At 44.2% G+C, this 54,919-nt stretch overlaps 4 protein-coding genes and 1 long non-coding RNA gene across 6 annotated transcripts; 3 read left to right on the top strand and 2 right to left on the bottom strand.

Annotated features, from left to right (window-relative positions):
* Positions 1 to 1,666: 1,666 nt before the first annotated feature.
* On the bottom strand, positions 1,667 to 3,814 carry LOC142893520 (uncharacterized). Its single transcript, XR_012927716.1, has 3 exons — positions 3,610 to 3,814; positions 3,100 to 3,217; positions 1,667 to 2,576 (listed from the first exon to the last, which is right to left on the bottom strand). It is a non-coding gene; the product is annotated as an uncharacterized LOC142893520 (long non-coding RNA).
* A 301-nt stretch (positions 3,815 to 4,115) lies between these two features.
* Positions 4,116 to 18,537, top strand: otud4 (OTU deubiquitinase 4). Of its 2 annotated transcripts, none has more exons than XM_076034159.1 (21): positions 4,116 to 4,513; positions 6,129 to 6,212; positions 6,368 to 6,418; positions 6,560 to 6,606; positions 6,776 to 6,848; positions 7,832 to 7,913; positions 8,181 to 8,340; positions 9,203 to 9,242; positions 9,361 to 9,466; positions 10,181 to 10,245; positions 10,333 to 10,433; positions 10,528 to 10,625; positions 10,717 to 10,876; positions 11,428 to 11,560; positions 11,796 to 11,864; positions 12,181 to 12,907; positions 13,686 to 14,465; positions 15,019 to 15,059; positions 15,259 to 15,916; positions 16,075 to 16,151; positions 16,810 to 18,537. In XM_076034159.1, the coding sequence occupies exons 1-21, from the start codon at positions 4,376 to 4,378 to the stop codon at positions 17,311 to 17,313; spliced, it is 4,194 nt and encodes a 1,397-aa protein (XP_075890274.1). In that variant the 5' UTR covers positions 4,116 to 4,375; the 3' UTR covers positions 17,314 to 18,537. The 2 variants fall into 2 exon arrangements, with proteins under 2 accessions (XP_075890274.1, XP_075890272.1); XM_076034157.1 differs by having other exon boundaries at positions 12,178 to 12,907.
* Positions 18,538 to 19,690: 1,153 nt separating this feature from the next.
* Positions 19,691 to 26,215, bottom strand: abce1 (ATP-binding cassette, sub-family E (OABP), member 1). Its single transcript, XM_076034160.1, has 19 exons — positions 26,065 to 26,215; positions 24,770 to 24,910; positions 24,605 to 24,690; positions 24,394 to 24,491; positions 24,114 to 24,231; positions 23,409 to 23,546; positions 23,262 to 23,331; positions 23,017 to 23,113; positions 22,835 to 22,924; positions 21,996 to 22,117; positions 21,794 to 21,918; positions 21,568 to 21,664; positions 21,299 to 21,358; positions 21,160 to 21,218; positions 20,879 to 20,989; positions 20,639 to 20,781; positions 20,437 to 20,559; positions 20,237 to 20,348; positions 19,691 to 20,082 (listed from the first exon to the last, which is right to left on the bottom strand). The coding sequence occupies exons 2-19, from the start codon at positions 24,870 to 24,872 to the stop codon at positions 20,035 to 20,037; spliced, it is 1,800 nt and encodes a 599-aa protein (XP_075890275.1). The 5' UTR covers positions 24,873 to 24,910; positions 26,065 to 26,215; the 3' UTR covers positions 19,691 to 20,034.
* Positions 26,216 to 26,218: 3 nt separating this feature from the next.
* anapc10 (anaphase promoting complex subunit 10) lies at positions 26,219 to 28,416 on the top strand. The gene is made up of 6 exons (XM_076034161.1): positions 26,219 to 26,380; positions 26,736 to 26,857; positions 26,941 to 27,031; positions 27,211 to 27,331; positions 27,414 to 27,467; positions 27,776 to 28,416. Exons 2-6 carry the CDS (start codon positions 26,743 to 26,745, stop codon positions 27,953 to 27,955), a joined length of 561 nt encoding a protein of 186 aa, XP_075890276.1. The 5' UTR covers positions 26,219 to 26,380; positions 26,736 to 26,742; the 3' UTR covers positions 27,956 to 28,416.
* A 1,053-nt stretch (positions 28,417 to 29,469) lies between these two features.
* LOC142893516 (transmembrane protein 151A) lies at positions 29,470 to 43,016 on the top strand. The gene is made up of 6 exons (XM_076034156.1): positions 29,470 to 30,780; positions 39,534 to 39,863; positions 40,472 to 40,606; positions 40,797 to 40,936; positions 41,029 to 41,068; positions 41,645 to 43,016. Exons 1-6 carry the CDS (start codon positions 30,712 to 30,714, stop codon positions 42,890 to 42,892), a joined length of 1,962 nt encoding a protein of 653 aa, XP_075890271.1. The 5' UTR covers positions 29,470 to 30,711; the 3' UTR covers positions 42,893 to 43,016.
* The last annotated feature ends 11,903 nt before the right edge of the window (positions 43,017 to 54,919 follow it).

Raw genomic sequence — 54,919 nt, 5'->3', positions numbered from 1 at the left:
CAAGCTAGAGAGATACACCAATGAATGTCAGCAAAAGAAGATGTAGGGGGGCTGCACCTGTGCTGCCCACTTGGTTGTAAAACAGTCACGTAAAGTCAGAGCCAGCTGAAGCAGCTCTCTCACTTCTTAATGTCTTAATATTCTGTTTTGGTTTATTTCATTTCTCTTTCATTTATAGCAGTTGCTAACATATTAAAGGTATTATAAAACGCTGAAGTGAAAATAAAATCTAAAATGGTCAAGAAAATAAGAAAAAGCCCCCATGTTTTGTCATGTTGGTAACTTTTCTGTTCATTGCCTGGTTGTTATATGTAGTGTAGAGGCCCTGCAATGATTTCTTTCAACTGCCAATTACGTGATAATATGTCAACCTTAGGCTCACATTTGCTGATTACAGGTTAAAAGATAGTTTGCTGGCTTTCTCGCGAGCAAGCAATCAAGCTTTTTAATCACATTGTCATGAATATGTAATTTAGAAGCATTTTACAGTACGTAACATTTTCCAGTTGGACATGTATTTCCGCAGCTTTTGGCAGTATGCCTTGATTTGGTCCAAGGTTTGCCATGTTTTTTAATTTTCCTCAAACTGAGAACGGACAATTGAAAGACCCTAACTCCACTTTATTGTAATAACACAGTGACAACAGATTAAAGACAACTGTCCATGTCAATATGGCAGCTTAAACAAATAGAACCTCATAAAACAGCACTGAAAGCCCTGTTCTTGTTAAGCTGAGCAAATACAGTGTGATTATTCTTTATCAATATATGCCTTGGCAAGCTAAGTCTTATTTAACGAGTGATTTCAAACCACTTCTCATTCATTTATGAATTATTTTCCATTTATTACCATTGCTTGATCTGAAATGTGTCATGTTGTATATTTATGATCACTTCTTTAAAATCTCATTGACAGTGTCTAAATTAGGTGAACCAAGGAGATAAACCAAGGAGATACTCCTTGGAGTCCCATTTAGAGGGTCACTTTAAATATAGCTTTGTGAAACCAGATTGCAATTTGCACATCATGAAAAATAAAGGTTTATTCAATCAGTTTTTGTGTCTTATATATCAGAAGGCAAATTACAAACAAACAAAGAAAAGACAATATTTGATTACTGCGAAGCCTTGCAGAGCGATGATCAGTACAATTTTAAAGTTTCACTTTTTCAATCTTTAGGTAGTTTGTTTATTTTTTGCCATTCAGTACCTTAAGAACAACTTGAAATGCCATGAGCACTGTGAATTACCCTTAATTCATGTCAATGGAACACAAGTCTTTTGGACTTTTAATACCTATTAACGCCTGATAGGGCTACATTAAAAAAAATCATGTATATGTAAATATACACACGTATATGATTACTATGTTAATAGCCTTGACTTGTGAGGTAGAAAGTTGAGCAAAGTCCCAACGGCTCATTTCAGCTCAATAACACACAAAAAGCCAGCACATCTAGAAATTGTTCTTTTCGTACTTGGTGTGTTAGTTGGTATGCCAGTAATGCAAAAACAAACAAACAAACATGTTAAAAAGCTGAAAAAGTCAGTTTTTCAAATTAGGACATTAATGAATAGAATGCAAATATTCCATAAACAGCAGTAAATGAATTATTGAGATTTATTTGCAGCCACCATTAATGTTGTCTTACCTGTTGCACAGGTTATACAGCAGGTGGATATGGACGTGACTAACCACTGTGTCTCCACCCTCCACCAATAATCATGTGGGTTCACTTTTGTATATTACTGACAAATCATATTGCATGTTACTGATACTGATGATGATGTATGATGAGACTGTACAGCTATACATATCAACACAGAGCAGCTTTATGTCAGGAACAATGCATCTTTACTTCTGTTAAAAAAAAAAAAAAGTACTTCTATTTACAATTTAAATAGTGCCTGCTGATTTCTGTGGATTGTTGAAGCATTGATGTTAAAACATTAAAAAAAAAAAAACAAGCCTTCTTTTTTGGAAGTGCATATTATACTGGGTCTTAGCCACCTGCTGCAGTGATAATAAAGTTTAATGTCACCGGATTCACAGCTACTCACCCCCTTGTTTGCGTACTTAAATTCCAGAGTGAAATTATGTAACAGTTCAAAAGAAATCTGTTCCGTGTTGCTGATTTTATTTCTTTCACTTCCATGAACCGGCGTTCTTCATACCATAGAATGGCAAATGCAGAGTCTGTTTAATAAATGAGAGACATCGGAATGCATGAAGCCTTTTAGAGAGAAATCAGGGATGAAGGTCACACATCACACTCTCCAAACGAGTGGGAGGATGAGTGTCAATTGCCATGGGTCCGTCCCCTCCGCTGTGGTTGCCACGGTTACCTGGCATGTTGTAGGTCTCCACGGTGGTGAGCAGAAGGCCTGTCCATTGGCTGTGAGTGGCTTGAGGCTTGGCCAATCATTTGGAAGTGTGAAGGCGCGGGGAGGGCAACAAAGCACGTGCACTGAGAGGTCGCCGTTCATTTCCGGTGGACTGGTGCACAATGGAAGAGAACCGAGGAGCCAGAGCTGGCGGAGGAAGGTGACGAGATCAGAGATGGAAGAGGTTTAAACTGGGAAGATAAAACAAAGCAGGTGAAGAAAAGGTTAAAATTACACAAGGCTTTTAAGTGTAAAATTGAGGAAACCATCATATTTACTTTTGGCTATGAGGTCAAAGGTCAAGGGTTGACAGCAAGTTCATACATGTCGCATCAAGAGAATGTGGAGAATTTCAGGTCATGCAGGACAATGACAATATACAATATGTTTGACATTAGGACTTTACGACCCAAAATGTTACTCTAATGGTGATGAAATAGATTGAAACCATTATGGGTCATGTAAGCATTATAAATGTAAAATGAAAATGGTCAAACAAAGCTAGCAAAACTATCTTAACAATATTGGCATTATACATTACAGCTATTTTCCCTTTATTTCAGCAAAAACACAACACTTTGTGATTTGTGGTGCCTCCTGCTGACGCAGTTTTGGCATTTATTCAAAGATACTTGAGTCATGCTTAATGTCATGATTTAATAAAAGATGCAATGGACATCTTTCTAATTCTGAATCTGATTCTGACATGCTCACAGTATTACTCTGAGTCTTAGCACTGTCCATGACTGAAATCAATAACTGCTCAGGTGAAAGAAATAAAAAGGGGGAACCATGTAGCGCTGGGAAAAGAAAGGCCAAGATCTTTGCTGAGCTGTATGCAGAAAGATAGGAAAAGGAAGTAATCGTAATGGGAGATCAGGAGTTTTATATTAAAGATCAATGTACCACTTTTAAAATTCTCCTTAAAATTGTTAAGTAAATCACAAATTTGTGCATGCATATTAAGACTTCTTCATTTTCCCAAGTGTTTCCCCCTCTTTGCTAATATTTGCTAATATTCTCATATCTCACAACATTCCATTAAAATTACATATTTCATTTTTAACATTGTTTTTTTTTTAACATTTGCATGTTGAAACCTTTTAGAATATAAAGAATGAGAGATTTGTATACTTTGGATATGTTGGATTTAAACAAATCAAAATAAAGGACAAAAATAAATAAACATTCGTTTTCAGAATTCTCTGCAACGATTTCCGGTACCTCTAATTTTCTACGACTTGATTGTTGACGATGAGTCGGTGGCGTTTACGCTGATGAACGCTTGACCGGGGATTTTCAATCACGCCCTGCATTGAAAACAAATGTAAACCTCATTTGTGGAAAAACTCTAGCAGTTGGTTAATCTCTGTGTACATCCGTCATGTTTTCCTGGCTAACGAAAGTATTTGAATATGCTTTTATTTTGACAGCAGGCAAGGGAGGGTCTTTCATGACAGAAGATGGATGTTTCGCATGAACGACACCTTTCGAAGTTTTTGTTTGCTTAAAGGTTTTTTTTTATTAGTCAATGCTAGTTACAATCGAACTAGCTTTTTTTGTTGAAAAAATATACATGCGTCATTACATTTCATTTGATCATGATTAACCTACGCAGAAAAACCGGAAGTGCTGCAACACATTACTTGTAATTAACAGCGCAGACGAAGAAGGGGGCGTGTTGCGCCTTGTTACCCTAGTGCCTGCTAACTGCGAGCTAAAGTTAACTGCAGTTACTTTCACTTTCTAACAGTCCGCAGACCTCTTGTTGGATAAACGCTGTTTCTTGGGAAACGAAACTGGGACAACAGTTGTGGACTTCGACCCTGGTTAGATCCTAGATGTGGTTTTTCAATCCGTTTGGGGAGTGATAGTGTCACTTTGTGCCGGTGGCGTCTGAAAGATTTCACCGCTACCTGTCAAAACGTGAAGTTGTTATAGCGTTCGCCATTTGCTGGCTAGCGCTAGCGGCTAGCCTCCCTCCGCTAGCATGGACGGCGGCAGCAGTCAGAGTCATGAGGAGCGAGGCGCAGAGAAAATGATGGACGACTACCTCAAGTCACTCGGTTTTCATCGGAAGAAGATTGCTAAGGACGGCTCGTGCTTATTTCGTGCTGTCGCCGAACAGGTAACAGGGTTTGTTGACTTACAATGCTACTGCCACAAGTTTGAAATGCTGCTCGACTGAACTCCGGCAGGCTATGTCCGTGCGCAATGCTGATGCACGCTAGCAAGTGTTCAATAATTAGCTGAGTTTATTCTCACTAAATTTAAGTTTTCACATGAACGCTTAAAAACTTTTAGCTGAATTGTAAAGGGTTTTCTCCGAGCGTTTTGAAATCATCAACTTATTGGCTGCATGTAAAAGTTTTATACTAGCTTTTGAAATAGTAGGATTGTTTGTCAGTCTGACAGATTTGTTTTCACCTCTTCTGCAATGCAGTTTGTTTTCTTGTGTAATAGATTAGATATTCTGTGTGAGTTTGCAGTGAGAAATTACATTATCAGCGCTTTGACTGTAATGTTGAACTGTGATTCTGGACTGTAATGGTCTGATTGAATTAACATTTCCTCAAGATTATTATTATTTTTTTTAATTTTCAGTTAGACTTTGTTACTTTGTTGGCACTTGCTTCTTTCGCCCCTATTCTCCTATAGTTACTCCTCACATTCTGTGGTGGTTTGCAAAAGTGTTCAATCCCATTGAACGTTTCCACATTTTGTCACATTACAATGCAAATGTAAAAGTGTTTTTTTTTTGTTGTTGTTGTTTTTTTTGTTTTGTTTTTTAAAAATAGGTTTAAGTGGATGGGAAATGATACATGGTTCTATTTTTTTTTTCTTTTTTAACGAATAAAAACAGTGAGAAGAGTGACTCGCAAAAGCAGTCAGCCCCCTGATTCAATACTTTGTTGAGCTGCCATTTGCTGCATTTGCAACTGCAATTCTTTTGGGAGCCGTCTCTACCAGCTTCGCTCATCTGGACACTGAAAATTTTGCCCATTCATCTTCCTGCATCTGCCTCTTTGCATTTGCATCTGAGAACGGCAGTTTTCAAGCATTGCTAAATATTGTCAAGCGGATTAAAGTCTGGACGTTAACTGGTCAATTCTAACACGTGAATATGCTTTGGTCTAAACATTGTGGTCCTGGCTGTATGTTGAGGGTCGTTGTCCTGCTGGAAGGTCAACCAGCTCCTCAGTCTCAAGTCCTATAGGGACTCTGGGACCCGTTTTCAAAAAATACCGTTTCGCGGACCCAAAACGCCGTTGCCGTGTGGACGAAACGCTGTAACGGTTAAATACTTTACCGTTTCCACCAAAAAATGTTCCCGTGTGGACGGGACCTAAGAGGTTTTCCTCCAAGTCTGCCTTGCATTATGCTCCAACTCTGACCAGCCTCTCTGTCCCTGCCGAAGAGAAGCACCTCCTTAGCATAATGATGCCAACACCATACTTTGTTGTTTTGGTGTTGTCCTTGGTCTATATGAGGCCTTCACAGCAGCATCTATGCCGCTCTGAAGGGCAGTGTCGTTGAGTTGGATGAAGTGGACACTTGTGTTTGTTATTTCTATGGTGAATGACCTTCTTAAAGAATTGTGTGGCCTGCGTTGACTTACTCCCAAGTTTTAAAATGTCTACTGAAAGAATTTAATTTCATATATTTTATTTGCCCTGAGGCCATCTGGCATTAACTTGTTTTTATGTGTTTCTTATTTCTCTTGATCTTTGGCCGCCCATTAGGTGCTGCATTGCCAAAGCCTTCATACTAAAGTTCGAGCTCGGTGTGTGGAGTTCCTGAGGAATAACAGGAAGACCTATGAGGCGGTACGTGTCACTGCCGCAGGTGGTACAATGATCACTTGGCAGCACTTCTCCCTTAAATCTCAATTCATGTGAATGTGCTTAAAGTTGCAATCTATAACAACCGCTGATGTTTTTTTCTCCTGTTTTTTTTTTTTTGTCTTTTTTTTTAACTGAAGTTTATTGAAGGTGACTTTGAAGACTACCTGCATAAGCTTCAGGACCCTCAGGTACAGCACTGAGCACTGCCTGCACATTTGTTTAGATAATTCTGTTTATTGATGTCAATAGTGGATATCAATATAGATGTCTACACGTAATGAGAGACGAGGAGAGAGAGAGAGATTTCAGTGACGTTTTCTATTTTTCAGCAATGGGTGGGAGAAGTCGAGATCAACGCACTGGCCGTCATGTACAAGTAAGACACACATTAATGCAAAAATGTCAATAATGTGAAAAAGTTCAGATCAAGCATGATTGTCACATTTTGCACAACATATAATTAATTTATTATTAATAATAGGTCGTTGCTCTTTCCTAATATTTTGTTTTCATGTTGATAATTGTTTGTCTTGTCTTGTTTGTAGGAGGGATTTCCTGATCTTCCAGGAACCGGGCAAACCAGCAGTGAACATCACCAGCAACAACTTCACGGACAGGGTTAGGCTTGCCGACTGTAGCATGTTAATATCGGCTTTCAACAACAAGAGTAGGACTAATGAAAGGGCTGCACAATAAATGGATCTTGAATTGTAATTGGATTAATCGGTCATTTTAGTTTGTGTTAATTGTGTCTGCAGTTTTCATAGGTTTGTGTCTTTCTTTTGTTCAGACAAGGTCTTTGTCCTGCCTTGACATGTTTCAGCAGAGCTTCCGCCTTCCTCAGAAGCGTCGTTTGGTGGCATTGGATCAGGGAGGCGATTGAAATAAGGAGATGGGGTACCGGGTATGATGAATAAGGGAGCCTACATGCTCTCTCACACCTGGAGCAGCATCCTGGAGAGGCTAGCGGACAGTGGGAGGCGCGACACACCTGTCAAATCTGACAGCTTGGTCACGCCTCCATAACATCAGCTGATAGATGAGTCGCACACGCCACCAAGTGACACCTGTGAGGAACGCGGAAGCTCTGGCGAAACATGTCAAGGCAGGACAAAGCCCTTGTCTTAGCAAAGAACGATACAAACCAATCAATCGTTTTGATTTTGTAAGAAAAAAAAAAGAAAAGGTAAAGCTTTCCCTTTGCAGTATGACTCTTTCTTATTTTACTATGACCTGCACAAGAGAGCAAGAAATAGCTAAATGCAATTTGTGATGGTAACATTTTGCCTTTGACGTAAGAAACAATGCAGAGTGCCTTGGTTTCATAGTTTTAACAAAAGATGAAATTAATTCAAAACTTCAGTTTTCCGACAAAGAAATGTGGGTTTTATTATTGGCCATAATTGTGCAGCCCAGCTTTAAAATATTGGAATCAATTAATTTCTTACAAGTTCCATGCATTCCTTGAATGAACTTGAACCCACTGCACTTAAAATCAGAGTTGTGTCTATTATTTCCATTTTTTAACTGTTCGTCATGTAAAAAGCCCCATCTAATGTAATTTTTGAAAATGTCTTTGACTTTCCTTTGTTGTCCATCAGGTGCTGTTGTGTTTTCTGAATGGAAATCACTACGACTCTGTTTATCCCATCAGTCACCTTAAGAATGCTGCCCTTTGCCAGTGTGAGTGTTTTTCACTTCACCATGTTTGTTTGTTCAACAAAGATACATTTTCTGTTCTTGTACGAACCCGGCTGTCTGTTGTGGGAGCAGTGTTTGTTTTTGAACGATTAATCATTTTAAAAAACATTATGGAATGGAATGCCCTTTTTCCTTATAAAAACACAACAGTTAGGTTGAAGAGCCAATTTCTGTGACTTTACTGGCATTACTTTTACTACTCTGACTCTTAACATTTTGACCTAAAATGTCTTTTTTTGTGCCCTGCAGCCATCCTGTACGAGCTGCTGTACGATGGTGTGTTTAAAGTTGACCAGAGCGTCCTGGCTCAGTGTCAACGTGCTGCCAGGAATGATGCCCTGAGTGACGACAACCTGCCTCTGTGTGGCAGCAGTGACGAGTCCGACACTGATGCTGGAGAGACCCTCTGGTGGGAAAGCCGCTTGGCTCTTCAATTTTTAGAGAGTTTTCTAAAGACAAAAGCTCATTTGTTTTCATGAGAGCTCAAGATGTGAACATTTGCCTAAAAGCTGTTTTTTTTTTTTTTTTTTTTAATCCAATTTCTTTTTTAACTCTTTAGATTAAACAACCAAGTGAACTTTGACCTCCAAAAACTGATTTCACCCTCGACACGATTTCAAATATGGCTGCCTTTAATGAATCTCCCTCCCATTCTGTCTTCCTCTCTTGCACACATACACACACACACACACACACACACACACACACACACACACACACACACACACACACACACAGCACAGGCACAGACACATACATTCACACATGCACAGAGGCAGACTGCAGATTGCTTTGCTGTTCCACTCTGTGCATTGTGTGTGCAGCCTACCAAACATCGCCTTTGACACACGATGGTCAGCAAATTCAGAAGAGGTCACCTCTGATTGGGCATTGCAATACTTTTCCAGAAAGCAAAAGTAGGCGACTACTAATAATGGTGGTAAACTGACAAAAAACAAACAAAAAACGACCGTAATTACTGAATGATAAAATGCTTTTTATTGCATATTATTGTGATTTCCAATTTGTCCACTAGGTTGCAGCAAGTTGCCAATTTATAGCAATACTCCCACCTCCCACTGCTCACCTCCCTTCCCTCCCCCTTGTTCCACAGGTTGTTTGCTGGTGTGTGGGAAACACTTTCTTTTTTATCACACTATATGGCATTTAAAATAGATGTTATTTATCTATATTGTTTTATTACAGTATTTTCAGTCGGTAATAAAAATCCCAAACTCAAAAGGTGTGTTTGCATGTGTGCTATGTTGCAGGGTTGAAAATGAAGCGCCTGCGGCTCCAAAACCCAACAAGGTAATGTAACCCACCACTGCACATCAGAGGAATACATTTTACTCTAGTACATTTGCACCGACTTGTCTGTCGTATATACTACCATTCACATTTCTCACGTCATGGGTTTGTTTGTCAGGGCCGTGGGCGGCGTGGGACGCAGCTGCCTGAGAGGGTGAGGCGTTCACTCAACCCGACTCTGTTCAGAAACATCGACTATGACATCTGGCACAAAACCAAGAGAGGTGAGGCCAACTGAGGAATCACTGCACAACTTCTGTTAGACTGAAACATCCTAGAAGCTGAGGATTTATCAATGGATAACTGGAGGGCCGCAAATGTTCCAAATCAAAAGAGGCCGATTTACTAAGATCCCAATTAAGGGCCGCTAGACTGCATGCAAATGCTAATAGATTGCATGTCGTCGTGCCGGTCATCGACTAAGATTTCATGCGCGATTGCCAACATGGGCAGAAGTGGTAGAGACTGGCCGAGTGAAATTAGGTCTTTGTGAAGTGTAAGGCTCATGACAAGTGTCTTTCAATCACATCGCTGGTGTTGGCCACCTGCTCAGCCGTGTGTGGCCAGTGTTTTGTGCAAAGTTAATGCCTGCCTTTCAAAGGTGTTAAATAATAATACAAAAATAGTTCATCTAATCTATTGACATCATCTCTGACCAATGTTTTGCACATTCTGTCAGAAATTATTCATGAAGCCAAACGCACCAAATGGACTTGTGTGAAGTCACAACCCTCTTCACACCCGGCAGGAAGCTTGTTAGCTTGATTTAGCTGGAGCTAACGAGCTAACAAGCTCTTCATTCAGCGAGTGTCATGACGTTTGCCCCATGTGTTTTACAAGAATTTCCTGAATTTGAATTTAAAAAATAAAAAATGAGTCAGTGTATGTATATGTAGGTATGTGCACGTATATATCTTTATTCTGTTGTGATTTTATAGCGCAACAGAAGATGGACTATCACATTGCTGCTGGGATGCAGTTCTCTGTGGGAGACCGCTGCAAGGTCCGTGTGGTTTGGAAGGTAATGACATAAAAGTCTCTGCCCAGAAATGCGTTGTTCATTGTGTTTGTGTGCTCTCATCACCTGAAGGTTTGTCAAGATGGAAGTGGGCGGGCCTACACTGCGACCATAAAGCAGCTGTCCACTGACAACGGCCTAGTGACGGTTTACAGTGAGGAGTTTGGCCAAAAGTAGGTCACAGTATCACGCTGGATGTAGAAAGTACACTGAGATGCGCAGTGCACAGTACTCCTTGTGTTCAATTTTTAATTATTCTTTTTTCAGCGAGGTTCCTCTGTGGTCTCTCCGGCCTCCCACCAATGAGCCCAAAAGCTGGAGCACTGTGGCCGGCCGTGAGAAGAGAATCAGCAATGGACACGGAGGTGGTTTTGCATGCGCTCACAAACACACAGACGGAAAGATTGCATTTAAAAAGATCTTGAAGTCATTTGAGTTTCCTTGTCCCCCTCTCAGACTGGGAGGACAGGGGCCGGGGCAGAGGCAGGGGGAAGCACATCCCGGCATCCTCCTCGGTCTCACAGGCCACAGCGCTCGGCTCCAATGGCCGTGTGATGAAGCAGCAGTCGTGGCCACCGCACACCACTGCAGATGAGCAGGGAGGAGGGAAAACCAGGTTTGTGCCTTAAGTGTGTTGTTGGTTTCTTTTCTGTGATGTAGAAACCATTTAGATTATTCGTGCTTTCTGTTGCAAGGGCTACATGTTATATTATTTCACCACTAGGTGCCCTAGTTTCACATCGCTCGTGCACAACACCACGTTCCCAGCAGCCGCTGCATAACGAGCACCTCAACAGAACACACAAGTATATCCTCACAATCCTGGCTGTTCTGTGTTAATAGTCAAGTGATGAAGCAATTAGAATGAGCCACCATGTTATCATGACATCATTTGCATTGAACAGTTTCTCTTCCCAGCTGTTTTTAAATTGACACTGTGTTATTAGCAGCAACGGGCTGCCATCGTTGAGACAGGCAGCGAGTTTACATTGACATGATGGAGCAGCAGAACAGCACACACAGGGGGCGCTATGATGTCACTTTGTGCTGTAGACGTCATGATGTTCCCACTTCTTTCCACAGCACTGTGTGATTTCCTCAAGTCTATTAAACTGAATAATGCGTACAACCACATTTTCTTTTCTATCGTCCGGCTTCAATATGTAGGAGGTCTATTAGCACAGTGGACTCTTCCTTTGGTTTGACTGAGGAGCAACGCTCGGCCAAAGAGAAGGAGGAGAGGAGCATCGCTCTGGTGGAGATCCAGCGAAGAGATGAGCACAGTTTTCCAGCCCTTGGGGTAAGTTACAGAACACAGCCACACTGGGGACCCACAGAAGGTGTGCTTTTAAGGTGTGAGAACCCCAGTTGGTGATGATTTTCTTACATTCGGACCAAAGTGAGAACAACAGCAAAAGAAGCAGTTCAAGGCATCATCTGCTATAAATCTCACAGATGATGAGGCCATGAAATCCTTTCATAAACATTGTTGTAAGTAATTGACGCCAACATCGTGACTCTTCTTCATTCTTTAGACCCCCACGATGGCGGACGGAGGGAGAAAGAAAGCCATGGACAAGAAGAAAGCTCAGAGAACCAAGACGGTGCGATTGCTTGCAGTCGGACTCTGCTGAGATGTTTAGTTTTCAATCAAACAAATTCTTTGTAGAGATCAATTTGCAGTGTCAGAATAGTTGTTGCCTTTAAACAACATTGGGTGACTGTTGACTGGAACAGCAGTGTTGGCTGTTAACATAATGAGTAATTCATTCTTCTGTGACAGTGGATCGGTGTATTAACATATCCAATTTTCCTGGTAATTTAGAAACCCAATGTTGTACAAGTCCAGTCATGTGAGACATTTTTCATTATATGAATTAGGAGGATTAAAGTGAGAATTCCTTTGTCATTCAATAGAAGAGCCCAGTGGAGGACATCCAGGCAGCGGCTCCCTCTGACGGCAGGCAACCCAGACCTTCCTCCCCTGCCGCTCCCCCTGCCCCTCCCCCAACCATCTCCACTGCTTCCACCCTCGTCACTGAAAAACCTCCCGCTGCTCCGGCCCCCGAGGGCGACTCCAGTGACGCTCAGCTAAACGGAGCCCCTGCAGTGTCCAGCCCGGCCGTGGCCGTGGCCGTCGCTTCGACAATCAAACCCTCCCACGCCTTGGCCGCCGTCCGGCCCACTTCCCCTCCCGCTGCGGCCACCGCCGCCACTGCCAAACCCTTGGCGGCGGCGGCAGGGGGCGCCGTTCCTCTGAGCGGCCCGTCCCCCGTCTCCTTCCTCACGCCCGTCCTCCCCGTCGCCTCGTCTCCCCCCACCTCCGGCGCCCTGTCTTCCTCCTCCCCTCCACCTTCTTCCTCTTCCTCTTCCATTTCCGCGCTTCTGGCGAAATCGGTCGCGCTGCCGCCCCCGACTTTCATCGCTCCCGTTGCCCCCGTCAGTGCGCAGGGCTTCCTCCCTCCCAACTCCATCCCAAGTAGCTCTGTAGCACCTGTTGAGATGCACTTCCTGGCCCCCCGGCCCCTCCCCTCCTCATTGCCCCAACCCCTCCCCTCTTCAGCCCTGAGCTTCTCCTCTTCAGTCTCTTCGGTCCATCATGCCGCTCGGGTCCACAGTGCTTCTTCAGTCTCAACGCAAACTCCCAGTAAGTGCATTTAACATAAAATAAAGTAAAACTTTTTTGTACCTGCAACACCTTGGTTTTGTTGTGGCGTTGCAGATAGTGGTCAAATATGTGGAAAAACTGCCAGCAACAACTCAAGCGTGCATCATCGAAAATTTCATTCAACAATTCAATAATTAAATTATCAATGGTGCACACAGAGCATTTTTCTTTTTACCTTGTGCGTCATTGGTCAACCAATCCTTTTTTCTGACTGTTGTAATGTGCTCTTTTTCCCTGCAGGGGGAGTAAAAACACAGTTTCAGTAGCTGCATTTCCATTACAGTTTTTCTCAAAATAAAAGCGATATTTGTAAAATTTCGACAAAGTACAATTGTGATTTGCGGGTGTTTCCGTTGAATGGTGTGAAGCGCATAAACCGTAATTCTCGTAAAATCTCGTCCCGTGAGATTTACGAGAATTACGTTTGCGATTGTTAGTTTACGTTTGTTTACTGTCAAGAATGGTTGTTAGATTTTTTTCTTTGATCACTTCCAGTTTTACCAGTTTTTTTTATTGCGATATTTAGATTTTGCACAATTCTAGGGGTAATGGAAACGCGGCTAATGACCGACCCTTTAGTATTGCTGTGCATTTTTCACTTTTTTGTCTAGTTGCCTTGGGCCTTCACCTTTTGACTCTTGTTGTGTAGTTTGAGAGTGCTTGTTGTTTCCACTTAGCTCATTCTAGTGGCCCCACCACTAGCAAGATGGATGCTGCTGGGAAGATTGTTCATGTTTGCTCTCTCTTTCCCTCACAGCTGTTGGCGCCACCCCGGCCGCATCCCAGACCCCCCGGATCCAGTCCAAGACTGATCCCCCGGTGTCTCTCCCACCGAGCCAGACCCAGGCTGCGGTCACCAGGGAAGACCCCCATTCTTCCGCTGCTCCAAATCAAAGCACAGTGCTGCAGATGCAGCCTGAGACCAAGACTTTCCCCCAGCCCTCTCATCCTTCGCACGCACAGCATCAGTCTTCGCCGCAGGCTGAAGCCGCCTCTCTGCCCGAGACCCAGAGCCGTCAGTGTGCCCGCTCAGGTCAGGCCCCCGTCTCCCTCCCGCAGCCCCAGAGCCTGTCTCAGCCCCACAGTAACCCTCCTCCAGATGCCTCCTACCACCACCACCACCACCACATGGCTCAGTCCACAGTGTCCTCCACTGCTGCTCAGCAGCTCCAACCCTCTGTTGTCTATTCTCATCCCTCCGCCTCCTCCGCTCAGCTGCCTCTCCACTCCCAGATTCCCGCCAGACAGACGGATCAGCCAGAGACGGCACTCCCACCTGCCAACCTTCAGCCCCATCCCCCCGTCCCCCCCCTGCAGTCACCTCAACCCTGTCACCAGCCGCCTGTACTGCCTGCGCACCCCCCTCCTCCTCTTCCTTCTCCTTACCCTCAGCCCATCGCAGGGGTTGTTCCTCTGCAGCAGCTGTCCCAGCTCTATCAGGACCCCCTGTACCCTGGCTTCCCCCAGGGGGAGAAGGGCAGCGTGGCGCCCATTCCACCGTTCTCCTCCTGCAGGTTTGGGGAAGACTTGCCCCAAGGTGAGAGAGATGTGTTTTGAAAAGGAGAAGATTATTGGAAGTTTTTCCATGATTGTGTTTACTGCTTAGGACTTCAACTACGGGTGCACAGATACCACTTTTATACAGAACAAGTAGGGTATGAGTACTCGCATTTCAGTACTCACCGATACCAAGTACTTAATAAGGCCATTAGACATTACAGAATTGTTTCCACATATGTTCTGTTATTTGAACAACATTCCTCAGCATATTTTCCCAGAGAACACGAGCAACTGTCACTAGGTTCACTGCAATAGAAAAAAATGAACAAAATTGTCATATATATACATACACAACTGGTATTAGTGTTGTGGTATCAGCACGTATTTCATGAGTACGAGTAGAGCACTCAAATAGTAACGATACCCAATACTGGCATCAGTACCGGTGCATCCCTGACTTTAACCATGCAACAGAGAAGTAAAGGCACATTCCAAAGAAAAATACATTTGGCATGTGTAACATAACATACTGGATGTAATTATGATTCAATCAAGACGTAACCATTTATTATGTTTCTCTTCCTCCGCAGATAAAAATGTCTTAAGATTTTTCTACAACTTGGGTGTTAAGGTAAGACTAAGAAAAATGTTGCACTGAAGCCAAAATGATAAAAACTGAAAAAAATATACTGTATAGTATAGTATTTATAATACTGTTACCGGTAAAGGTTTCATAAAGTGTCAGTAGTATCCTGTGTGTCTTCAAGTTGTTTTGTTGCTTGAGGAAACTGACCTCTACATTCCTGCCAACCCCCCCCCCCACCCCCCAGGCCTACTCCATGCCCATGTACCCCCCATACATTTACCTCCTCCCTCTGCAGCAGACTCACACCATGCACCCGCGGGGGCCGTCCCGCTCCCCTTCCCCTTCCCCCACCCCCACCCCCCAGTACTCCTCCACCGGCCACCACGTCCAGCACCAGGAGGCCTACCCCCACCCACAGTACCCTCCGCCTTCTCTTCCCGCTCATTTTGAGCAAGCCCCGATAGCCCCCCAGCACTGCGAGGCGTTCCACTCGACCAGGTACCCCATCACTGAGCCCTCGCAGCAGCAGCAGCAGCAGCAGCAGCTTCCCTGCCCCTCGCTGCCCTGGCAGCAACAGCAGATTCCCCCACCCAGCAGCTCAAGCTTCCCAGTTGGTTATCCCAGCCCCACTCCGCATTACCCAGTCCCCCAGCAGATTCCTCAGGGTTACCACCCCAGTCAAGGCCAAGGGCTCCCGCTGTATCCCACAGGTGTGCCCACGTACCCCCACACCACGCTGGGTTACCAGCCTTCGCCGGCTAGAGCGCACGAGGAGCCACAGGTGAACCTGGAGGCGCTGGAGAAGAGCCAGCACGCCTGTGGACCCGCAGACTCAGTGCAGAGCGCTATGGCTGCCAGCTTGGTTAACACTAACAGCAGAGCAGTGGTCCTTCCCAGTTTTGGTACGAAGATTTTTCACCTTGTCTATTGTTGACCAACAAATCCCTTTTTTTTACTGTTATAATATGGCTTGATTTTATGTTTTGTTTTGTTTTTTACCAGCAGGTGGAGTAAAAACACAGTTTGTAAATTTTTTTTTTAAATTTCCCTCCCATTTCAGCTGTGAAGAAGGATCCCATAGAGAGTGCAAGTAGATCCGTCTTGCTGGTAGACCCAACACTCAACAGCAAAGCCATGGTATGCAACACACACGCAGATGTAATTGCTGTAGTAGTGGGTTAAATGCAATTAACATGTGGATTTAAGAAGTGGTTGTGGGAGTTTCCATCGGAAAAAATAATTAATGGAAGCAGTTAAAGAGAGACATTCAGATCTTTATGAGAAAGAAATAATTCAGAGCTGACGTGGAAGCCATTTTCTATTTATTGAGCCTTGGATCTATTCAAGGATCACCGACTACCAGGAGTGGATGAGCACAGATTCATCAGAAAATGTCTTGGCCTAATTTGTCGCGCTCCCTTTCCAAAACATTGACCTTTTTGTCAGGTGTCGAGGACTGAAAGTGTTGCAGTTCATCATGAATGTATTTTCTTGACAGATGGTGAAATAATTATTGTTTTGTCCATAAAAAGTGTTTTAATTAATTCATTATTTGCATAATAACAAATGTATGTATTTAAATCTATTTTTAACAAATATTGGTACAAATATTGTCTGTTTCAGTATATGTCTGTTTTTGTTCTTTTTGGAGTCTTTAGTGAACTATGAGTCAGTGAACAATGATATTAGAATGCCAGAAACACAGTTCTTGGAACACATTGCCCTTTGTGACATCACAAAGGTCACGCAACAGTAGTTTCATTGAATCGATTTATTTTCTCCCTTTTTCTTTCAGCTCGTGTCAAACTCTGTCATGAAGGACGTTGTCGTCGCCATGACGACCGTAAAGTGCAGCAGCAGCAGTAGCAGCACACCTGGCTCTCCCTTACACCACGAGCTCCTCTCCAAGGCGGCCATCGCCATCGACAGCAGCATCTCCCATGGCTACCAGGGCCACCAGCAGCTGCTTCATCCCGCCAGCACGTACCCCTCGCTGGGGGGCCCGGAGCCCAGCCTGATGGGTTACCCGCCCACTGTGGCAGCGCCGACGTCCGTCGGCTGCAACACAACCGAGGACTGGGAGGAGGAGACGCAGGGCAAGCAGGCGAGGCTGAACCACCGAGGAGGAGCGAGGAGGAGCTACAGAGGAGGAGGAGGAGGAGGGAGGTGGAGGGGAAGCTACGACCCACACAGGGCGTCAAACAGGAAGAGGTGTGAGGGAGACGCAGGGCCTCCGCTGAGCTACACCCATTATAACTCCTCCTACAGGGGGAGGGGCAGGGGATACTACGGAGACTAAATCAGCTTTTTGAGCACTTAAGGAAGCATCTTTCCTCCCACGTGGCCATTTGGCTCCGTTTGACATCTTTTGTGTTTGTGTGTCCCCGGTCCTCTCTTGCTAAGCAGGTCGAAAGCTCGCCTGGCTTCAAATTTGGGTTTGACGATGGGGAAAATGCTACTTCATCATTGTATGCATTTGGAATACTACAGAGGGAACATAAATGCAATGAAATTTCCCTCATATAATCTCCCTCTTGGCAAGGTTGTTTGTGCTGCATGTTTGAATGCTAAGTTTACAAATCGGCCACTTGTGAAAGTGTGGCGAGCAGGAAACGGCTTGAAAGTGTCTGCTGACAATTCTGAAGTTTGAAGCAAAGCTGCTCTGGAGTTGATACGTCAGGAAAATTCATTTAGGATTTGTTATCACTGCGTTTTGAGGCTTTTAATTTGACGACGCTCCCGAGTTAATAGGTTAGGGCTTGACAACATTCACCATGTTCTCATCTGTCAGCTCCCTGCTGAAGCTGCTGCTAGTTGGTTTGTCCTTGTTGCTGCAGTGGCAATGCTGGGGAACAGTTAACATGGCAGCGTTTGAACAATTAGTGTCTCATTATTGCCACGTGTTCTGTGTCAAGCCCACTGTGTCACAGTGCGTTTCCAAGATTTGAGCTAGGATCTTCTGTCTTCTGGCTACATTTGCATATTTACTGTCAAGTTACAAACGTTTTTTTTTTTCAAACACCGTAGAGAAACGTAGCAAGGCTATTCATGTAATTTTAACAAACCTTTAAGAATGGACTAAAAGATACATCGGCAGTTCAAACGTACGTCTTGAAGTTGAAGGTCGTCATTTATCCAGCTTCAGTCAGAACCTTTAATGCCACTGGAGGTAGAGGACAGGCAACATAAGGAACACAACAATGTTTTAACACAACAGGATGATTTGAAAGCACCTTGTGCCTGATAAAACTACAATACATTAGGCGGGCGGAATTGGGACGCAGGTAAAATGTGTTACTTGAATGTACTTGGGGTTGTTTCTTTACATTTTTTTTAAATATTGTTTGCTGCTGTGTTAATGGCATTTTTTGTGTCGACGTATTTGTTTTCCTCGCCTACATCAGTTATCTGAGAAATGTTGCTGTTTTCTTTTTCTTCTCAGTTTGTGCGACACTGCTGTACAAAGGCTGGTGTCACCCATATTGAATTTTTTTAAGTGAGTAAATAAAGTTTTTGTTCAGAATTGTTTGCTCCTTAGTCATTTGTGGCATAAACCGATGAGCCTGAACATGTGACTTGCACACGACTTGTGCAGGGTGCCTTGTTGTGCCCGTTTTCAGTGGGGTCATCTAAATTAAATCATCCATAAGCAAACAAGAGTGCTTTTATACTGTATAAAAGCTTGTTCATTGCGGAACTTGACCTATCATTTACAATCGCACAACCGTTCACAGATTTGTGCAAAATAGTAACCGGTGATAAAAATGCTCTGTCAAAAATGTCAGTTTCAAATCAGCATGCCAGTTACATGAACACACATGGCATAGCAAAAGAGTTCAAGAATCGTCTGAGTGATAAGCTCAAAGAATGCATGTTTTCTCTAAACGTCGATGAAGCAACGGCCCAAAATATGAAAAAAAAAAAAAAGAATACTAAATGTAATAGTTTGCTTTTTTGAGGATGATGCGGCTAAATTAGTGACACAACATCTTGCAAGCAGGAAAGTGAATTTAAAGATGTCCTCCAGTGCTATGTCGAATGGAAACAAGTCACCAGTATCTTATTGGACAATTGTGAGGAACTTTTGCAATTTAGAGTAAAAATATTCATACTTTCACTGTTATGTGTGCACATTTTTGTATAAATTGCCCTTTAATTAAATGGTTACTAAATGAATAATTCAAATTAATTAGCCTAAGTTTCACATGCCCTTATAAGATTTTTACCTTTACTTTCTGGAATTCACATTTAAGCCATAGGTTATCTTGTACCCTGCTATGCACAACTGCAAAAAGTTGTTTTCCATATGGGAAGTGTGTATGCATCGATTCCACTGCACGCGTGCTGTGAGAGTTCAGGCTCAGGATTTTTTTTTACTTTAAGCCCTGTATACAGCCTCCTGCTGCGTGCCATCCACTGTTTATATTTGTTGTTTTTTCTTCTAAAACCTGTTAAAAACCTAAAACCTGGCAGTGCACAAACACTGACAGGAGAAGCATTCAAAAGAAGTGAAGGATGGACTTCACTGAGAAACTTTGTTAGAGAAAATTGCTTTGGATTAATTTCTGATAATATACTCATTGTGTATTAAGAGCTCACCCCCGTGTCTGAGGTGTCAGTCTTTTCTGAACTGTAGCGATTCTTTGTGTCTAAAAATCACAAAAAAAGACACAATCTTTTGAATCAGAGATCTGTTTATTGTCATTTCTTGTAAATGCGAGTTGTTAAAGTTTGCTGCTTAATGTTCCGTGTCACTGGCTTGAGAATTCAGCCCACGTGTGTTTGGACTGACAATACAGTGCACTTGTAATTTCCAACAATTCACAACATGGCTGACTTCTGAGCATAGCCCAGTACACAAAGGCTGATGGGTTTTCTTATTATTATTCTTTTTTTTTATTTTTTTTTTAATATATATATAACATATATGATGTTTGCTGAAGGCAGCCAGCTTTGTCCTCATGGTTGATGCTGCACCGGGTATCGCACAAAATGACGGTTGGTCTTGCAGGTGGTCAGTTTAGTCGTCCAGGAAGAAATAGTTTCCACTCTTCTTCTGTTCTGTGTCCTGGAACAAAGATGACAAAGACACGAGGACGATGGTCAGTGTCTCTTCAAACTGACCTGACAACAATCAAACCTGCTTTGGCAAATGACAATTGTTGGAACTATATTTATCACCCCCGACTGAACCTATTGAGTGTGAATTTGTTCATCGGCACCTTGATGGAATTTTGCTTGTTGATGCGAGGCCTGAAGTTGTTTGGGTCCCTTCTGAACGTGATCTCCAGCAGCGACAGGAAGCGGTTCATCCCGGCCAGCAGACTCTGGGGACTGCGGGGAGAAATTCCTTGTTACCACCGAGAGAGAGAGATTTATATGGTGTGCGGTTGCAGTTTGTAAAGTTTCCGCTGGCTCTTACGTGTTGGCTGCGGTGCTCCTGGAGGGAATGCCGTCAAACACGATGACTCTGTCGGCCAGGTATGTCGCCATGATGAAGTCGTGCTCCACCACAAACGCCGTCTTCTTGGCGTGGAGGATGTACCTGAAACAACAAAAGAGGGGTGTTGGCCCAACTGGACAGCACTGCAGCGTGCGAGGGGAGGAAGGAGAAGGACGAGCACCTCTTGATGACCCTGGCGGCCATCAATCTCTGCTCGGAGTCCAGGTAGGCCGAGGGCTCGTCGATCAGGTAGACGTCGGCTGGTTTGCCCAGACACAGCGTGAGGGCGACTCTCTGCAGCTCACCACCAGACAGGTTCTGCACCTGGAAGCGGAGGAACGAGGGAGGATCGTCTTTAATCGCCGGCTGCGGTTTCCAAACTGAGAAGCCACCTCGCGCCTCGCCACGCCTCCTCACGTACGTCCTGGTCTATGATGCTCTCGATCTGCATGGGCTTCATGACGTCGGTGATGAACTGTGGGTGGGTGTAGGCGTCTCGGATCTTGTCGTGCAGCAGAGCTCTGACGCTGCCCTGTACGAACCAATGGCGCAGTTTTTTATTAGATTGGCTGTAAAAACTTTTTTTTTTATGCAACATGCTGTGCCAGTCTGTGAGGACAATAAACACTCCACTCAGTCCAATTTTAGAACCCATTGTGACCCACCAGTTAAACAGTTTGCCCACCCCTGGATTAGACGCACCTTAAATTTGGGGCTGATGGTCTGAGGCTTGTAGCTGACGTTCAGGATGGGAACCTCACCTGCGAGGCAAAGGGCACGTCAGCGTGCGTGGCAATTTGTGTTGCTGCTCATTTGTGAGCGCTCAGGACGCGACACTCACCTCCTCCGTCAGATTTAAGGCCTCCTGCCAGCATCCTGATGAAGGTCGTCTTCCCCGTGCCTGCAAACAAGAGTAAAAACATTTCAAACGTGCTCGTGCTCCAGAAAGCAACGCCTGGAAATCTAATTGAGGTCAATCCAACAACAAAAAGGACAATAAATGTAATGACCAGAATCTAAAAGCTCAGGAGGAGGATTGGAAGCCTTAGAAATGCAAATTTGTGTGAAATCCTCCTTTACTCGTGACGGACATCAGGCAGGAAAACTCACCGTTTTCTCCCAGCATCACCATGATCTCAGAGTCGGTGAACTCTCCACTTTTGATCTCCAGTGTGAACTCGCCCATGGTCTTCTTCATTTCTGGATACTGCGCCAGGACAGAAACATGAGCCACAGCACGTCATCTCTGAACTGAGGCTTAATTACAGCAAGGGGGAAAAGACAACTACAGCAGGAAATATAAGGGAGGAACATAAAAGTGAGGATGCGGACTGACCTGGTAGTGCCTAAGTCTCTTCACCTCCTCCTCATTGGCCGTCTCAGCCACCTTGAAGACCAATGAGGTCTCTCGAAACCTGAGGTTCTCCGTAGGGACGTAGCCGTCCAGGAAGATGTTGATGCCTGGAATCAGACGGAGTCAAAGATTGTGAACGTGCTCTGTGATGTGGTCACGTGGTCGGAGTCAGTTTGGAGCGCACCTTCCCGGACGCTGAAGGGCATGGTGACGACGCCGTAGGCGCTGGGGACTCCGTACAGACAGCAGATGAAGTCCGACAGGTAGTCCAGCACGCTCAAGTCGTGCTCCACCACGATGATGTACCTGTAGCAGACAAAAGGAAAAAAAGTTCTGATGATGAGTATTTTTCTTCTTCCTCCTTATAGAGTTCAAACCGCAGTCTGCACAATCCTAATCCAGCCATAATCATTTCACCAGTCGTGTGCCAAAGTAGAAAACGTCAAACATAAATCTTTACATTTAGTGGTGTGAACAGGTTTTCTCATTAGCTGCGTTTCCATGACCCCTAGAATTACGGAAACCTAAATATTGCAATAAAATACCGGTAATGCAAACACCTGAACTTCAAAAAACCTCTCAAATATGGCTAAAAGATTTTGATGCTCTCATGAGGTGATTTTTCAGATGCATCGATACAAAGGTATATCGCAAAAGTATCATGGAAACACTTTCGCATTTACATGTCACTGGACGTGACATACAGGGGTCACGTGACCAGTTCACTTCAAGTGAAAATGTTGCGTTATGTTTGGACGGAGGAGGAGACGGAATTATTTTTTTTACAAGTAATCAAAGAGAAAAATATAACAACCACTCTTGCCAGCAAACAAACGTAAACAAACGATCGCAAACATAATTCTTGCAAGACGAGATTTTGAGAGAATTCAGGCTTATGCGCTTCACACCATTCAATGGAAACATCTGCAAATCGCAATTGTACTTTGTCGGAATTTCATTTATTTACTCTATCGCTTTTATTTTGTGAAAAACTAAAAGCGGTTCCTTCTATTTCCCCCCTACCTGTCTGGGGTGATGAGTGAGCGGATGGTGATGGCAGCCTTCAGCCTCTGCTTCACATCCAGGTAGCTGGACGGTTCGTCAAACATAAAACTGCAGCAGACACAAACGCAGCAGAGAGAGTTGGTATTTAGAGTCTGGCTCATTGTTGTGGGGGGGTGACCGTGAAGTCCGAGCCTCCTCACATGTCGGCCCTCTGGATGCAGACGACGGCGCAGGCGAATCTCTGCAGCTCCCCGCCGGACAGATCCTCCACATTCCTCTCCCGCAGGTGGCTCAGGTCTGACCCAGAACAAAAAAACAGCACATAAATCAACAAACAAAAAAAAGATGCTACAGAGGCTCAGAGTTTAGGCAGTAGGGTTCCTCTCTGAACACACTTTCAGTATAAGAACCTGTTCTGTCAGAAATCAACAGGTTTGGAACTCACCGAGCTGTCTGCAGACGAGGGTTTGCGTGTCTGTGTCATCTTTCCTGCTCAGGATTGCCCCTACTGACCCCTGCAGACAGACATGGGCTATTACAACTGCTCTAAAAGCCACTGCTACCTCAGTGGTAACGCACTGGGCTCACTTACTTTGACCGTCTTTGGGATCTGGTCGACGTACTGCGGTTTGACGATGGCCCGCAGGTCGTCTTCCAGGATTTTGGTGAAGTAGTTCTGAAGCTCAGAGCCCCTGAAGTAAGTCAGGATCTCCTGCCAGTCTGGAGGATTCTGGAACACAACACAGAGCAGCCGCGGAAAATAAACATTTTACAAAAACAACACTCAAAATAAGAAGCAGTGAGGTTAGCGGTGAGAATCCTTAAATTACAGCAATTGTAAGACTGGGAAAAAGGATTCAAGTGCTGTTACTGTACTGCTGTTGAATGTTCATCATCACATCCACTTCACTAAGATTTCCAACCAGATTCCTCTGCATCACAGTAATACATTGTCACTTTAGATTTTTATGGTTAATTCCAACATGACAAATTTCAACGGCTTCATTCTTGCTGTTTTCAATATCAGTGGACAACAGAAATTACATTTTATAATCTGAACAGATCATGTGAGTTCAGGTGAACTTCAATTTTAAGTCAATGTACAAATTTGGTGGTGAGATTATGATTAAAAAAAAGATTAGAAAAAAGAAAAAAAAGAAAAGCTCCAGTTTCAATTCACCATAGAATGTGGCAGCTGTAAACAGCCACGCTTTATCTCGCCAGCACAGCAATCATGAGGTCATGTGACCTCTATACAAACATGGCCGCCTCGGTCTTCCAAGTTGGACAAACTCACATCGTATTTGCCCAAGTTGGGTTTCTGTTTGCCTGCTAAGATCTTCAGAGCTGTGGACTTGCCGATACCGTTGGTCCCCACCAGTCCGAGCACCTCACCGGGCCTGGGGATAGGCAGCCTACACACACACACACACACACACACACACACACACACACACACACACACACACACACACACACACACACACACACACACACACACACACACTTTGATAATAAGCATTTAAATACAGCCAAGGGTCATTTAAACAGCATTGCTGGAGTTGTAGGAGTCCTACCGGTGCAGTTTAAAGGAATTGGCACAGTATCTGTGCGTGGTTTCCTTCTCCAGGTTGCTGGGCAGATTAACAATTGACAACGCTCCAAATGGACATTTCTGTAATGAAAAATGGGCATGATGAAAACCAGAATGATGCAGTCCCAAACAAGAGGACAACAGGTTCATCCAGGTTTGGTTGACTGGAGGGGGGTGGGGGGCGGCGGCATTACCTTGATGCAGATGCCACAACCTATACACAGAGACTCTGAGATCCAGACAATCTTGCTCTGTGGGGTCACCTCGATACACAGCTTGCCTGCAACCAACATTCAGATGCTGTTAGAGCCGCAGACATCGGTTTTGCCACAACGTGTTTGGAGAGCAGTCGCACCCACCCATGCGGACCACCGGGCAGCTCTTCTTGCACTCCTGACGGCACTTCTTGGGCTTGCATTTGTCATGGTTGACGATGGCAATCCTGGTGTTTTTATCCGCCATGGTGGGGGCTGGGATGCCGGAAGCTGGCACCTAAGGAGCTGCACAAGAAAAGGGCCACAACCGTTTATTTGGCTTATCATCGGTGGATGGTGGATTCAATTCAGAGGGTTAGCTAACATTCTCACAGCGTGTGCGTCACACGCTCTTGCATCATTGCAGTGTGACCACAGTTTAGGGTGAAATTAGTGAACTCGGACCTGCGAGCTCTGTTCACTCTGCTGAAACAACACATTTTAAACAAAAAAAAAAAGGCGCACACACACACACACACAGCCTTTGATACCAACAATGGGCTACGGCAGGCTAACAACTCACATACCCTGAACCAGTGCCTGGCCGGGTCAACCAGTCTGCCTACAGACTGATAATGGCTGTTTCAGGCCCGTGGAGGATGACTGAAACGGCACTGCAAGGCGGACAGGACAGCGCGTTAGGGACCTTTTGGAGGAAGTCGGAGTCCCCGCGAAGCCCGTTCGTTTAAAGGTCTGCGGTGCTCACGCAACCTCCGGACGGACGCACATGCCTTGAGAGCAGCGGAGGAGAGGCCGTGAGCCGATCACTGGCATCGCCCTTGTCAACACAGCCTCCGTTTAGCACATCACAACAATATTGATTTCAAATCATAATAATATAATCCATATTGCGAATTCTGTTTGTCCCTTAAAATCATAAATCACCTTAACCCGCAAACGCAACGTAGCGGGCGATCGCGATCAGCATTGAGGCAGCTGGATGCTGCAACAACCTCCACATTCATGAAATATAAATACGTCATAATCGTCCGTTAATTGGATGGCTGACAAAAAACACTGGATGGAGTTAAGTGTTTTTATTATGCAGAGAATATCTAAATCTCGTTCTCTGTGGGATTACATTTGAGACCTCAAAATGCTATCTTTTCGGCCTCTTGGCTCGCAACGGTATCTGTGTTAAAATTGAACTGACACGCCAGTGATCGACTCATTCTTTGTGTTCTTATACGAGTCGACGAGGGCACTGCTCGGCCAGAGTGCAAACGAGGTTACATCTTTGGAATTGGAAATGCTATTTACCGTTAGCCTTTAGTTAGCGCCACATTACACCGTGTTAGCAGCGAAGGCCCTCTACTTTGACAGCTGTGGACCTGCGCTAGTTTTACGGCAGTAATATCTCATCAAGATCACAATCGGAAGTGATAAGTTAGTAAACTCACCCCTCTTCTGCTTCCGACCACCGACGGCAAAGAAAATGTGGTAATAACGACGTATAGTAACAAAGTATTGAGGGTAAAACTTATTTTTCCCCCCAGCAACGTGTTCCTTCCGAAAGCCGGCAGGAAAGATGGCGGGAGATGCGCACATAGTATGCGACGGTGATCGTGACGTCAACAAAATGCGACACATATTCAAAAGTGGGAGATTCGAACAAGCGGTTGTTGCCAAATAAAACCTCTTTTTAAAGGATATAATGTCAAGCCACCACACCGGACGGTTTGAAACATCATCATAAATTCTCAAGCCAACATTAATGTGAGTTCAGTTTTTTTTTTCTCCATTTTGAATTTAGTGATGTTTGTCTGTTTCGTCAGACAGTCGTGTTAGCTTTTAGCTGCTATTTTTGAACGTTCATAAAATAAAAACGTTTGTTCAGTAGTTAAATTCAACTGAATACTTCATGTTTTTATCGAGCTGTAGTTACTGACTAACATTTAGTAGCCCATATATCTACAAATCAATGTCTGGTTGTGTTGGTTAATAACAACGGGACTTTATCAAATGTAATTAACTTTAAAGAATTTCTCATTTTGGAGCTTGTTCATTACTAGACATTGACTTTGACTCTACGTTGTTGAGAGTGATTCTCACATCCACTGTTCTTCTGTAGTTAAACGATGGCTACGCCGAGCAAGACACCACCTGGTGCCGACCCGAAGCAACTGGAGCGGACTGGGACGGTCCGGGAGATCGGCTCCCAAGCAGTTTGGTCTCTCTCCTCTTGCAAACCTGGTTTGTTCCAAACGTCTGTCATTAGTGTTGTGTTTTACACGATTCTGCTGAACTTAGTCTGAGGTGATGTGACTTACTAACAGGTTTTGGAGTGGATCAGTTGAGGGATGATAACTTGGAGACTTACTGGCAGTCAGATGGATCGCAACCTCATCTCGTCAACATACAGTTCAGGTAACATTATGTCTTGTTTCTTGACGGCAGGGGCTTTGACTACTCTGATAATCTATTTTGTCTGTCTAAAGAAATCAGACATAACATTGACAAAGTGCCTTTTCAAGACAGGCAATATATCCTAATATTTTCATCCATAATGCACCATTGTCTATAATGTATATACTTTTCTTGTGCAGGAGGAGAACAACAGTAAAGATGCTGTGCATTTATGCTGATTACAAATCAGATGAGAGCTACACACCCAGTAAAATATCAGTTAGAGTAGGAAATAACTTCCACAACTTGCAGGAAATCAGGGTAAGAAGTCTTGGCAATATTGCAATCCAAATTCTCCTAGGAACAATTCTGTCATCCCTCAACTCTCTTCTTGTCTCTGCAGCAGTTGGAGATGGTTGAACCCAGCGGCTGGATTCACATTTCCCTCTTAAACCAGGTAAGACAACAAATGAACAACACTTCTATATATGTATATATATATATATGGTGCAAACATGGCTAAAATTTTACTTTCTACATGTTTTTTGCATTGTACTGCTATTTGCTTAATAAAATCATGCATGCATGATTTTTTTTGTGTTGTGTTTTTACACGGTGTGATGCAAATTGCAACCAGCAAGTTTATGTAGGATTGTGACTGGATGAACAAACATCACAAAAATAATAATAATAATAATAATAATAATAATAATAATAATAATAATTGGTTGTGTTATATTTCTCTTTTTGTGTCTCTCTTTTAAGCGAACAAATGAGCCAATCAGTACCTTCATGATCCAAATTGCAGTCCTTGCCAATCACCAGAATGGAAGAGACACGCATATGCGGCAGATCAAAGTCTTCACTCCAGTCGAGGAGAGCTCCATAGGAAAGTTTCCACGTTGCACCACGGTAGACTTCATGATGTATCGAACAATCAGGTGATTTGTATCAACCCGTGGCTCATTTTTACAGAACCCTGGACCAGGAAATTTCAGAAAGTTACAAAAAGTTTGCAGTAACCGGAGAGTTATGGCACAGGCTGATTTGTGTAGCTGCTGAAATGTGATTTATTTGGATGTGATGCAGATATCAGATATATAGATATGTGATTTATCAATTAATCTATCTTTACAGACGTATCATTAAACATGACTTTTAAAAAAATAAACATTGTGTTTGCATTTTACATTTTATGATGATTTTGTGTAAGACTGAGGTGAAAAGTAAAATACAGAAAATGTATTTTTTCCACTGTGGGAAAAAAATGCAAATGTTTGCCCTGCTAAGGTGACCAGAAGAATGAGTGAAATGAGAAATATGAGAAATGATTGTTGACTTAAAATCTATCCAGCCACTAGGTGGCACTATGAGGTGCACTTTATATAAACCGACAATTTTTTTTTTTTAAGAAAATGAAAAGACACACAATACACAAACATATTGTAATCAATGTCTGGTTCAATGTAATTGAAATACAATGTTATTGTATATGTTTTAATGTCAGCGTAGAATTAAGTATAGTAATACTCTATAGTAATAGTATACTTACACATACAAATTTTTATCAGTAATTTGGTTGTTTTTTTTTAAACTAAACAAAAACTACTTGTGCTACTTCTTTACACACTCAAAAAGCCACACACACACATCTTCCCTCAAAAAGTGTAATTTGTTGCAGATAGAATATGCAGTTTTATCAATCAAAAGAAATAATATTGCTGGCATTTCATTTTGTCGTGTAGACATTTATACATTTAGAACAAAGGTCTTCCTTGCAATCCTGTAAGGAATACAAGGGAAACACTACTTAGTACTGCTATGACGACAACGACTACTACTACCACTACTAGTAGAAGTACTGATAATAGTCTACGATTACTACTACTACTACTACTACTACTACTAATGAGACATTTTATTAATAGGTGCCTTTCAGGCTGTGGTCCCCATACAATGAAAAAGAAAATTTAAACATATAATCAAAACCACAAAAGATAGACAAGAAATAAAAACAGGTTAAAATACAATTTAACTCATTGACAAAAGCATGATGGATTTTTGATTATTATATTTTTATTTCATTTCATTTTTTTATCGGCACCCAGAGTGTATCTGAACACTTGTATACTAAAAATTGGTGTGTCACAAAACCTAATTCATGGGACAAACAATGATCCACGGGGTAATCTTATTCAGTGTGATAAATAATAAATAAATACAAATAAAATATATAAAAGGATGACAGTGCAATAACATTAATGAGGACAAATCAAATCGTTAAACCTAGATATGATAAGAATACTAGTAGATATCAAACCAAGGCACAGTCCTTCTAGATTAGGAGGGTTAGATAGGACACCATGACACATAGCAGCATGCAGGCTAATGAGTGCCAAATGACCAGTTGTCTCTCCCCATGTCACTTTGATGATTTTGGCTTTTTATCCTCATAGATTTCTTGCCAACAAAAAGTCCCACATGTCTTTTTGAAGCCATGCCTTTTGCAAAGCAACACACACAAAAAAAGGAACATTGTTATAACAGCCGATTCAGTATTTAAATTCACTCCGAGGCAGCCTAAAACAGTTTGGACCAATATTTCGCCTATTTGGTAAACGAATTAATATTTTGAAGTAAGTATCCCATGCAGACAGTCCCGGTACCCACATGCCTACTAGCCTGAAGGCTTACAATAAATGTAAAAGGCAGCACCTGGTGACAGAGTTTCACAGAATGGAATATAATCTATGTACTTTATTGATCCCAAATTGGGAAGACCTGAGGACGAACGCAAACGAGTCATTTCCAATCGTAAACGTGTGTTGCCTTCAGGGGCACTGACAGCCGTGAATGTCACTTTCCACGGCTGTCATCACCTTGTTATCGCGAGGGTCGGCAGCGTGATGGAGGCGCGCACTCAAAACTCACGTGATCGCTTACGCCAAAACTGCTCCGAAGTGAATCCTGCGACAGAGTGACGCTCCTCGCGCACTTTTGCGTAACAATCATCAAGGCAACCTCGAGCACTGACCGCGCGCGGTGGTCCCCAAGAGCCTCCCCGCCTCCCTCCATCCACACCCCTGGCTCGTGCCGTGGCGTGCCCCCCTCGGTGGGTCCTCGGCTTTGCTTGGCTCTCCTTGGGCTTGTCGGTCACGCGCGCACACGTGCGCACACACAAACACACATTCGCGCGCGCGCGCAGGCACACACACACACACACACACACACACACACACACACACACACACACACACACACACACACACACACACTCTCTCTCTCTCTCTCTCTCTCTCTCTCTCTCCTCCCAGACGAGCATCATCACGAGAGGCAGAGGCGGCGTGACGCGCAGGAGGAGGAGGTGGAGAGGGGGGCAGCGGCCTCTCTGGCTCTTCAGTGGCCGGTCACCGGCGTATACGACCGCGGGGAGGTTGAACGATGGAGCGGGACGCTGCGCAGCGCTGAGCGGTGCTCGGTGACGGACCGACGACGGCGGCGTTGGCTCGCAGGTGTTACCGACGCTCGAATTAGATGCCGCTCATTTGCCGCAGGCCCCGCCATCGTGACATCGGATACGGACTTGCGGCGGATGGGGTGACCGAGCTCGCTCCGCCGGGCAGGTCCCTGCCTTCGGACGCGGCCGGGGTGGGAGCCGCCTGCTCCCGGTTCTAAAGGGAAGGAAGGAAGCGAGGAGGAAGATGCAGACGGGGGAGGAGACTGCCGCCGCAGAAGAGCCCATTTTGGAGGAAGGGTCAGGACGAGAGCAGGTGAGGGAAGGACGCTCAACACGCTTGTTTGGCGTCTCGTCTCTGTGTTTTTGCACGAACACTGTGCGTGGTTTAGACTCGGGAACTCTGCAGCTTCCAAACAGCGCGTCGCGCAGCCGACTCCTGCTCGTTCAGTGGCAAAACATGCGTTTGACGTTGTTTTCGCTGGAGGGAGTCACGTTTTCTCCCCGCTCCTTAATGCCTGGTGCCAGTGCAAGGACACCAAGCAGGAGCTTTGATGTGAATGGAGAGCAGGGCTTGTGCTGTGTTTAGGTAAACACAGAGGGGAGGGAACTGACAAGAAGCTGAGACACGGTGTCGATGCGACGAGCCTGTGATGTGTTACTACTGGGTGAAGCTTGTTTCCAGTATGCGCGTTTGACAGCTGACAATACTGGTGCACACACACACACACACACACACACACACACACACACACACACACACACACACACACACACACACACAGAGGGGAAGAGAGAGAGAGCGCGAAAGAAGTATGACATCACTAATTACCATGAAACAATCTTCTGGTGATTAAACATACCACAAATCCCCCTAAGAATCCTCTCTTGACGTCTAATATTTTTGCAGTAAAGTTCTTGCAAAGAAAACTAGCTTGAATAGTTTATTTTTAGAACTTCCTTTTTCAGACTTAAAAGGTTGACTTGACCAAAAAGGAACAAACAAAAAACCTCCATTGATCACCAGAAAAACAACTACTTAGCCCTCTGTTCACTTCTTTCCATTAAAAAGCTTGTTCTTAACTTAAACTGAGGCTTTTATGGTACATGTTCAATTCACTTTGAAGGAGATAATAATGCATTTGGCCATGAGATGATACATCCCTCACAAGAAGACTCCCCATTGTGGAGGTGTTGTCACGAACCCATGGGAGTCACTGTATCTGTGCCATTTGTCGCACCACAAAAGCTCAGCCCCCGAGAAGCATTTATTTTACCACATTTCTCTGTTAAGTGGTATCTAAAATATTGACTTTTTAATTTCTGGTAATTCTGAGCAGAGACACAGTAAAGATCTGAAATGACAATTTTGCAAACTAGTTCCCAAAAAGTATCTTGCTCAACAGTGAGTATCAATAGCTGCGCTTGGAGATGTCGAGGAGTGAGCTGAACTGCATTGTTGCATGTCCCTACATGTTTTGTTAGATTGTGTCTGAGTGATTGTATGCAGTTGTCAAGTTTTGTTGTTGTAATCACAAACCTAGAATTGGGAATCTGTTCATTTTTATCATCAAAGCACAGAGATCTCTCATGGTTGTGATGATGATGGTGACGATGATGATGATGATGATGATGATGATGATGATGATGATGATGATGATTATATTAGCTGCTTAATTTATTGACTGGTGTCATTTTGGCATAGGTGACATTGATAAAACTTTCCTCCCTCACTAGTTTAATTCCACTAAGCCTTAATGTTGGCTGCAGCGGCCTCACTGCTCAAAGGTGTCTAATCTGTTTTAATTGAAAGGCCTGGATGTTTAATATGTGGAGTGATAAAGCTGCTAAATGATGGCTTTCACATCGTTCCTCTACTCTGCTGCAGTGCAGTCGCTGCCATATCAAGCAGTGAATTCAGTCCTCGTCTGCCTCCATGCCTCCTCATACCTCTCTCCTTTCAGGCTGTTTCCTGTTTTAGATTTGTGTTCTGAGGCTCCATCATTCCCGCTCTGCTCTCTAAAACGCTAGCTCACTTTACTCAAGCCACTCCATTGGCGCACACATGCACAGGCTGTTCAGCAAAGTCAAAAATATAGAGATTTTTCTTAACTCGATGTTTCACATTTTAGACTCAGACTCTCAGACCGAACAAGATTTCACTAGAGTTTTAGTGCTTGAGGCCAAATGAATCGACCCAGATTCTTTTATATTACAGGCAGTGAGTGGAAGCATGAAATCTGGGTATTGTTAAAGATGGCCGTGAGTGACCTTAAGTAGTCTGCTGCACCGAGTTTGTCCAAGCTGTAAACTGTTCTGAATAGTTAACATGCGAGACAGTTTAGATTAGTCCCGGTAAACCAGGATGATTGTTTTTAAAATGTTACTTGCTGCACAGGAAAATTAGGTAAAAGTCACATCAGAAATATGAGAATTTACATTTACACACCTCGTCTGAAAAAAAAAAGAAGTTTCAAATGACACCTTCCCATATTCTAATCTGATGCACAATTGAAATCAGACGGGTGGTATTGGATGACCGCTGCTGCTTAATGTAGGAAATGATGTCTGTCTCAGTAAATCTACATTGTCATAGTTTAATTGGTCAGTGCATACAAATCACACACTTTCAATTTCACAATTTTGAAAAAGTATATAATGAAGTAAACAAGTATTATTAATCCCATTTATACCTTTCACAAAATTAAAATTGAAAGTACTGCTGCTGTTTTCTAAGCTCTCAGTACTTAAGTTCAATAAATGTGATGTTTACTATCTGCTGTAAAGCATCTAAATAGAGATAAGCTGTCAGCATCTTTCTCACTAATATTTATCATTATTAGCCTATGTAGGACCTGCTTATTGTGGTTGTAGGTGAATAATTGTTTCTCCCTAATCACACTATAAAAGAAAATAATTGTAGCAAACATGACTTGGGTTTAGTGCAATGAGCTCATGATGACAAGTCATTTTTTCAAAGTGCTGACTGTGTGTTCGCTGTTGCAGATGACATCCGCAATGATCTCACTGTGTTGAAACGACTCTGTTTCTTTTAACATTGCACCGCAGGCTTCACTTTTTCCTGTCCTCACTTCCTCACTTCTTTTGCCACCCACATGCCACGATTGCTAATTATAGCCACTCCAGTTCCACCTAGCCAGCTGAATCCGTGTGAGCAGGCAGGGAGACGGAGCAGTGGATGTTTTTTTTTTTCTTTTCTGTCAGGCACTTTAATGCAAGGTGAGGATTTAAACAAAGCCTCTGTCACCTCCTGTGCTGCTCTGCAGGAAATTGCAGACGTTCTAATGAAACGTCATGATTGTCAAACAGTTGCTGGGTGCAGCATCTCAAATGTTCGCCTCTCCAGTTTTTTCTGTGTCATTTGCATTATTAAAGAGAGATATTTTTAGTGGCACATTGTTTCTAAATAGGTTTGTATATCCACATATTTCGAATGGAATATATAAATAATGTGTATATATAATAGCTGGAGAAATTATGCATTCTTGATATTAATGTTTTGGTCAGTTAAATCAGTGATCACTAAATGTGATGTCTCCAACCAAAACTTGATAAAACAATTATCAGAAAAAAATCACGACATTGTATCATGTATTGCTCCAAGACCAGGTTACAGAACACCAGGTTATACGCTGAATACGGAGATGTTCACTGATTGAAGCAAATCCTTATAATGTCAGTTGCAGTTGGAGGGAAAAACCGGGATACAGGGTGTCCTCAAACCTGTGCAAAAGCTCTAAAACAACCCCCCAAAACTTGCAGAACAAAACAAAACAAACCAACTTGAGATGAAGGCTATGTGCTTTCCACATTTATATTTAATGACACAGAAAGCAAATATTCGAAGAGATGTAGACGTTGTCATGTGACAACCGCTAGTTCTGTGCAAACCTTTGTCCTAAGTGCTTTCAAGCCAAGCAGCCCAAACTTAAAGTGTGAAAAAATGAAAGCTGACACCCTTTCAGTCTGGATGATAAAGGTTTCTTCTCATAATGATTTCAGGGGGAGCGAGTTTCTCTTCTGATCTGTTACAGCCCGACACGAGAGCCGAGGCTCTGCGTAAATTGTGTTAGGATCGTGACACAGCCAAAAATCCACACTGGGAATCTGTTGTTTTTTGAGGAAACACGTTGTTCAGTCAGGATGCATCCTGTTCAGTGTGGTAGTCTGGGTTAGAAAGGTGTTGGAACCCATTTATATTTGGAACATATCCAGGTAAGATGTTGAGGTCAAGGTGCTTTCTGTGCACTTTTTTGTGCATAATTAAGGTTTCACAAAAAAACCCAACAAGATCACATTTTATAGTTTGAGGCCTTTGCTGTGTTATTTCAGCTTTAAAAAACAAGAGCATGAGATTCAGTAACCTTGACAGAGTTATTATTTATTATAAATGTATTTATTTTGCAACACCAGTGATGGGCAAACTACGACCCGGGGGCCAAGTGCGGCCCGTTAAGCTTTTTAATCCGGCCTGCTGAACTTGAAGAAATTATATTAATAGTGAGTCATAAAATAGCTTTATTTCATCCATTTTTTTTTTAAAGAGTTTTAATTGAATTTCAGTAAAGAGCTAAATACCGTGGGCCAGATGTGGTTGCAACTTTGCTTTAGTTCATTTTCAATTGTCATTAAAAGCAACATGTTTCTAGATATCCCATGATAGATTTTCCCCCTATCAAGTGGCTCACCAAAACACGCCATCCATCTGTTCATGCTGCTGCTCCTGCTCCTCTGGCACATTTTACAACCCACTGTGTCTCCGCCAGTCAAACAGTTTGCCCACCCCTGTGCCACGCTGTTTGTTCCATATTCACACCGAGGGAAATATCTGATCACATGATCCATATCTATCTATGACTGCTGCAATTAAAGGCATTGCATTGATATAATTCTCATTGCAGAAAATCAATTGGCTGGTCTGTATGTTATGATCTGACTATGGTCCAGCAGTTGTTGTTTCTTTGTAAATGCAATTGGAATGCCTAGTAAGTTTCACACGATTCAAAAAAATGCATGAACAAGACTGGCTCTCCTGTTGTAGCAGGTGAGTTACGTTAGCGTACCACATTTTTCATTAGTATGAGCCTAATAAAAAAGTGCTGGATCAGGGCATCGTGAACTGTAATGGTGAGGTTTCACCTCCAGCAGCATCTCGGCCATCTTCAAAATTGCCCCCGAGGCTCATATCTGACAAAGTGCCGTCGCTATAACCTGCGAGGGCCATTTCAGCCCGATGATGGATGTGGTGCTGAATGCACTGCTAGCGTGGCGCCGTCCCCCACTGGCGCAGTATAGGAGGAGATCTAATCTTTACCTGTGCACGCTGGAGCCGCTCATGCCACACGTTAATGTTCAGGATCAGGTAGTGTGCTGTGGTTTTTGTGCGCTGTGAAGTGAAAGAGGCAGCAGGTAATGGCAGACAGAGCTGGAGCTGGAGCTGGAGCTGAAGCAGAGGCGGCTGGTTTTGGCAGCAGGGCTCCCCGGAGAGGAGCAAGAGGAGCAAAGTCTGCTGCTTGCTGCCGCCATCCCTTCACTGGCCCTCCCCGCCTCCTTTTTGCTTCCTTTCATACTTACATTCATGAAAAGTTCATGACCGTCTCCCTCGTGCTCCTCGTGCACCTCCCCCTCCCCACCCTCCCTCCCTCCCTCCGTCCCTCCCTCAGCCTCTGCCGCTCCCTGCCTCATGCTACACTTTTAGCCCCAATCAATCCACTTAGGGAGAGACTTTCAGAGAGGATGTAACAGAGAGGAGACAGAGAGGAGGAGAGACTTGCATCGGGACCTGCGAGTAAATGCTAAAGAGGTGGGAGGGGAAGATTCAGGAAAGGAGATAAAAGATTACATAAGAAACGGAAAGGCGGATGTGCACAGAATGGGCACACAGAAGAGAGGAAAATTCAAGGGGCACCTTTGGTATTGCTCATATGTTTTCAAATGAAGCATCGGGCGGTTAGTCAAAAAAAAAAAATTTTTTTAATTATTACTTCTTTCTATTATTGACATTTTCTCATGTATTACTTAAATTTCCATGTAAAACCCTCCCCGCTGGTCTTTCACCTCGACGTCCCAATTATCACATCAAGTCAAATACTTATAATTCCCTGTCATGCCCTGTCTCACAATTCAGTTGGTATTAAGGTTAGAGGCTTATAAAACAGTCTATTTGATTTGTTATTTATATTTGATTCCAGACTCAAGTGAGACAACTTTGCGCAATTAATTATCCATAAAACTCCACAGAGCTCCTGAAAATAGCATCTGCAGCCCTCTGTACCATTCCCTGCAAAAAACAAACAAACAAAAAACCCCGTGGCTTCAGCTTCCTGCTGAAATTGATGCTTTGCTGCATGGGACACAAACATCTATCCATCCATTTTATTGTGTCGCTGCTTCTCCTGTACTGGGAGTTGCAGGGATATCCTGGCCATGGGACCAAGGCAGAGCACATGGACTCTGGACAAGTCGGCAGTTCATCACAGAGCCTCATACAGAGACAAACAACACACACCCACACTCACACTCATGGACAATTTAGAGTTGATCATTAATTGAATGTGTTTATCTCTGTGTGGTGGGGGAAGCCGGTGCACCTGGGGAGAACCCACACAGACACAGCGACAACATGGAAGCTCAACACTGAAAAGCTGCATTGAACCCACACCCCATCACCACTGCAACACCAAGTCACACAAGGAAGGGTGAAGAAAAACACCGAGGTGTGGTTACTAACCAGTTAGAGAGAGCAGGGCCCTTTGTGACATCACAAAAGGGAAATTTCACTTTCTGAAAAGTGCACGTACCTGAAAAATTAAAGAATGGGCAATCTGTTTTTTCTCTTATAGTTTTAATTGAGTGGCTGCGAACATGTTTGCTTTCAAACACTGATAAAGTCAATCAGGAATCATACAGGGCCCTTAACGTTGCATGAAGCTGCCCCAGGTTTGAAGGAATAAGTGTGATCAACTTTGTATTCATCACAACCTGTCTTTTCAGGTTGTTTTGCAGTGCCTTTCAGAGGCGTCGGGAGCAAAAGTGAGATTGGCCGTCCCTTATGTCTTTTATTTGGATCTCTGAGCTCTCAGGTGTTTTATTGCCTTGGCAGAAAAAGATGCTGGACCGGTGGAGACTCTGTGCCCTTCACTGCCTCTCACTGCTTGCCCTTGACGTACAGCAGCAAGGCATTGTGTGTGTGTGTGTGCGTTGCAGTGCAGTTAGTCAAATGTGCCAGTGGATAGCAGATTGTAGCTGCACTGGAGGGCTGGGGGTTGGTACTGGACGAGGGAAGGACAGGACGCCGGTGTCATCTCATCCTTCTTTATGTCTCGGTCATCTGCTGTGTTCGTTGTTTGTCGCATAACACAAGAGGCCGACGACAACGATGCAGAGAGTGAAACGCGTGCACATGTCGTAAGCGCTCATAAAACAGGGTGGATCATTTTGGGGGTGGATTTACGCCAACATGCTACGTACATTAGAGTTGTGGTGGTTTTGTTTATTTTTTTTCCTTGCGCCGCTTCTCTCCCTCCATCCCTCCGTCCTTCATTCACACGACGGTGATACCCTGCCGACATTTGAACGGAGACAGTCAGCTGTGGAACGGTCTAGAAGCGTCGTTCCCGTCTAAATTATTCACATATACTCGCCGCTGGCTGCATTACAATTTTGAAAATGTGCATGCTGTGCGTGTGCGCAGATAGATGTGAGTGCGATAGAGAGAGAGAGAGAGAGGGAGGGAGAGAGAGTGGGAGAGAGAGAGAGAGAAGAGGGGCCACATTAGACCATTTATGTCTGTGTATCCAATGCCCGTGTGTATCTGAGTGCACTGTAATATGATGTTCTCACAGTGCAAGTGAGGCCATGTTAAAGGGTGCACTTACAGAGAGCCATAAACAGTGTGTGTCTCTCTAATATGCAATACTAATGGTATGATGGCGATGGGATTACTGTAATGGCTTCTCTTAGTCAAGACCTCAGCTATCTTAGCACCGTTTACCAAAGGGGAAGATTAACGTTATTAAAAACCCACGAAGGGTTCCGCCAGGTGTTGTGCCACTCACGTTCTTTATTTGTTAACACAAATAGCTTATCGGCCAATCACATGGCAGCTAGTCAGTGCTTTTGGGCATGTAGACGGTTTTGTAGACGTATGTTTTGTAGACGCTGAAGCTCAAACTGAGCATCAGCGACCAACGGGGATTTAAGGGACTTTGAACGTGGCAACAGTAACTATTTATAACCAAGGTACGGAAAAATATTTCTGAATACACAGAACCTCCAACCTTCAAGCAGTGTGCATATTGCATTTATACAATCTACTTCTTGTGCTTGCTCCACTTTTTTTTTTAAAGAAAAAAATGTGAAAAATATGTGAAAAATCCCCAGTTCTACAAAGCAACTGTTTGCCACGAAGGGCAGTGATACCTCTCCTAAGGTGTCCAACAAAATCCTCAACCATCTCAATCACCTCAGAGCCACTCTGTCCTTGTCCCCTTCAAGCATATTGAAGGACCAACAAAGGAACAGTGCTCAAACCAACCTGCAGGAGGCCTTAAACAGAAAGCTAGAAACGATAGTAGAAACAAATTTGAGGCATTTTGTTCATTTTGTTTTTCATTGTTAATAAGACAAAATAAGACGACTAAATTAGTCTCAGCTAACTTTGCTCAAAGATTTTTTTTGTACATTTCAACAACTGGCCAGTTAGAAGGCTGGAAAAATTATATGGACACAAAACCAAGGTGAGCCAATGTGTCAGTGTTGTTGTGTGACAACCTGAAGTGTAGTGATCCCAAACTATTTCCTTAAAGAAAGGACTGGACCACATGTTAAAAGTCAAGTTGTGCGGGCAGGTGATCAATCCTGCAGATTCCACAACGAACCTCCAATCAATGCAAAACTCTTGATTCCAATAACTGATTTTAACTGCAATAACATTTGGTGTCATTGTCATTTTGGTGTGTTTACTCCCCTTTTATTCTGACAGACTCATGCCGTTCTTCAGTGTGTTGTCTTGACATCCTCTCTCTGTCTTCCTCTGTCCCCACACAGCAACGACCAGTCCAGCAGTCTCTGGGCTCCTCCTTGTGTCGGGAGTCCCACTGGAAGTGCCTCCTCCTGACCCTCCTCATGTACGGCTGTTTTGCAACGCTCGCCTGGTGTGCTCTTGGCCGCGTGGACATCTTCATCTCGTCCGCCAGCGCCGACGTAGACACCACCTCTGTGGCCTACTCTAACGACATCCTGCACCCGGAGAGCCCGTGCTACAGCGGCTATGTCTACATCCCTCTGGCCTTCCTGGCAATGCTCTATGTGGTTTACCTAGTGGAGTGCTGGCACTGCTTCTCCAAGACGGCAATGCTGGCCAACGCTGAATTTCAGGTACTTGTTGGGGACAATGTCAGCTGCAGTCTTTGCTTAGTGCAGCTGAAAAGCTGTTTAGTAACTCACAGCAAAACACAGGAAACTACGGCTGATATGGGAAGAATGTTATTATACATGCGCGACATGCTCATAAATATGCTGTGTATAATAATAATAATTAATTTGATTAGCTATTGTGCTTGCATCCAAAAAATGGGACCAACGTCTGTCCACAAAAATAAAATGAGAAGTGTTTTGAACCCCTTGCAGTACATGCATGTGGTTTGTCCCTTTTGAAAACAACATTCTAAAGTTTTCCTAAACTAAACTAAAATTAGCATTCATAAAAGGGACAAGATGAAAGAAACAACCATAGATTAGACCAAAGTTTGAAATTTTACCGAAGTCTTACAGACAAACTTCCTGACTGTGTTTGCTTTTGCTGTTGTATCTTTGATTACTTTATATGATGGAAAACCGTTGAAAAATCTCTTTTAAATGGTGTATAAACTTGGATTGATACAACATATTGTGGGGTCTTAAGAAAAGACCCTGGTATGTACGGGTTAAAGAGGCAATATATGATTTTCATCGTTGTCTGATCGTGTCATTAATCCTTGATTCAGGAAGTTTATGAGCGCGTGCAGAGGCTTCAGCAGGCCACACCCTGCATTTGGTGGAAAGCCATCAGCTACCACTATGTGAGGAGGACCAGACAGGTGACACGATACCGCAACGGAGACGCGTACACGACCACGCAGGTGAACTGACGCACGCCACACAGCAACACTTTCACTGTCATTTATTTTGATGTCACACTAAGCAATTCTACGCTTAACACATCTATATTTTATGTGTCCATGTAAACACGTTCTATTCAAACATACCAGGTCAAAGTGTTTTCCCCTCTGGTTCTCATGCACTCTGTACATCCACACATCTTCTTCCCAGGTCTACCACGAGCGGGTGAATACTCACGCTTCCAGCTCGGAGTTCGACTACGCTCGCTACGGCGTCAAAGACGTTTCCAAGGAGCTGCTCGACCTTCAGTTGCACCCTGCTGTTCGCCTCCGTTTCACTAAGTGTTTCAGGTGAGACCCTGGTCTAAACAAGTGTAGAACGGCTTGGAAAGTGTTTTTTAAAAGTGTCTTTGAAAGACTTGTCTTGTCGTTGTATTCCCTAGCTTTTCCAGTGCACGTGCTGAGGCTGCCTACCTCACCCAGGTAGGAAATTTGTTGTGGGGTTTGTTCACCTTCTTTTACCTTTTGCCATTTTTTGTTTTATGATTTTTTTTAAATCAGTTAAATTTTAACATACTGCCCATGGATACAATAATAAAAGTGCATACTCAAAGTGCAATAAACATAATTTATTTTTTCTGAATTATGTTTATTGCATAACTAAGACAGTTCTTATGTGTATAAGAATATACATAGAGCAATAAGGGTCTTGCTCCTTATAAACTGCCATCTTGTGCCACCATTTTTCAAGGAAGACCATCCAGCAGTGCCCTAAAATATAAAAAGGGGTTTCCCTAAATACTGCGCTGGACTGCAGACAATCCTGTCTGTTTTTGCCTTTTCACTGCTTGAATTCTTCTCTTCCTTAGTTTGCACTTGAATATCATGATCTTAGCACAGACCGTGATTAACAAAACTCTACTTGGTCTTTGCTAGTGTGTTCACTGGCTGGAAACACATCTGATGTGTGTGATGTATTTAAAGGCTGCGTCTTGGCTTCAGAAATAGTTTCCTAGTCACTCCCTCCACTGCAATCTGTCTCCTTTCTGTCACTCATAGCGAGCGCGCTTCTTTGGGGAGAACGAGGGCCTGGACGACTACATGGAGGCCAGGGAGGGGATGCACTTGAAGAACGTGGACTTCCGCGAGCACATCCTGGCCTTCCCGGATCCCACCCATCAGCCGTGGTTTTCGCGGCACCGAGTCTTCTGGCTGGCCTCGGCGTTTCTGCTCTCGTGGCCGCTGCGGGTCGTGTCCGAGTACCGCACGGCCTACGTCCACTACCACGTGGAGAAGCTGTTCGGGGAGGACGAGGACGGCGGGGGAGGAGGCGGCGGCGGGCCGGGTGGGAGAGGGGACGGAGGGACGGAGGGAGTGACTGAAAATGGAGTGCACCCGGGAGGGATCGGCATCGGCCTAAATGGGACGAGTTACAGAGCCATCTCGCGGGTCAACACGGTGGACATGACAGAACTGGAGTGGCACATCCGCTGCAACCAACAGATGGTGCCCAGCTACTCTGAAGCCCTACTTATGGACATGGACTCGGGCGGGGGGCCGCATCCAAACGCCTCCACGCCCATTTCCGGGCCACCGGGCATCGCTCCCAGTCAGGGCACCAACCCTCCTCCTCTGGCTCTTCCCATGGTCTTCAACTCGACCTATCTTCTCCAGAGTTGCCCCCGATGCCGGAGAACCACGTCCAGCTCCAGTCTTCCGTCCAGGCTACGGGCCTCGCTGGGAACCACGGCGCTCCTGAACGCCACCGTGGCGGGGATCAGAGCGGCGGGGCAGGGCGGAGGAGGCGTGGGGGGCCGGCTGGTGCTCAGCAGGAGTGGATTCTCGCTGGGGAGGCTCGGGGGAGGGCGCCAGAACAGCCTCTTTCACTCAAGGAGCATGGGAGGAGGGCTGGGGGGAAGCAGGGAGGATGGAGGAGGTGGGGGAGGAGGAGGTGGTGGAGGAGGTGGAGGCTTCCTGGGGTTGGGTTCAAGGCAAGACAACGAGGAGACCCGGGCAGTGCTAGATGGAGAGGAGGATGAGGACGAGGAAGAGGAGGAGGTGCAGGAAGAGGAGGTGAGGAGGCTGGAGGACAGAGGGAGGGGAGGCCAAGAGGGAGACGAAGAGGCGGCGCAAGACAGTGGAGGAGGAGGGGGAGGCGAGGCGAGGGAGGGCGAAGGTGTTGGAGGAGGAGGAGGAGGAGGAGGAGGAGCAGGAAGAGAGCGCCCCCCCTCCTACCAGGAAGCGTTCTTCTTCCCCGTCCTCATCATACACGGAGAGGAGAGCTGCCACGCCGGAGACGACTTGTGAATCCCGTGAAGAAACGAGATGAAGCACGAGAAGGTCCGTGCAGAAACAAGGAGAGGAGAAAAGATCATCAGAGGGGAAAGTAGATGACGGGAGAAACAGGAAGAGGCTGAAAGAAACAAGTTGGCCGATGAGAAAAAGAGGCTCTCCAACATACGGAAACCTAAATGAAAAGTAACGAAAAATAAGCAGAATTAACTGAGATGTCGCCATCTCCACGTGACAATGCTAAAAAGGGCATAAACAGGTAGAGATTATATCTATGCAAGACAGGAGGTGGGAGGCACGTCGAGGCTCCCATTAACAGGGTGGAGATGGTGGGCAGCAGACAGCAGAACCGGCTGAACTGTGTTGGCTTCAGGTTCCCCTCAATTTCAAGGGAGAAGCAAACAGGCAGAAGCTGAAATCAGGACTTATTTAAGGAATAAAAATGTAAAAATTTGAAATAACCTCTTCATACTTGAGGTGAAGTTGAAGAGGGAATGTCAAACAGTTGGATGTGCAGCACAGCAATGACCAGGCAAATACACCCAAGACCCTGAGAGGGAAGCTCCTCTCACGGCTGTCCCAGCAAAATGCTCCAACTGGGACATTCAAAAGCATAGACATAATTCTGGCCTTATTTTTGGAAGAAGGCTCAAATTTCCGGTTAGCTTTGTACAAACCATTGGTAACTGTGCATACATCTCTTCACTTTTCACCGCTATCATTCCATGATGTGGAGCTGTGTATAAAATGAACACCTAAACGGAGGAGAAGCGCTTCCTCCCCCTCACCCCGCTGCCCCCCCCCCCCCCGAGTCATCACATTTCCCCCAAGTTCGACCTTTCGAGTCACAGGGTGAATATTTACTTGTGAGCCTTGCAGCAGCACCAGGTCGGTCTCAGTCGGTGATTAGCGCACGTCTTATGATCAGCGAGATGCGACGGCGTTGTCCCAAAATAAATTGACGGCCTCCTTTATTTGCCCTCTTCTCTCCTCCCTCTGGTGCGTAGCTCTGCTTCGAAGGAGGCTGTTACATGATCCACCTCTCCCCGCCCCTGGAAATGCTGAGATCACATTTCATCTCGCCTCATGCCGCACATTATGCTTCCTGTAGGCAAAGGCTTTCTTCCCTGGGATCAGATTTTATAAACTGGATATTTTCCTCCCGTGTGAAATTCAGTCAGTGCCGGCGTGGTGCCAAAACACGCAGGGTAAACCTCAAAGAAACCCTGGTGGCTGTGCGATAGGCAAGTTTTGGAGGGATGTTGGCCTGTCTTTGAAAGCGCACAGCTGTTGTAACCCTGCATCAGTCGGCTCCCTTTTAGCTGCGATGAAAGCACAACAAAAAGGAAGACCATGAGGATGAACAAGACGTTCACGAGGCAGCTGCTAGTTTAGCTGCTGCTGCTAATTCTGAGCGCTAACTTAGCATGTCGCTCGAGTTGCTGCAGTTTTAGCAAGAGGCTTTCTCAGGCTAATTGAGGAGCGACACTAAAGCCTTTTTTGTTGTTGACAGCATGCAGCAGCAGGACCGTTCAGTCAGCATCCAAATGTTTTCAGTGGGATGTGACCACATGGATGGCTTCCATGGATCCAACTGGTTAAGGAAACGCTCCATCTGGCATGCCAGGTTACAACTGCTGTGCTGTCCAAAGCTTGTCCACCATAAAGGGTAGAAAACTGACACAAGTCACAAAAAAGTCTAATTTCAATGTACCTTGTATCAGAATACTATATGAAAACCTTATTTCTTAGACTCATAAATGCCCATATTATTGTGCTGCATGGAAAACTAAACCTGGGCTCTCAAGCTTAATAACCAGTCTCTTAGATTGCTTTGCACTTTTATGCAGATGACTGTTTTAGGGATTTGCATTATTTAACAAACTAAAAAAAAAGAGAGAGAAATCCAGTGGCATTGAGCCAGAACACGCAGCAGCCCTTTGACGGCATGAGTTTGGCCAGATACCATTACCTCCCTTTTGCAGGATATTAATATGCAATGTAGTAGAATAAGCAAATACTCTCTTTCGATGAATGCCAAACAGAGTAGTGATGCCCCATCGCTCGACGGCAGTTTCCATTTTTAAGACACATGTAGACAAGGTCACGGTTCATCCGTCCCACTTTTAGAGTTGGAATGTGAACCACAGAAAACAAAGTCCAGGGAGAGGCAGTTGGCACAGACCACACTAGTGCGGTGCTTTGGCGCAAACAAATAAACCAAGTACACCGAACCTGTAGCATAGCAAGCCAGAGTAGTTACCAAAAAACGTTCCTTTGACCTTCCCTGCACACGGGCCTTAAGAGGAGACCTCTGCCGCTTTGCTGAGACCGCTAGGACCTCCCTCATTTTCTGTCTGCTCACTCTGGACACTTGGAAGCACAGCAGAAAAATGACAACAAAAAAAAAAAGTGATAGCTCTTGGTGAAAACAGATCGTGAGCAACGCTCTAGAGAGGTGTGGAGGAGATGTTGACAAAAACCGGGCGATCTTCCAAAAAGAGGATTCAGGGGCTTTCCAGACACGTCAAGTGGAGCAAGAGCGCCGCTGACCTGGTTTTGGTGTGTAAGACACGCACACACCCTGACACAGATTCACGCTCATGCCAACGCTGGCTCTCGGATTGTTCCACAGCTTTTCCATGAAAACTCAAGAGTGCAAAGAAAAAAAGTGACTGGATGCGAACGCAAAACAGGGGACAGGCGTCTCCAGCCACCGGAGGGGGCGACGAGGAAGAGCGGAAAAGTGGAGATTAATAGACAATTATTTTTTACAACTCTTCGATCATTATTTCTTGACTCGTGGATGAAATGGTCAGCGTTAATTTTCCCTCAACAAAAAGAAGCACTAAGAAGCACTGAGCACACACGTCTGCGTCTGTCTGATCTCATCTCAAGCTGCTGCTCTCACAAACTCTCAGTCACACTCTTTGTTGCTTGATTGTACAGATAATATATATACACACATATAATGTCTTGAAAGGTCCAGTCAGGTGGCTGTGTATTCTCTGTTTAGCCGGGAAGCCGTCGCTTCACCTGGAAGTCACCTGTCGTGAGCTCTAGGTTAGCTGTTAGCTGCTTCTCCACGTCAATGCTGCGGCACAATGAGGCTCAGTCGGACATTTGCTACTTTTATACCATCGACATACTTGAGTAACATTATTTCAGGTCGCTGTAGTGAAATCCAATTGCCTTTGTATGCTTGAAATGTCTTACACTGTACTTTTAGTTTTATTTGGTCTTTGTACCCAAATGTATTTACTTATTTTTTACTTCCAACGCAGAAAAAAAGTGTCTTCACTCATGTCGTAACTGATCATTGGCGCAGCGTTTGATTCTCTCAGAATGCGTCTGCTGATGCTGCTGCGCTGACGTTTCATACGCAAACAGGCTCTCCCGTCGGTTGTGCTTGCATGTTGGAGCACGCATCCTGTTTTCGAACACAGCAACAACAATCTGACATCCGTATTAGCCCCACATATTCTGTGTCTTGATACGAACAGCATGGAGCTTACCTGCTTAGTTGCCTTTTTGTGTCCAGTGTTGCCAACTCGTTTGCCGAGGAGTCTGACCTCGGCTGATGCTTCTCTCCCATGTCGACTTGAGATCTCAGTCATGCACTAGTAACCATTTAAATGCCAAAGCAGACCAAGAAAGAGAGAAAAAAAAACTAAAAAAGAAAAAAAAAGTCAGTGCTTTAACTCATTACTGGTAGATAAAACATTGACCCTAAACAAGAGGATTTTCTTCATTGGGAGCAAAATAATATTGATTTATTTAGGCCATTTTTGTGTTTTGTATGTTATTTTTGTGTATGTATGTGTGTATGTATGTATGTGTGTTTTTTTTTTTGTATTTATTTATTTATTTATTTATTTATTTTTAATGAACAGCACTCTTCGACACTCTGGGGTAAATCCACTCAATGGTGTGCCCAGCCTGTGGTTAAACCTTGCAAGTTGTATGTGTGTCCACTAGGTGGGAGCAAAGCCTCATGTATTGCAACCAGAGTCCCGCTTGGTAACCATATTCAAAGGGACACAAATTGCTAGCTTTCACAGGCGGTGCCCTGCTCTCTGTGGCCTAACACTTTATCACGTGTCACACCCAGTCACTGCGGGATTCATTTTCAAAAGAAATCCATGTTTGTGGCATGGACTGACTCAACATGCAGAGAGCAGTGCTATGTGGCCCCAGATTTGTCGCTAATTGATATGTGTTTGCTTTCACTAGAAACTGAATGTGTTGCTTATCAAGCTAGTTTTCATACTCCTGTTTTGTGGATGTTTTCTGAACGTATAACCACAAGCGCTGAATGCACCGTTAGGTCAGGGTTTTGTGGCTGAGCCTCCGTTTCCACAGTGTAACTCATCCTCTGGCTGTTCACGCGAGCAAATAAGTAAGTAAGTAAGTAAGAGAGACAAAGGCGAATTCCTGCCTTTTGACATTTAAGATCACTCAGACATGCACATCAGATTTCATGCGCCCAAACCTCGGCCACCAGAGCACAAAGATTCTGTCTCCGTTTCGTTCCACCTTTGTATCAGCTTCATCACTCCAGTATCTTATGCGATGCTCTACGATTATGACGATGTATTGTTGTCAATGCTGTTACTGTTCTCTTGTGGTCATGGACTGAGTTGAACAGTCTTACCCAGATTGTCAAACACTGTATAAAGAACACGTTTTGCGTTGGTTTGACTTGAAGTCACATGGATTCCAGCTGCATTATTTGGATTTTTATTCTCAAGCAGAGACATAACAAAACAGAAATGTATTAGTAATCGATAACATAAAATGTGTAAAAACTGCACAGGTTATTGTTTAATATCCTCTGTATTTATTGACTTATTTGTTTTGCCTTAATGAAACACAATCTCACTGCCAATGCGGAAACTGATTTGATGATCCGTGTAGGACATCGTAAAAAAAAAAGAAAGAAAGTTTCTAGGTCTGTTGTGTAATACATGATGAGTGCATTCACAAGGCATAGCCTCCATGGCAAAGTGGCAACGGTGGTTTATGGAGGATTTCAGAAGTCCTTGTAACAATAACTACCAGTTATAATAGCAACATGAACTGCTGCAACACATCATAAGGGATAATGTATTGTCTGTATTGTCATACCTTATTGCCATGGAGGTATAAACCATTATGAATGATGATCTTATAGCGCGTTACATCCACCACTGAACCTTATCCAACTTGGTTTGATTTGGTTTGGTTTGGTTCACTAGGGGTTAAGTTGTCACAAAGGATTATGAACATTTATAACATTCTCTATGAAGTATTATGAAAGCCTCATGAATGTATCAATAAGACAACAGACCATACAAAACAACAACAACAACAACGACAACAAGAACAACATCCAAATAACAATTCAATAACAAGCTTGGCTGGCCAAACATGTCTTGATTTTTATCACAATATCGTTAAATTATTCCTGATTAACCAAGGAATTTGGAGTTGTGAATGTAAATCTGAAAAAGGTTTTAAATTGAAGGATGTACGTCATTTGACATATCAGAAACCTGTAAGATCTCAAACTGGGATATGAAATCATGTTGAGTTGTTATTATTATTATTTTTTGCAATTATCTTCTGGAAGGCTCAGTGCCTCGTGAAGAGTTTAGACTTTCACGGGGTAAATGTAATGTCTGTTAAAATTGGTTTGGCTTCTTACAGACTTGGATTATCACTAGTACAGTATATATTTTCATACTTTATTGTTTGAAGATAATGTCCCAGTTTGGAGACCAGAATGTTTTGAGGTAGAAAACAAAACTGACTTTTCAAATGTGTACACATGAGTGGCCTGTTCCTTGACAATGTCCTCCAATGCCCAGTCCTTGATTTGACAGGCTGCTAGCAGCTGCATCTCCACCTGACTTGACCTGTCAGTGTGTTAGCGCCAGCCACAAAGTAGACAAAGCTTCAGGACGCTCCTTTGCATTTTCTCGCTAAATACTTAGTGCAGCTGGATTACTTGTGAGCTGTGGCGCGAATGAATTGTTACCACAGTGTAGATGTTATGTACATGCAGCCTCTATGGAATATAGAACAATAATGTCACATATGACACATTATTGTCTTACACAGTGATGTGCTATGCCAAAAACAAATGGGCGTCCTGGTTGAGCACTGCCCCGTTTCAGAGAAATGTCTTCAGTACTTAAGATAATCATCATGCAACTGATAATGAGATTGTCAATATCACACTGGATTATTGCTGTTGTCGCTGGCCTGCTTAATATAACGTAGAGATTTTGTTTGGTCAGGTAATGCGAGTGAAGGTAATGGATCTGGTGGCAATAACTCTGTTAACTAATGTGATCCTGGTGATGATGATGACAATTTATTATCATGGACGATACAATAAAGTCAAACTGCTTGGGATACCAGCTTTTGTCTTGCGAGGTTATTAATTATCCAAAGAAACACCAGTTGATACATTGCAGAACTCCGTGTTCTATGACTTCCTTAGTTCTCCTCCGACATCTTATTGTTGGACTTCCGTTTTGTCCCACTTACAGAAACAATAAAGTCTTTGTGTATTTAATTTCAAATTACTGTAATACAACAGTCTTAGAAAATGTATTATTTTTGTCTGTTATATATGTTTATATAAACTGCCTCTGAAACTTGTTCGACATTAACAGCTTGGGAAAAGTTTTGCCCACGTTCCAAAGTGTCAGGTACAAATGGAGACGGCTCTTGTTTCTATGTATTTAGTTCCATTTCAGTGCAGGTTTGGCAACCATCAGTGAGTGCTAAAAAAGAATACACTTTATTAATAGTTTTTGCTAAATTCACATATTGCAGTCCTGCCAGTATTTTTGATGTCACACTGGGTGAAGGAAAATGCACTAGAGACAGGCTGTAAGGGAACAAGAAAACATTTGGTTTCTCTTCTAGATAAAAAACTGGGATGAATGAGGTTTGTAGACGTACATAACTTAAAAATCAAATGCTAACTCCAATAGTTTTCAGTTAACTTTTGGGGGGAAAGGTACATTGGTTAAGTTTGGTTCAACTTGAGCACTCGAGACTCTGGGCCTCAGGCTCATATTAAAATAAATCATGACGATTGAGAACCACTGCTTCTTTTCAGTCTACATCCATCTGCTGTGCCTCCACAGAGCACAATAACAAAGTCCTTGTGTTGGCAGGTTTGAGTGTCTCCATATTGCTAAGCATCAGTCTCAGATACATACAATATTTATAAAGGTTATTGCAATTTCTGCACAATTCACAGGCGGACTGTTGATGGTCTTCAATATGTATATATAATATATATTATTCATATTATGTAATGTTATATTCCTCTATTCCTTTGGATGGGATTTGTCTCGTAAATGCGTGTTTAGGGCGAAACCTGCCACGCTGAATCGTGTTTTCCTGCAAAAACTCCCTCATGTTTCTTCTCCCCATTTTAATCATGGAGGTATTTTGGACAAATAACACACGGTGGATAAACACAGTGCCAGCATGTTTCATTTCAGCATCTGTTGATCTCTGATCTCTGAAATACAACTTGTATCCAGCTCAGTGGTATAGTGGTAGTGTCCACCCTGAGACTGGTAGGTTGTGGGTTCGATCCCTAGCTGGGTCATACCAAAGACTGTAAAAGTGGTACACATTGCCTCCCTGCTTGGCACTCGGTAGTCGGGGTTGGAATTGGGGGATTAGATCACCCAATGATTCCTGATTCTTGCCCAATTTGCAATCTATAGGCTCTGACAGCAAAGGGCTTTTGACAAAGCTCGTGCCCAATGCTGGCATCAATAGAAACAAACAAAACACAAAACCTTTCGTGTATCCTGCTTGCCTTTAAGGACCTTTAAGGAAGAATGAGGAGTTGCACGTGCTCAGACACTAGAGGACAGCAGAGTGTCTGCACCACCGGGCTCTGGCTTGTTCGTGAGTGCACAGAGGATGCATTTTTTTTTTTTTTTAATGCGGAGGAGATAGGTAGACACGTAATGATTGAAACAGCCATTAGAGACGAATCAAATGATGTTCCAACTAAACTACCATCCAACTGCGATGCATGAGTGGCATGGACTTGGACCTGGAAACACATATGAAGATCTTAAAAAATAATCATTAAAAAAAGAAAAGAAAAAAAAAATCCTCTCCTGTTAAAATGCATTAATCTTAAACCTATTTGCACAAAGAATCTGAAAAGCGGCACGAACACGAATTTTACCCTAACTAACAGACGTACGACAAATCTCAACAATTACTGCTATTTTGTGTGATCTTGAAGCTATGATAGGTTTGCCCATGCGCTACTATTGATCACATAAGGCTGCTGGTGCAAGGGATCGACACTTAATATTTATGAAGCCATTAGTTCCACCCTGGCCCCATCAGAGGAGGCTTCCTGATGGCTTGCGACGGTGTCAAATCTGTCTTCCTGCCCTTCCAACGCGGCAGCCGCATAAACAGCCTCCCCGCTTCCCTTCGGCTGCTTTGGCACCGGTATCTGTGTCTGCTCGCTGACACCCCTCCGCCGCTATCAGCTGCTGGTGTTGACAGCCTCCCTGATGCTTGATGCTCCTCCACGGTTGTGGCTTTGTTGTCGGTGCCTCGCCGGGCTCCCGGCTGCACCTGTGGCTGTTTCCCCAGCAGTTTCCTCCTGCGATGGGGAGCCGGGCTGCAGACACGGCTGTGCAGGTGGTGGCAGTGGTGGTGGTGGTGGTGGGGAGGGGAAGCAGCTGCAGGGATTTCCCGGCATAGGGAGACCTGTCTGGGGTGTAACGCAGGGGGTCCAAGGATGTGAAAACCCCTCATCATAGATGCCTTCAGCAACTTGAATTGCAACTGTAATTAACACAAGTATATTACAAACAGACAAGCAGGCATCCTCAACTGAGCAAACTTTCTATGGTGGTATTTTATTTCATTTCTTGAGGGGGGCGGCTTTGGTTCGCTCCTTCCACTAGGTGGAGCAGCTGTTCCACACTGTTTGAATCAGGCGCCATCCTTTATTTCCTCGTCACGTCCAAGGCAAATAAATAAATAAAGGAATGAGAAAAAAAATGCTACTTGATTTCTCTGACGTACCCAGAAGACGGGGGATTAGGAGACATTTGGGAAAGTTTATTTGTGTAACAATCACTTATGATTGTGGGCGTCTCGATTTCCATTCTAGCTCTTTGGGTTTAGTTAAAAAACAAAACCGAAAACCAAAACAAATATCCCCCCAAAAAATAAAAGAGTGAGAATGTAGCGAAATCCCCCACAGCCTCCATCCTCAGTGACTAAAGTCGTTTATAGAATTATGCAAGAGGATGGGGAATATGTCTGAAGATTCCCAGCGCAGAGAGCAAGAGGGTAAGAGCCTTCTTGATCAAAATAGGAATTAATTGCATGACCCCACTCAGTGGTGAACATCAAGTGTTACAAGGGACAAGTGGAATCCATCCCGTCACGGAACGCCGGCCAGTCGAGACGAGCGGCAGGGGCAACGGACAGTCAAAATGGCCTTTGGATGGTGAATTGTACTCGTGGCTTCAAATGCAGAGGAAGGGGCTGCCACAAATTGGCAACAGTAACAGCCTGCCACCGAGGCTCTCGCAGAGCGGCGGGCTGGAGTCAGTGGAGCGAAGGATGAGGTGAGAGGAAGGAGGGAGGACGAGGGAAGGAAAATGTCTGGAATACGTTGCAGATTGTGTGACATGAAACGCTCCCCGAAACACACACACACGCACACACACACACACACACACACGCGCGCACGCACGCACACACACACACACACACACACACACACACACACACACACACACACACGCACGCACGCACGCACGCACACACGCACGCACACACACACACACACACACACACAAAAAACATGTTGCACGCTGTAATTTCTGGCCGCTTTGCATCCATCCACTCCAATATTCTGCTCCTCTGGTTTGGCAGCTACGCTCCACCTTTTCTTTTGTTTGCATATTTTCCTCTCCTTTCTTCTTTTCCTTCCTTCCTCTTTCATTCCCTCTTTTCTCATTTTCCTGCTCCTTCCTACCCTTCATTTTGTTTGCTTTACTTCCTCCTTTTTATAATTTCCCTCCCTTTTTTTTTTTTTTTATCAATTTCCTTTTGGTCTCCTCTCCTTTCTCTCATCCCTTTCTTTTCCTTGATTCATCTCCTCCCTTTTCTTCTTTTCTTGTCATTGTTTTTATTCCTCCCATTCCTTATATTTCCACTCATTTCTATTGCATCCCCTTGTCTTTCCTTTCCTTTCCTTTCCTTTCTTTTCCTTTCCTTTCCTTTCCTTCCCTGCTTGTGTTGGGGAGTTTGCAGGAAGGAACCCGGTCCCTCCATCAGTCCCTGGTTCTCAGGCTCGGTAGTGGTACTAGTCGCGCCCTGTGGTGAGTCCTCCCAGGCACCTCTCCTCTCTGTCTAATAATAGCCATAATGTGTTGTGAGTATGCAGTCTGTCTCGCTTGCTGCTCCTGCCTCCTCCTCCTCGTCCTTCCCTCCCTCTCCCACATCCCCTGCTCGGTCCTGTCGCTGGTATGTCATTTCTCTCGCCTCCATCATCTTCCACCCGCTACTTCTCACCCCCACAGCCGCCGCTGCCGCTTCTCTCTCTTTCCTCGTTCTGTTTGAGCCTCCAAGCTGTTTTTGTTATCGCCCCCACTGCCCCACTCCTTCCCTCTTCCCCCTTCCTCTTGTTTCCGTAAGGAAGTGTGCAAGCATGTGGGCTTCTCCCTGGCCCCTCCCATTCTCTGCCGTCTCTGCCTCTTTTGCTCTTTCATCCTTATTCGCTCTCCTGCCTGCGTGGGCTGTCTCCTTTAGTTGTGCGGGTATGTGGTCCTCAACTCCCCACTGAATCTCCAACATGCTCTTTTCTCCCTCTCTCCCTCTCTCTCTTGCTCTCTCTCTCTCTCTCTCTCTCTCTCACACACACACACACACACACACACACACACACATTAACTTGCTCATCAGCCCTTCCTATGCTCCTCTCCATTGTGCTCATCTTGCACGAGTGCTCTGCAGGTTGTCTGCTTTTTCCCCTCCCTGGGCATCCTCTTAAAAATGTTCAAGCCCGTCTCATTATGTTTCTGCATGTCCGCTGCTGTATCTGTGTCCAATGTGGGTATCTGCTGATGTGTTCATTCTTTTATTGCAGCGCACGCTTCTCTCGCCTATACCAGAATGCTCCGCTGCTTGCTTTACATTTGCGCAGGCAGGCAGCTGGAAAAAAGCATTTTCCGGTTAAATTCTTGGTGTTGCCATGTGAACCTCATTACTGCAGCCAGGTAAAATGTGAAAGAAACAGAGTTGACTTAGGGCAAAAAGGAGGACGCCAGCGTTCCTTTTTTTTTTCTTAGAGCAAGTGATAGACAGGAATGCTCTCTCTCTCCCCTTCTCTCTCTCTCTCACACACACATGGGTAGATATGCGGTGACTGAAGTCAAACCAAAATAACACAATTGCTAGACCAGGGAGTGGACTGGTTGCTCAGCAGACACCAGGCTGAGTCTCAGCAGGAGGAGGAAATGGTGGCCTTCACGACAACAACAACAACAACAACAACAACAACAACAACAACAACAACAACAAAGAGAGTTCAGCTCAGCTAAAGCAGCATTCAAAATCACATTTTCTCTCAGCATGTGTTGCACTCTGCGCCAAGACTCTCATTGAAGTCCTCGAAGGCACACTTCATACCATGAACTCTGAACTCACTGGAGTGCATGTGAACATATGCTGTTAACGCTGAGCAGTTGGCTTGAAAAATGCATCTACCAATCAGCAGCCGGGTGTTTTTTGACTAGTTGACCTTAAAGATCATTGAGGGTTTGCAATCTGCCAACTGAGGCCAAATGCTGCTTCCTGATTCTCACATCACTGCGTCTGACACGCAATGTATGAAGACACGGTGAAAGAATTGCTTGCATACGAATTAGCACGGCAGCATGGGCATTGGAAAGTAGGCCATGTGATGTAGTTACGGGTACAGCAGATCAGCACACAGACCTGCAACCGTCTGATGTATTACGAGGAACCATATGGCACGCA

The sequence above is a fragment of the Nelusetta ayraudi genome, unplaced genomic scaffold (assembly GCF_046127955.1).
Source record: "Nelusetta ayraudi isolate G7.1 ecotype Tasmania unplaced genomic scaffold, CSIRO-AGI_Nayr_v1 ptg000042l, whole genome shotgun sequence".
In the NCBI taxonomy this organism is placed as follows: Eukaryota; Metazoa; Chordata; class Actinopteri; order Tetraodontiformes; family Monacanthidae; genus Nelusetta; species Nelusetta ayraudi.
Note: the sequence above shows the minus strand (reverse complement) of the source record. Positions and strands in the feature narration are given on the sequence as shown.

What these genes read in the sequence shown, in the direction of transcription:
- otud4 (XM_076034157.1), top strand. Translation starts at nt 4,376, where the DNA reads ATGGACGGCGGCAGCAGTCAGAGTCATGAGGAGCGAGGCGCAGAGAAA. An exon ending in GAATGCTGCCCTTTGCCAGT is followed by an intron (nt 7,914 to 8,180) that starts GTGAGTGTTTTT and finishes TGTGCCCTGCAG; the next exon opens with CCATCCTGTACGAGCTGCTG. An exon ending in CTGTGGGAGACCGCTGCAAG is followed by an intron (nt 10,246 to 10,332) that starts GTCCGTGTGGTT and finishes CATCACCTGAAG; the next exon opens with GTTTGTCAAGATGGAAGTGG.
- abce1 (XM_076034160.1), bottom strand. Translation starts at nt 24,872, where the DNA reads ATGGCGGATAAAAACACCAGGATTGCCATCGTCAACCATGACAAATGC. An exon ending in GGTGATGCTGGGAGAAAACG is followed by an intron (nt 21,359 to 21,567) that starts GTGAGTTTTCCT and finishes TCTTGTTTGCAG; the next exon opens with GCACGGGGAAGACGACCTTC. An exon ending in AGAGCATCATAGACCAGGAC is followed by an intron (nt 20,782 to 20,878) that starts GTACGTGAGGAG and finishes CTCCGCTTCCAG; the next exon opens with GTGCAGAACCTGTCTGGTGG.
- anapc10 (XM_076034161.1), top strand. Translation starts at nt 26,743, where the DNA reads ATGGCTACGCCGAGCAAGACACCACCTGGTGCCGACCCGAAGCAACTG. An exon ending in TCTCTCCTCTTGCAAACCTG is followed by an intron (nt 26,858 to 26,940) that starts GTTTGTTCCAAA and finishes ACTTACTAACAG; the next exon opens with GTTTTGGAGTGGATCAGTTG. An exon ending in CTCGTCAACATACAGTTCAG is followed by an intron (nt 27,032 to 27,210) that starts GTAACATTATGT and finishes TTTCTTGTGCAG; the next exon opens with GAGGAGAACAACAGTAAAGA.
- LOC142893516 (XM_076034156.1), top strand. Translation starts at nt 30,712, where the DNA reads ATGCAGACGGGGGAGGAGACTGCCGCCGCAGAAGAGCCCATTTTGGAG. An exon ending in AAGGGTCAGGACGAGAGCAG is followed by an intron (nt 30,781 to 39,533) that starts GTGAGGGAAGGA and finishes GTCCCCACACAG; the next exon opens with CAACGACCAGTCCAGCAGTC. An exon ending in ACGCGTACACGACCACGCAG is followed by an intron (nt 40,607 to 40,796) that starts GTGAACTGACGC and finishes TCTTCTTCCCAG; the next exon opens with GTCTACCACGAGCGGGTGAA.